General features: G+C 34.3%; 1 protein-coding gene and 1 pseudogene across 4 annotated transcripts; one reads left to right on the top strand and one right to left on the bottom strand.

Moving 5' to 3' along the window:
- Positions 1–48,468: 48,468 nt before the first annotated feature.
- LOC120069111 (cysteine-tryptophan domain-containing zinc finger protein 7-like) lies at positions 48,469–60,487 on the bottom strand. Of its 4 annotated transcripts, none has more exons than XM_039020795.1 (15): positions 60,102–60,487; positions 59,878–60,019; positions 59,009–59,081; positions 58,775–58,905; positions 58,276–58,677; positions 56,866–58,166; positions 56,266–56,702; positions 54,297–56,173; positions 54,066–54,211; positions 52,686–52,846; positions 51,943–52,100; positions 50,656–51,449; positions 50,429–50,559; positions 50,145–50,244; positions 48,469–48,730 (listed from the first exon to the last, which is right to left on the bottom strand). In XM_039020795.1, exons 2-12 carry the CDS (start codon positions 59,974–59,976, stop codon positions 51,255–51,257), a joined length of 4,980 nt encoding a protein of 1,659 aa, XP_038876723.1. In that variant the 5' UTR covers positions 59,977–60,019; positions 60,102–60,487; the 3' UTR covers positions 48,469–48,730; positions 50,145–50,244; positions 50,429–50,559; positions 50,656–51,254. The 4 variants fall into 4 exon arrangements, with proteins under 4 accessions (XP_038876723.1, XP_038876724.1, XP_038876721.1 ...); XM_039020796.1 differs by having other exon boundaries at positions 60,115–60,487; XM_039020793.1 differs by having other exon boundaries at positions 59,878–60,487.
- Positions 53,700–53,789, top strand: LOC120069148 (annotated as a pseudogene).
- Positions 60,488–68,774: the final 8,287 nt, after the last annotated feature.

Genomic DNA, 68,774 nt, shown 5'->3' with positions numbered 1-68,774 from the left:
ATTGGAGCCAATGATCTATAGGTTAATTAGGTTCCCCTACTAGCTCATATGGAATAAACTTAGAATAGTATGATAGAATAATTCAAATTGTTTGAATTAGGTGAAGAGAGAGAAACCAGTATATGTGATATAGTGGTCGGTTTTTCAGTTTAGAGATACAGCTTTAATATTTAAATATGATTTGAATATCAAGAATATGAATACGTTCATATTCGGCAGCTCGAAAATAATGAAAATGGTCAAAGATGTAAAAAGTCAAAGAGTTGACTTTTGACTTTGAAAAGTCAAACTTTGACCGACCTTATATTCAAATGTGATTTGAATATCGAGAAAATAAATGCGGATTCAAGCTCGAGATGTCAATATTAGTCAACACGGAAAAAATCATAAAAAGTCAAAATGTTGACTTTTAGGTCAAAGTTTGACTTTGACAAAATGACTATTTTGCCTTTTAACTAAAGTTAGTGGAAAAATCCAAATTTTTGTTGGATAATTCCACTAACAAGATAGTGGACTAGGTGTTGGCTTATAGTGGAAATATTAAACCCACTTAGATAGTGGATTCTAGGTGTTGGGTTTTTATGAATTGGTTTCATGCAATTTTTGCATGGTACTTTTCTATAAATATGGGCTTTCAATTTGGATTAAAATTTTTTGACTATTTGCCAATTTTAGTTTTCAAAATTTTGCTGGAAAAATAAAAACCCAAAAACCAAAAATTCCATCTCTTTCTCTTTCTCGGTTTCTTCATCCATCAGGTCCTACAACCCGGTTCTGAGTTCAGAGGATAGTAGGTCAGCTCTTGTGGTGGTTCGGAAGAGTTCGGATCGAGATTCAAGGAGGAAAAGCGCTTTTTGGGAGCCACAAAGGATATGTTCTATCCCTATTAATTTACTGTTTTTTCCTTCATTTGCATGCTAATTTTCTTTTAATTAAAAGCAATTAGAGTGTAATTAGATCCTTATTCCGCTACGTATGTTTCGTGTTCCCTGATCTCCCCCTTGTGTTTTCCCTCCAATCGAGACCCTATCTGTCGCCCAAATCAGAAGCCGAAGTTCTCCACGCACCGCGCCTCTTCAGAAACACAGCCGCTCGCGTCTGCATAACCGTGACACCGAATCGCTCACGTCCGCGCCGTTTCATCTATCTAGTCACGTCGCGCAAGAGACCTTCGACGCTTGTCTGTCCTTGCGAGATCTAACCACCGACTGGGTCGTCCGTTCGCACTTGTTGATCGACCACCGAAGCCGCTGCCCAGATCTGCTCCAGCCCCAGCCACGCAATCCCCACCTCACCGCGCGACGTTGTCAGTCTTCGCCGTCTCTGCCGAAGCACACCGCCATCTAGCCGTCCTCGCTTCGCTCATCACGTTCGACTGACGATCTCTTCTTCAACCCATCACAACAACCGGAACCCATGGCCAGTTGCCAGAATTTTGGGCCTTAGGTAAGGTTATGCTACTTTTTATGTGTTTCTTGGAGGTTCTGAAAACTATTGAATTTCGATTTATGATTTGGCTTGTTCATGATTAGTTAGATGCCCATTAGATATTGTGTTTCCTTCAAGATTCACCAGATTATGTTGCCTTCGGGATTCACTAGATATCGTGTTTCCTTCGGGATTCACCAGATATTGTGTTTCCTTCGGGATTCACCAGATATTGTGTTTCCTTTGGGATTCACCAGATATTGTGCCTCCTTCGGGATTCACCATATATTGTGTTTCCTTCTGGATTCACCAGATATTTTGTTTTCTCCAAGGGTTGTGTTTCCTTTGAGATTCACCAGAGGTAGTGGGCTACTTAACTATAGTAGGATAAAAATCAGCTTTTCATGTATGTATGTGTTCCATGAGGACTAGAGAAGTTTATATATTCAACTAGAGGTAGACATCTAGAGGATATAGATGCCTAGCCTGACCCAGTAGTGGAGTTACTTACTGAGTATTTTATACTCACCCTTTTCTCATGTTGTTGTTTCAGGTAAAGGTGGAGATGCACCGGGATTGACAAGTGGAATCCGTGATCGAGCCACTAGGACCAGTTTTATGCTTCCGCTCATGATATTTAGATTTCTTTTCATGTTTTTTTTTTTCAACTTTCAGTTTTTATGTTTCAAACTTATTATTAAGAATTGTTTTTAGACTTATTTATTACCATTTATGATTTATGGGTACCCCATTGTTTGTTTTAATATTTAAATTTAATGAAGGACTTTTGAATTTACCTTATTTATTTAACATTTATTTCATTATAAAAGGGTGTCGTTTTAAGTTCCATGCATGTATGTATTTAGTAATAGCCTAACTTGAGTCCTAGGGGGTCGGGTCGTTATAGGTTCCCAGGTAGGGGTGTTACGTTTCCGTCAGCTTAAGTACCCCAACCTAGACAGAACCCGCCTTAGACAAAAGTTCCCTTATATGATAGATTTACTACATATTTAATCTTTTATTAGTCAATTTAATCCTATTAAACTGATTAAAAGATTAAACATTAGGTTGCTAATCTCATTAGAACCGTGATCTTAGGTCTATCTCCATCAAGTTTTAAAATTCTTTTGAAAACATGATTCAAGCCTAAGTTCGCATGCATGTTTTTCTTATTGATTTTAATTCTAATTTCCCTTATAACACCTGCAAAAAAAAAAAACAACCAAAACCATTCACATTGCTATGCATAACTAGGTATTTATAACTTTTATAAATTTAACCTATGTGTCATGCTTTAGGCAATGTCCATTCATTATTATCTATAAATCTTATATACCTAGTAATGAGCTAAGCACATATGTTTCCATACACTCTTATACTATATCACTTATAATATAAAGATGATACATGAATATGCTTAATGCATGCATAAATATAACTCGTATATTATATGATGTATGAGCATGCTCTTGAAGTAATTTAAATCATGCAAACTACTATATCATAACACTTACAATATAGAGATGATGCATGACCAATGCATAACCTAAGATGGGATTTCAACTATATGGCATACCATATGACATATAATAAAACATGCATCTTATGTAGATTCATAAAACTAATGGATTGGGATGATTAGCCTAAAAAATCGAAAATAAATTCTATCTATTACATAAAACCATCGAGCTAACTGGTTCATAAGCGAACCGAGTCTTGAACTGCCCAGCCGAAGTCTTCCCTGATCGTTTAGTAAATTGGACGAGTAACCACGATCGCTTAGCTACGATCGAGTACCATTTACAATGCAATGAAGCAGAGGCCCTTCAATCGTTTAGCGCACTAATTAAAAACAACACAAGTCTAAACGATCAGTTAGACGACTACGTTGCTGTGAAGCCCGATCGTCTAGACGACCATAGAACAAGCGCTAAGTAACTTTTACCATGTGATCGTGTAGTTAGTGACTAAGAGATGAAGATTGCTAAGCTACACGATCGTTTAGTGCGTGCGTGTCCATCTTGCTGCTGAGTATCCCATACTCAACGATCACTTACCCCATCGTTTACACGATCTGACCAACACTTGGTGTTCTTTTTCCTCAAAGTAATGCGCATCACCATGCCTCGAAGCTTCATCACGAGCGACTCAAACTAACTCAAACACTTTGAATTACAGACTCGATAGCAAGTTAATATGCCCAAAAACACAGGGGCCCTTATAATTAACTTTGAATGTAAAAGAACTTAATAACCAGAGACAACCATCCCATAAATTCCATTTATCCACATCCACAAACTTATATAACACTTAAACAGAATGTAGACATGCTTACACCCACTAAAACAGTAAATGCTATTCTATACAACAATGGATTTGGAATATCAGAACCTGACTCTAATACCAATGGAAGGAACCTTTATAAAAAAAGAACCCATGAGCAGAAGCACGATCAATCAAAATTCATTATAACAGAATTACAAGCATTCACAAACATACAAACTAGTTACGCATTTTCTAACAAATTATGACATGCTTTAGAAATACAAAATAAAAGGAACGAGAGACATACGTTTGAAGAACTCTGCTTCTGAATTTCTCTCGCTCTCATGAAGTCTAGAACAACGACTTATTGTTGTCGCTGCAATCGTCTACCCAAATCTCTCGCTGGCGCTTAGATCACGAACAGGCAACCTCTCAGACACCACCATTCAGTAACCTTGGTATTCTCAGAGTGAGAATCTAGGAGGTGTGGGCTTTGTTTTGAATTTGGTAGAGGGTTGGAGAAAACTACGATCACATTATACAACCAAGCAAATGAGAGAATGAACTGCCTATCGTATAGACTTTGTGTGCTTGATCGTTTCGTAAATCTCAGCAACTACACGATCGTTTAGAAAAACAAGGTTGATTGTTTACACGATCATTTAGTGAATTTCGCTTACCACGCGATCATTTAGAAAAATGCTACACGATCATTTAGAGAATGACACGTGTACACGATCGTTTAGAAAAACATTTGAAGGTTTTCGTGTAGTCTCTCGTGAGTTAAACGATTAGCAGTGTACTTAATGAAGCGATTCTTTTCAAAATGAAAATATTTTTCATTTTATCCTTGAGTTATGAAAACTGAATACAACCTCCCACTTTCACACTTGGTTAAAGGAGAAACCACCCAAAATTATCTCATAATTGTTTAATTATAAATAAATATAATAACTAACTTATCATATTATATTTATAACCTATATAATATCACATCATATGTAGCATTTAGACCATAGTCCTTTTCTCCTTTACTTGATATAAATCATATTTATATCAAATTCCTCCTATTAATGTATCTCATACATCATATCAATTATATCACATATAATTGAACCATTTTAATCATATCATATATAATCAAACTCCCTATTGTCAATTATGAACATGTAGCTTGAGGCTCCAATAGTACGTGAATAGCTGACTATAAACTCTTTTGTCACGAGATCCACCATTCTTTAACTGTCGGGCACTCCACTAAAGATCGATAGCTACACTCTTCTCACTACAGATATATTTCTGTGTCCATCGAATATAACCAGTTAACAGTACGATAACCCTTCACAAATGCTCGTAAGTACAGTTGAGCAAATTTACGTTTTGCCCCTGTAGTTACATCTAACTCCTTAAGTACCACTGATCCCTCTAATGAATAATACATCATAGTCTTACTATGAGTGGACACCTCTCGGGCCATGAGAAGATGTGTGATGCCACATCGTTCAAGCCTTGGAATTAGACCTTAAGGGAGCAATCTATCTACTTACCCCATCTTCAGGGAAGGAGTGAATTCCATCTTGTGTAGCTGAGCTCCTAACTCCTAAATCAGACGGATCCCCAAAGTGGTAGGTTTGAATCAGCAATCCGACCACTCGCAGCCATGCAAATCAAAGGACCGCCCTCACAGGCAGGAGTTTCCAACTCACTCAGGATTAAGGTCATGTTACCTATGGTCATCTTAGTGAAATGAAGTCTTTGTCATGAACGACGTTATACTAAGAAGCATAAACACAGATAGAGATACATGATATGGATATGATATGATACGACGATACGTTAATTTTTAAAAAACTAAGATACGGATACGTTGAAGATACGTTATATGTATATATAACGTCTAATTAATTGCTATAATACTTATTTTAAGTTAGATTAAAATAGATTCAAGAAGAGAGTGAAAACTTAAAAAAAATCTAGTAACATCGAGTGTTTGTTGAGCGACTATAGTAGATGGTAGGAAAGAAGTAGAAGATGAAGATTGGAGAATGAAGTTGAGGATGAAGGGGATGTAAATCATGATTTAAATAGTGAGAGAGAAAGGAAGAATGAAAATTTAATTACGTTTCGTTTTTTTTTTTTAAAGAAAATTATGTTTTATCAATTTTAATTTATTTTGTTTTAGATTGCTCAATTTAAGTGGACTTTTATGTTTGGAAGTGATTTTAAAATGGTTGAAATCACTTTTTTCATTTTCAAAATCACCGTGAAACATGTTAATTCTTCAAAACTAATTTTGATGTTATGAAAATTGCATTTAAAAGTGTAAAATTGAAAACTAAATTAATCTTGAGTAATTAAAAGTGTGTTTTCGAATGATTTTAAAAATGAAAAAAGTGATATTTGACGATTTTAATATCATTCCTAAACATGCATAAAAATAAAATGGGTCGTGGGTTGGGCTTAAATATGAAAAAAAAATTGACCCATATATCCCCTTCACGTATCTGGAAGCAGATACGCATATCTGAAAATTAAAAATAAAAATAAAAAAATCAAATACTTCAAATCACGTATCAGACACGTATCTACCACATATCTGGACGTATCTGATACCGATTCTCTGCATAATTAGAAGTATCAGTGCTTTCTAGGCGTTATATAACGAGACTAAACACTTCATGGTCCGGTCTTATACAAATTCCTTTGTATAGGACACCCTCGCTCGCATGTCTCCACATGAATGATCAGGATCAGACCATCTGTAACACGTCATAACACTTGTAACTATCTACAAAGCGGGTCGTATCCGTAGTGTCACCAAGATAAAGTTTTCCTCCTATATCCATATACTACAGACCATTTAGGTTATCACTTAAGGCATGATCCACTTGTATGTCTCCACATACATGCTTAAGTTACAACGACAACCAGGAATCTTAGTTTATTGGTTTGTGGTAAATGCAAATAAAATATCTCATATTTCATAGACAATAGTGACGAAAAATCTCATATTATTACATCACAAGTGTTTGTTCATACATGTGTTTACAAACTACAGGACCCTACGAGAGTTTAGGGCATCAACCCCAACACTCCATCCACTGAGAAGTCGTCCATGAATATTTCTACTGTTCGCTCTACCAGATCTGAAAATATTTCCATCATACACCTTCGAAATGTGGCTGGAGCATTGCACAACCCAAATGGCATTTGCCTGGAAACCAAAGTGTTGCAGGGGCATGTGAATGTTGATTTGCTTTGATCTTTGGTACAATAGTGATTTGGTTGTAACCCGAGTATCCATCTAGAAGTAGTAATACTTCTTTCCTGCCAATCTGTCAAATATCTAATCAATAAACGGTAATGGGAAGTGATCCTTCTTTGTGGCTTTATTGAGCTTTTGACAATCCATGAAAATGCACCATCTAGTCACTGTAATTGTCAGGATCAATTCATTCTTCTCGTTAGTTACTATTGTCATACCCCCTTTCTTAAGCACACACTAGACTGGACTAACCCATGAGCTGTCAGCAATGGGGAAGATTACTTCGGCATCTAACCATTTGATGATCTTCTTACGCGTAACTTCTTTCATATTTTTGGACTCAATCACCTTTGAGTTTCAACTAAGTTATTTGTTCTTTCTTTAAGGTTGATAGGATGCATGCAACATGTAGGGTTAATTTCCCTCATGTTAGCGATTTTCTAGCCAATTGCTTGCTTATGTCTTCCTAGAATTTACAGCAATAACTGCTCATTTTGTTCTGTCAACTCTGTAGCAATGATTACTTTCAATGTGTTGTTCTGACCAAGATATGTATATTTTTGTGACGACAATGGTTTTAACTCGAGCTTGAATGGTTCAATTATCGATGGCTTCAATGGCTTTGATCCTTCGTGCTTTGCTGTTATGCTAGGTGTTACTGCTACCACAACAACCTATTCTATCTTCTCTTCAGTTTCTTCAGAACTTCTCAAGTAATAAATCCTGCACATCTGAAAACAGAACGACAATATCCTCGATAAATGAACACTCATCCATATCCCTGGAAATTTTAATGCATTCAACACATTAAATGTGATGTTCTGATCGTTGACTTGTATAGTCAGTTCTCCTTTCTACACATCAATCAGAGTTCTTCCTATCGCTAAAAATGGTCATCCCAAAATTATTGGTACTTCTTTATCAGCGTTGCAATCCAAAATTATGGAGCATTCGAGAAACCCATACTTATCTACTTTAACCAATATGTCTTCAATCTTCCCGATTGGTTTTGGTAGTTAATCTTTCAGCTAACTGAAAGGTCACACTAGTCGGTTTTACTTCCTCAATTCTTAGTTGAGCAAAAATTGAATAAGGCATCAAATTATACTTGCTCCCAAATCACACAGGCTTTACCTAAACTTTGCCCTCCACACATGGTGGTAAAGCTTTTAAGATCTTTTAGCTTTGGCGGGATCTTTCTATTGACCAATTATAATACTCGGTTGCAACTATTTCGTGCCCTGGAAGTTTTCTCTTCTTGGATAGGATGTCCTTTAGAAATTTCACGTAGTTGGGCATTTCCTCTAATACTTCAACTAATGGAATGTTGATATGTAATTGCTTCAGTATATCCAAGAACTTCTTGAACTGAGTGTCTTGGTTTACCTTCCAAAGTTTGTAAGGGAAGGGTATCGATGATTTATATAGTGGTACTGTATCCTTTTCTTTTACAACTGCCAATGTTTTGCTTTCATCTTTCTTTTTGTCTTTTTCATATATTTTCTTCTTATCAGTAACTTTTGGGATCATCTCTTCCTTAGATTTGACACTTGTTGATCCTTTCTCACAGCTCTATTGTTGCTCACCAGGCATTTTTTGTCCTTCATATTCTAGTCCACTTCTAGGTGTGACAGCCTTGCACTGTACTTTTTCATTTTTGGAGCTTCTATGCTACTAGGAAAAGCCCTCGAAGGTATACGTTGGATCTTCTTGGCCAGTTTCCTGACTTTCATCTCCAAGTTACAAAGAGCAGCATCATTTCTCACCATATACCTCTTTTAGTAGATCTACCATTGCAAGGCTTTTCTCAGGAGGAGATGTTAGAGGTTGTGCCCATTACTATTGTCGCGGTGCTTTAAGGAATCCTAATGGAGTTATTCTCGTGTTTTGCTGAGATGTACTTGCACTGTTACCAGGATTTGCCCAAACAAAGTTTGAGTGTGATCTCCACCTTGGGTTATAAGTATTGGAATAAGGACCACAATGTTCTTGCACCTTTTGATAACCTACTTAACACACCGAATGAGGGTTAGACATATAGTCACTGGATAAATGATTAACAGTACATAATTCAAAAGTTTGAGCTTAAGGTTCTGCTTGAACAACTGCCATTTTTATATGGTCCCAACACAAAATTTTGAATCATATTTCCTATGGCTGTCAATTGTTGGCTCATGGATGCGAGTGTATCAACTTCTTGTATTTCAGCTACTGTTTTTGTGGTTGGAGTGTGTTCTGTATCTCCCCAATCCTAGTTATTGTTCGCCATCATATCCATAATTTATTGAGCTTCGTTTACGGACTTTTTAAGCAAAGATCTTCCCACGGATGTGTTCACCATTGTTTTTTAGGCTTGGTTCAACCCATTGTAGAATTGCTCCATCACAATGCATGTTGAAAGTTCATGATGTGGGTATTTTCGTCAACTATTGGAATCTAATCCATGCTCCATCGACGTACTTAGATGGAGATTGCCTGAAGGCTATGATATCGCCTCTGTATTTGGCATTCTTGTCAGGCAGGAAGTATTTTCCTAGAAACTCATCCACAAGGTTATCCAATGTGGTAGTGGAGTCGGGAGGTAACAAGTCAAGCCATGCTTCAGCATCTCCCTACAAAAAATATGGAAATAGTTTAGTTAATTAAAAATATGATTTATAAGTAAAACTATATAATATGCGAGAGATAAATATTTGAGCGAGATTTAAATATGATTTATATAAATACTATAGGTTAAAATTTAATGTGAATATGATTCGTATTAAAGCTATTGATTATAAGAGAGAGTTGCATTTTAATTTGATTATAATGCATATTATATGATTTTTTTAATCATTATCTAACCATATAATATAAATATTATATTATTAATATTTTAATAATATAGTTATAACTCCCCATGACAAGGGGGTTATTCTGCAGGATATGAAAGGAAGTTATTGTGATTCCTTGTCCCTCACTCTTCTCCTTTATCTTCCTTTTGGAAAACGCAGAAAAAGAGGAACACATTGTGAAAAAAAAAAAAAGATCCCTCTGAAAAATTCCAAGAACTCTCTCATATAAAAATTCCAAGAACTCTTTCCTATAAAAATTCCCTCTACCAAAACATTTTGGAGCTCACACATCCAATTCCTTGTTCCAAAGAATAACGAGGTGATTGAGTGGTTGTGTTATCAAGATTGGGTTGCAACCTACTTTGTTCGAGTACAAAAGCATTGGAGTTCGTGATCTTGAGAGAGGAATTGCGTGAAGAGGTTTTCCATTAAGTGTTAATCTTCTCTTCTCTAAACTCTCTTTAGATTGCATGCTTAGGTTAAAGATGTTTGTTCTGTGACAATTTAATTTGTAACTTCTCTACATTTTACTATTGTCAAATTGAATTTCAAATTGTATGGTGTTTACATACTTCCACGAGGAATTCAATTCCTACAGCATGATTGAGCATTTAGGTAAGATTGATCAATTTTCCTGTGGAGTGTTCAAACTGTGGGTAGGAAAGTAGTTCTTCTTGCTTCATGGTCTTCGATCACAAGGTAACTTTTTTCTAACTCTCTTTGGATTGTGCTGATTGATTCTAGAAGTTTTAGAATTTGTTATTAGTTCAAATAACCAAAGAGTTCCTAAATCCAACTCGCTAGGGTTTTCGTATCATTTAGTATTAGAGTCTAGGTACTCTCAATCGAATATATTGTTATGAGTATTTTTTTTTTTATTTGATTGAGTTTAGAAATTTCATTTTAAATTTTGCTTTTTATTTTTATTGTTTTGGGGGAAAATTACATTGAAAATTTTGTTTAATTGATTTTTTGAATCCTTGTTCTGTTTTGATTTTTGTTGAGAAAAACAATTGAAAAACTGTATGTTGGAGATTGAAAAAAATTAATTCGGACTGACAGAGAACGTCTTTTTTTTTTTTATTTGTAAAAAAAGAGAGGAATAAATCGATTTAAGCAATAGAAAAGAAAATTGAAAAGAAAATTTTGGGGAAAAAAAAGAGAGTTGTGGTGAGCAGTAAGTTTGATTGCAGTAAATTGAGGAAGAAATTTTTTTGGAAAGTGTGGCCGCTTAGAAAAAAAGATGATTTTTTTTTTTTTTTTTTGAATCTTGTGAGTCGGTGGGATTGGATAGCGGAAGGCATGAACTTTGTAGTGGATCCAATTAGATTGAGAGCATCACTTGTGAATAATAAAGTGGTAGGATTTCCAAAATAGTGTAGATTTTTCCAAATTTCTTTGCTTCCAAATTTCATGTTCAAGTTTTAAAACTCAATTTTTTGGTTCTAAAAATGTTAAAATCTTCTCAATTTAGAGTTTGAAACAATTAGGCTTTTTATTAGATTCATATTTCTTTGCTTCTTTGTTATCGATTTTGTTCTATTATTTGCCTTTTCTTGTGTTTATCTCGGATAATTCCATGAATCTTGAATCTTAAATCTTGATTCTAGTCTTACTAGGACCTGTTTTAGGTGCTGAGTTTGATAGTGTTTGTGAATTCACATCTATGAGATTTATATATCTGTGTTTGGGGTGTAGAGATTATTGATTTTGAGTTCATGTCTGTGTTTGGGTACAGTAGTAGTTTCAATGTCATGCTGGGTATCTGGTGTTAGTTTTCTTAAAACTCTAAATAAATCTGCTTTCATGATTACTATTTTGTTTTTGAAGTTTTTTATTCAATTTAACCAACCATACTTTGTTTTGATAAAATATGGGTTCAATTTTTTCTTTTTTTCAAAAGCTTCTTCTTTCCTTTTCTTTTTTGGGAATGAACAAACAATAACTTGTTCATTCTCTTGAAGAAACACGGTTAAATAAATGAAAAAGCAAAGAACAATCAATTTTTCTTTTAGGAAAATTGCTTGTAGTCAAATACATTTTAGAAATCAAAAATCATGACTTCAACTTTTATTTTTTCTTTTTTTTTTTTCCTTTTTTTTTTTTTTTTTTTATTTTTTTTTTTTTTTTTGAATAGTAATTGCAAGTGTGACAATCACATAGAAATCAGATAGCAATCAAACTTCAAGCAGAAATTTTTTTACATATTTGCAAAAAAGCAAAACCTAGGGACACACACTCAATTTTTATTTTTTCTATTAAAGCTGCAATTGCCCAAATTTCTTATTCCTAATTTTTTCCCATGAATTTCATGATCATCTTCTTCTTTTTCTTCTTCTTTCTATTGTTGCTCTATATTTTTACTCTGTCATCAATTTTTTCAATTGAATCTCCCCCATCATCTTAGCAACCAATGAAATGTCAACAAATTTTTCAATAATTTCACTTTCGAGTCCTCCAAATTTGGAGAATCATCAGAGAACAAATCTTCATTTTTCACAGATTTTTGCTAAAAAATGTTCCAGGAAAAAAAATCTTCATTTATGTTTTTTTTTTTTGTTATATGTTACATACTTTTCAATTACATACATATTTTTCATCTAAATATTCTTAACTCTCTTTGGATATGTGAATTCAATTAAATAAAAATATATTTTACAATTTTTTATGTATAAATATTACACTTAAAGTAGACAAAATACAATTATTTATATAATCAACGACCCTACAACATACTTTAACAGTCATCAGTCTTATAATAGCTGGAAGTTGTTGTCAAAGTTGATTACCGAAGATGATTTTCACTGGAGTTTGTAGTCGGAGGCGATTTTCAGAGCTTGAAGTTGGTCGCATGAAGGTGGTATTGGAGTTGGTCGTCGGAGGTGGTTTTCAAAGCTCGGAGTTGGTTGCACGAAGATAGTTGTTGAAGTTGATCATCAAAAATAGTTTTCATTTGAGTTTGTAGTCGAAGGTGGTTTTTGGAGCCTGAAATTGTTCGCATGAAGGTGGTATTAGAGTTGATTGCCTAAGTTGTTCGTCGGAGGTGGTCACTCGAAGGTGCTCATCGAAGGTGATTTTCGTCGGAGTTTGTAGTCAGAGGTGGTTGTTGAAGTTGGTCATTGGAATTTGTTGTTGGAGGTGGTTGTCAGAACTTGAAATTGGTTGTCGGAGTTGGTCGCGCGAAAGTGGTCGTCGGAGTTGGGTCACCGGAGTTGTCATCAAAGGTGGTTGTCGGAGTTAGTCATGTTGTTGGAAGTAGCAAGAAACCAACGGAAGAATTCAGGATCATTAAGCACTTTAAATCATCTATTTTAGCATCAAATCAAGCAAGTTCATAAAATATCAAGAAGGTTTCATAATAGCTCATGTTTGAAGACTTCAATCCACGAAATCAGTTGCAATCTCCAAAGTTACAAGGTGCAGACCACCAAAAAAAAATTTCTACTATTTTCTAGGACTTTAGATTGAATTGTGGGACTCAAAATGAGTTGAATTTGGAGGAATTATGAAGGAAAACACACTGGTTTTGCAGCTGAAGGATGAATAACCCTTCTTTCACTTCTTCAGCTCAAACATTTCATATGCATGCCATTCATTCTCAACAATTGGACTAAGTTTTGATTACTTCTTCCATTAAATCTGATTGCATAAGGAATGAATGACTCCTCTTGACAAAATTGGGTGGAATGGTGAGATAAAAGTAGGAAAAACCCACTTAAAAAAACTTTTCCATTTTCCTAAAATTAAAATCAAAATTTAATTTTAAAATCAATTTTCAAAATTTAATTTAACTTTTTAAATTGAATCCAAATTGATTTTTATTTGAATTTTCGTAAAATTCAAATACCCAATTTTAAATAAATTAATTTAAACATTTAATTTAAATAAAATTTAATTAATTAAATAAATAATTTAATTAATTAATCTAATTTAATATCCAATATTAAATCAATAAAACACCAATTCCACAAACATGATCTCTATTCATGTAATTAATATTTAATTAATTACATGAATAGAGGACCTACGGGTTATGGCTTCAACGATCTGAGATTAATCGGCTAAATTCTTTAATCTAATTAACCACCATTCTGTTGGGTTTTATATCCTAAAAACTCGCAGTTTGTAAAATGATAAACATTTTCTATTATCAATATACTTGTTATTGATCTCATAAATTGTATAAAAGTCTAAATTCAATAAACTAAGACCCATGACTATTGTATGGGTACTTGAACTTTTCATGGAGACATAAGAGTGGATCGGGTTCGAGTAAATAGTCAAAATGATATATGGTACATGAATGAGGTTAGGTACCTTATTTTGGTAACATCATTGGATGCGGCCTACTCTGTAGTTGTTACAAAGAGTTGTAAAGTGCTGCATACGATGTGATCCTAATTCGTACATGTTATGACATGAGGAGTGGGGGCGTCCTATGCAATGAGTTTGCATAAGATCAGGACCAAGAAATAAGTCACTCTTACTTTATAACGTTGTTCTATTTCACCTAGATGACCTAGGTAACTCGATCTTAATCGTGAGCTAACCATGAACTCATGTTTATTCGGGATTGCCCTTAGATTTGCATAGTTGAGGGTTGGCTCAACAACGCCGGTTCAATAAGACTCTCATTTTAGGGGTAAGATCAGATAGATAGCTGGGGACATAGAGTGCAAGATAGAGTTCACGCCTACTCGATTTAGGGATAGGAGAAAGGTTGTTCTCTCAAGTACTGAATCCAGGTCTTGAACAAGGGGCCCCACTCTCTCATTGAACTGAGAGAGTTTAGTTTGGTGATTGGATCACAAACCAATTGTTCATTAGAGGATCAGTAGAGACTTGAGGAATAAGATGTAATCTCGGGGGTAAAACAGATATTTGACCCAATCGTAATTACGAACAACCTGTGAAGGGTCGACTTGCTGATTATGGTTAAATCATGTGAACATAATATATTTACAGTGAGGGGAGTGCAACTATGGGCTTTAGTGGATTTACCCATTAGTTAACGAATGGGGATTAATTTGGTCTAATGAGTTTAGCCGATTAATCTCAGATCATTGGAGCCCATGATCTGTAGGTCCGCGAGGTCCCCCTACTAGCTCGTAATGGACTAGCTCTAGAATAGTGCGATAAGTTAATTTGAAACGTTCAAATTAGAATTAAGGAAATTAGTAATTATATGAGATATAATTACATGTTTAATTTTAGAATTAAACGGTATAGGAGAATTTATATATTTAAATATATAAAGATGGATATGTGTTAAAATTAATTTAACATTTGATATTAAATTAATTAAGTTTTATTTAATAATTAATTTATGAAATTAATTAAATTTTCATTTTTAAAATCAAAATAGATTTATAAAATCAAAATTTGATTTTTAGATAAATTTGAAAAAATTGGAAAACAAAACACAAAATGGAAAAATGGTTTTTTCTATTATCCATCACCAAGTAGCTCACACATAAAGCAACATCTTGGCCTTGTCTTCTCCTAATATGAGTTGAAACTCATGCAACTCTTCTCTTTGCATGTTGATATGCAATATAATGAAGAGATTGGAGTGAAAATCGGGCATGCAATCTATAGAGTTTTTAGAGAAAAACTGGTTTAAAGAATGATTCTTCAACAAGGTTGTTGCAGTGAGCTTTTCTCCTTCATCCCTTGATTCAAGCTTGTTTTGAGTCCCACAACTCAATCTAGAGCACCAAGAGAATGGTGGGGAAGATCTTGAGGTGGTCTACAACAAGATATGGAGAAGATTGCAGCTGGAGAAGGAGTTTTGAAGAAGTTCTACAAGAGGTATGTCTTGAAACCCATTTTTCTGCAGAAGTATGCTTTATATTATGCCAAAATTAGTGAATTTGAGTGCTTAAATGATCCTTGTGCTTCCGCTGCTGTTGATACAATCCTACACATTCGTTAACTACCGAGTCACTCCACTAAAGCCCAGTGGTTGCACTCCCCTCACTATAGATATATTATGTTCACTCGATATAACCATAATCAGTAAGTCAACCCTCCATAGGTGGTTTGTAATAACGGCTGGGTCAATAGCTGTTTTACCCCCGAGATTACCTCTTGTTCCTTAAGTCCCACTGATCCTCTAATGAACAATTAGTTTGTGATCCAATCATCAAACCAAGTTTCTTTTGAGCCAATGAGAGGGTGGGGCCCTTTGTTCAAGACCCGGAGTCAGCACTTAAGAGAACAACCTCTCTACTATCCCTAAAAGCGAGTAGGAGTGAATTCTATCTTGCACCCTATGTCCTCGGCTATCTACCTGGTCTTACCCCTAAAATGGGAAGCTTATTGAGCCGACGCTGTTGAGCCAACCTTCACCCATGCAAATTTAAGGATAATCCCAAATAAACAGGAGTTCATAGTTAGCTCAGGATTAAGGTTAAGTTACCTAAGCCATAGCTTTGAAATAGTCAGTCTTTAAATAGTAAACAATGTTATAAAGTAAGAGTGACTTATTTCTTGGTCCAATCTTATACAAATTCTTTGCATAGGATGCCTCCACTCCTTCTGTCTCCACATGAACAATCAAGACCACTTCGTTTGTAGTACTTTACAACATTTGTAACATCTACAAAGTGGGCCACATCCTATAGTGTCGCCAGAATAAGGTACCCAATCTTCTTCGTATACTATAGATCATTTTGACTATTTACTCAAACTTGATCTACTCTTATATCTCCACATAAAGTTCAAGTATTCATGTAATAGCCATGGATCTTAGTTTATTGGATTTAGTTTATACAAGTGCAATTTACATATTCAATAACAATTTGATTGGCTAACTGCAATAACATCTTTACTGTAAATAGAATATGTTTAAAATTACAAACTATAAGTTTTAGGACATACAACCCAACAAACTCCACTTGGACTAAAACTCCAGTGGATATACATATATACAAATATATACAATGTTGAGTAATGAGAGAATAAATACAATAAAGTACGACATCAGATGCCCAGTATTTCTCCACTTGCCCTAGTTCTATCTCCCTCGTAGTTCTAGTTCCATTAGGTGACTCTCGAACACTTTAGCTGGGAGGGCCTTTGTCAATGGATCAACTAAGTTGTTTTTTGAGGCAATCTATGTGACGATCACGTCTCCTTGGTGTACGATTTCCCTGATGAGATGGTACTTGCGCTCAATATGCTTTCCCCGTTTATGGCTTCTAGGTTCTTTGGAATTTTCAACTGCTCCACTGTTGTCACAATAGAGAGTGATGGGTAGATGCATATTTGGAACAACTTCCAATTCGGTCAAGAACTTTCTGAGTCACACTATTTCTTTAGCTGCTTCACATGCAGCTACATACTCAGCTTTCATGGTGGAGTCAACAATACAATTTTGCTTTATACTCATCCATACTATAGCTCCTCCATTTAGAGTGAATATTGATCCCGAAGTTGATTTCCTTGAATCCACATCGGCCTGGAAGTCAAAATCAGTGTATCCAGTAAGGATAAAATCCTTAGCACCATACACAAGTATATAGTCTCTCATTCTCCGAAGATACTTGAGAATGTTTTTAACGACAGTCCAATGATCAAATCCAAGATTGGACTGAAATCTGCTGACAATTCCAACTGCATAGCATATGTCAGGACGTGTACACAACATGGCATACATTAAGCTCCTGACTGCTGATGCATATGGAATTTGTTTCATATCCTCAACCTCTCGAGGTGTCTTAGGATAATGTACCTTAGACAAATGAATTCCATGCCTGAAAAGTAACGTACCTTTCTTGAAATTTTGCATTTTATATCTAGACAACATCTTGTCTATATAAGATGCCTGAGACAATGCTAGCATTTTGTTCTTGCGATTTCGAACTATTTGAATCCCAAGAACATACTGTGTTTCTCCCAAATCCTTCATTTGGAATTGCGTGCCTAGCCATTTCTTAATGTCAGCTAGAAATTCTACTTCATTTCCAATGAGTAGAATACCATCAACATATAGAACTAGAAAAGCTACAGTTTTGTTGACAATCTTCTTGTAAACACAAGGTTCGTAAATGTTCTGTTCAATGGACTTAATCATGGCAACTGGAGAGAAGGTTTTTTTTCATAGTCTACCCCTTCTCTTTGGGTAAACCCTTTTGCCACGAATCTAGTTTTATAGGTCTGTACCTTACCAGCTTGGTCTCGTTTTCTATTGTAGATCCATTTGCAACCAATAGTTTTTACTCTCTTTGGTTGATCTACGAGTTCTTAGATTGAATTGAAGTACATTGACTCCATTTCGAGGTCCATGTCTTTTATCCATTGGTTTTTATCCACATCTTTCATTATCTATTTAAAAGTCAATGGATCCTCTAAGCCATCATCAGGTATAATGACTTGAGTTTTTGTTAAACCCATGTAACGATCAGGCTATTGAATAACCCTCCCACTACACCAGGCATTTTCAATTCTTGAGAAGGATGTGAAGTACCAATTTCATCAACAACTCTTGTTGAAAGACCTGCTTGATCAACAACTCTTGTTAACCTATTAGTAGTTTCTCTGGACATCTCACTTAATACTAGCTTACTGCGAGGTTAATGATTTTTAATGTAGTCTTCCTCTAGGAATGTTGCATTTGTCGATAATTTTTTTTATCTTCCTGAGGATCATGAAAATAACCACCTTTTGTCTCTCTAGGATAGCCTATAAATAGACATACTTTTAAACGGTGTTCCAATTTCTTTGGGTTCTGCATCAACTTATGTGCTGAGCATCCCCAAATCCTAAAGTGACGTAAACATTTTACGTCCTCTCCATAACTCGTAAGGTGTTTCTGAAACACTTTTCGAGGGAACCATGTTCAAAATGTATACTGCAGTCTATACTACATATCCCCAAAGAGAATTGGCAACTGAGTCTAACTCATCATAGAACGAACCATGTTTAACAAGACTCTATTTTTTCTTTCTGAAATACCATTTTGTTGAGGTGTGCTAGGTGCTGTGAGTTGAGACTGAATTCCATGTTCTATCAAATAGTCCTGGAATTTTAAGTCCATATACTCACCATCTTGATATGATCGAAGTGTTTTAATATTTTTACCTAATTGGTTCTCAACATCTGCCTCATATTCCTTGAACTTTTCAAGTGTTTCGGACTTATGATGCATTAGGTAAATATAGCCACATCTCAAATAATCATCTATAAAGTTGATGAAATATTCATACCCTTCTCTAGCTTTAACATTTATTGGACCGTAAAGGTCTGAATGTACCAGCTTTAAGGGTTCTTTGGCTCTAAGACCTTTTCCTGTAAAATATCTTTTGCGCATTTTCCCTCAAGACAAGATTCACACGGAGGTAAAGAGTTATCTTCTAACTAATTTAGAAGTCCACTCTTAATCAATTTTGGATCAATTCTATTGAGATTAATGTGGCCTAGTCTTAAGTGTCAAAGATAGATATTTAGAGAAACTTTTCGTTTCTTGTTTTGACTTTCAGCTGTTTTAAACATTTCTATATTCAAAACGAATTTTACCTAAGTTGGTTTTAACATGTATTTTTGACTTTCAGCTGTTTTAAACATTTCTATATTCAAAACGAATTTTACCTAAGTTGGTTTTAACATGTATAAGTTATTCTCCAGATTTGCAGAACATACTTTATTACCTTTTGAAATAATGAACACTTCATTATTTTCAAAAGAGGCTTTGTAATTTTTTTCTAGCAAACATGAGATAGAGATTAAATTCCTTTTCATAGAAGGATTGTAATAAACATTTTCAAGTAAAATGTGTCTATCTCCAACAAATAACCTTATATCTCCCACTGCTTTAGTTGAAACAACCTCCCTGGTCCCTACCTTAAAGGTTGTCTCGCCTTTTGTAAGCTGTCTCCAGAAACTAGTTTCTTGAGTGAAAGCACAAATATAATTAACAGCACCTGAATCTAATATCCAGGTTAATTTATCATTTTCCATTAAACGTGTCTCAATGACAAGAAAATCATATTTACTTTGTTGTGCTTCTTTTGTTTCTTCATCTATGACTTTCAAAATTTTTTTATTTATAGATGAATTTGGAGATAGAGAATATTCCTCTGTCAAATAAATTTTAAATCATCATCTACTAGTATATGTGATTTCCATATTGAATAATTAAGACCATGATTTTTATTGGAAGCGAGTAAATTTGAAGAATTCAATATGCTGAAATTATAAACAAATTTTAATCAGTAAATTGCTTTTAAAACCAATTCAATTTTTAGCAAAAAAATAATAATATACCCAAATTTCATTATTTATTTGCAACGATACTTTAGTGAGTCAGAATAGATGCTATTGAGGGGCAGTCAAATACTCCTTCACTGAAGCAAAACAATCTTGACTAAATACTATTTCCAGAATAAATCTTATTCCTATAGTCATTTAGTTACAATTTTCGGTCAATAACTTACTAACACTTGGTAATTCTGTAAGTGTAACCCTCCATTTTTCAGACCTCAGAGATGGGCCCTAACGATTCTACCGAATTGGAGAGTTAAGGTTGGGAATCGACCTAAGAAACCCTATCCATTTCTGGAATTTGATATGTTATGAATCCTATGTTACAACTCTCCAAAGGGATAGTCGCCGTAAAACGACTAGCGTAGATCTCATAAAGTTGACAAGCAGGTGCAACATAGGAATTTCACGGTCCAAACTAATGGAAGAGACTGCAGGACATGTTGACATATATCATTCACCCATTTACTCCCACTTACTATGAACTACTTCCCCTATTCACGTTGCTATTGACCAATGTAAACACTTTCTAAATGGAGCAGTCAGGTATAATCGACACGAAGCCGAGCATGGATCTCACGGTGTGAACTCTTAGGGACGTGAGAGCTAAGAACAACATATCCTATATGTTAGTAATCTCCAATTGAAATGTTCTATTTATTTTGGATAAATCTTTACTTAGGTATGTTTTAGCTAATTAAAACAACCTAAGTTTAGGTGATTTTCCAAGTATAACGATTATATGTCTAGGTGATAAACCAGTTTTAAAGCCTCACTTCGCTCACGTATGCTCATAAAAATTGGGTTAACAATGCTCAATTATTTGGCCATAATCCCCAGGTAGGAGGTGTTCCATAGACCGTCAACTTAAGTATCTCTAGCCTTAGACAGGATTATATACCAGTTGAGTTTGTAACCGCAGTTTTATAAGATAATGACCTATTTTAACTATTAAAACAATTGTTAACCTACGTGAGCATGCAACTTATCTTTGTTATGGATTTTATATGTTTAGCCCAATTTTATAACAACTTATAAAACTTTAGACATGCTTTGCATCCATAACATACATCAAGCATTTCAGGATTTAATATAATACATATATTAAACTCTTGAAACCCTAAACATGCATATTGTATATTACAACTCCTTATAACATACTTTCAATGTATGCAATATGCTTCCTATGATGGAAATTTAAATCTACATGGCATACCATATGCACATACAAGATTTATTTAATTATAACATACATCACATGCATAACTAATTAAACACACACTAATATGGACTAGTTTTTGGCATTTTAAGCAAGCAAAAGGCTAAATTATTACAAAAAAAAAAAAAAAAAAAAAAAAAAAATTGGCTCCAAAACACTTCTGGATCACATGGACCAACCCGAGTCGGACCCGAACCACTCAAACTAGATCTTCAAAGCATTAAAAGGTGCTGAACCAGACCAAAACAGGTTGAATTGAACCTCTCAGACACGAACCAGCTGAATTGGTTCACTTGGACCGCCTATCGGGTTATGCACACACGTTCTGGGCTGGAATGAGCAGCGTTGCAACACTGCATCCCAACGTTGCGATGCCATGGGTTTGCTCATTCAAATCTGGGCTAAATGATTAGCAGCGTTGCAATGCTGCCTGGCAGTGGCTTCAAAAAATATTTTCTGTTGATGACCTTCTTTGCTTCTATCCTCAATTACAACCTAATTTCTACTCTATTGACTTTAACAAAATTAAAGACTCTTAAACACACGTTAAGACCCATCAATCAAGTGCCAATTACAACAATTATAACATAATTGAAGAGAATTTAATGCTAAAACTGGAAAAAAACCATATTAGTATACCAATTTCATACAACCGTATGAAAAACACATACAAGCTAAAATTAACACGAATTGAGTGCTTAAATCATGCTTTGATACCAATTTTTGAGAGTAATAATGTAACGACCAGAGTTCAAGAGTGGTACATGAATGAACCGGTATCACATCCGAACGAGAGGGATCCTGAGGACATGAAAGTATGGTTAAGAAAGGCTTAAAAGAATTGAAAGTTATTACCTATATCAATAAGGCGCACCTTCCTTTTCGGTGGCTCAATCATAAGAACTCCAAAGTTAAGCATAACCAAAAACTCATCTTCCACTTCTTCAGTTCAAATATTTCAAATGCATGCCATTCAATCTCAACAATTGGACTTGAGTTTTGATTACTTCTTCCATGCAATCAGATTGCATAAGGAATGGACAGCTCCTCCTTGACAAAATTAGGTGGAATGATGAGTTAAAGAGGGAAAAACCCACTCAAATTGATTTTTCCGATGTCCTAAAGTTAAAATCAAATTTTAGTTTTAAAATCAATTTTCAAAATTTAATTTAACGTTCTTAAAATAAATCCAATTTGATTTTTATTTGAATTTTCATAAAATTTAAATATTCAATTTTAAATAAATTAATTTAAATAAAATTTAATTAATTAAGTAAACAATTTATTTAATTAATCTAATTTAATATCCAATATTAAATCAATAAAACACCAATTCGACAAACATGAATCTCTATTCATGTAATTAATATTTAAATCATATTTAAATGTTATTCGATTCTCAAATTTTTGTTTAATTTGATGATTAAACGTGTAATTACATCATATATAATTACAAATTCCCTTAATTCAAATTTGAACGTTTCAAGTTTACTCATCACGCTATTCTAAGGTTTATTCCATTTGTGAGCTAGTAGGAGGATCTAACGGACTTACAGATCATGTGCTCCAACGATCCGAGATTAACCGGCTAAACTCTTTAACCTAATTAACCATCATTCGTTAACCGGATCACTCCACAAAAGCCTAGTAGTTACACTCCCCTCACTGTAGATATATTGTGTCCACTCGATATAACCATAATCAGTAAGTCAACCCTTCACAGGTTGTTCGTAATAACTGCTAGATCAATAGCTGTTTTACTCTCGTGATTACCTCTTGTTCCTTAAGTCCCATTAATCCTCTAATGCATAATTGGTTCGTGATCTAATCATCAAATCAAGTCTCTCTCGAGCCAATAAGATGGTGAGACCCGTTATTCAAGAACCGAAGTCAGAACTTAAGGGAACAACCTCTCTACTATCCCTAAAAGCGAGTAGGAGTGAATTCTACAAAGGTTGTAATTTCTAACCCTTTATTCATGCTTATTCTTGTTTTTTTTTTTTTTTTTATGTAATTAGAACGTTATCGATCTTTGCTTCACTGTGCATGTTCTTTATATCCCATCACCCAAATGATCCAACCTTGAAGTAGACTAAATTAAGCAAATATGAAAAGCAAACGAACCTGATTCGACCAGGTTTCGACCTCAACTAAATAGCAAGGTTCGATTTAACCAACAGTAAAAAAAAAAACGAAACTAACTTGATCAGGCTTCAAACTCCAATCTTTATTTGGGTTCAAATTAATAAATATGAAAAGCAAACGAACCTGAATCAACCAGGCTTCGACTTGGACTAAGTAACAAGGTTCGATTTAACCAATAATAAAATAAACGAACTTGACTTGACCAGATTTTGACCTCAACTACATAGCAGGTTCGATTTAACCAACAACAAAATAAACGGACCTGACTTGACCAGGCTTCGACCTCAACTAAACAGCAAGGTTTGATTTAACCAACAGTAAAACTAGAAATGCGTTTATTGATGACAAATGCTTGAATACATGAGGTAAATGTAACATTTTATATTACTTTTTATTTTTAAAAAAGAAAATTGCTCGATCACCATCTTTACTTCTCATTTTTCCAGAAACTTGAGCTGAATCTAACAGCTTGATCTTCACAACACTATCTTTGTGGCACTATAAATAAAATGGCTTTGCCCCAATTTCAACTTTTTGATGTCTTAACACTTTTTCCGAAAAAGTAAGCTACCACAATTGTTTTGATTATCAATGTAATTATTGAGGTAATTCCAACATTCTCAATTTAAAGAAGAAGCAAATGAAAATTTATTTCATAAAGAGCATCTTATTAAGACCAAAGTAAAAAATATACATCAAAATTGAAAAATGAGAATGAAAAAGAAATGCAATCCTCTTAGATACTTGCTGAAAGTTTGCCTTCTGAAATTTAAGCATGGTACTTTCGTACATGATCTGAAGTCACTAGATTAGGCACTCTATTACATCCATATTTGTCAAGATTAGGGCTCCTCCATAAAAGGCCTTTTCTATTGTTGGGCTTGATACTCTAAATCTCGTAGGGTTTCATAGTTTGTAATTATAATAAATAAACATTTTATTTATGTAATCAAATATGTGATATTTTATTTCAAAATTAGTTTCATTAACCACAAACCAATAAACTAACATCTAAGGTTATCTAGTTTAAATATGTATGTAGAGACATACGGGTGGATCATGTTTAAGTAATAACCTAAATGGTCAGTAGTAGATGAATAAGGTTGGATACCTTATCCTAGCGACACTATGAGTATGACCCGCGTTGTGGATGTTACAATTGTTGTAAAGTGCTACAAATGATCTGATCCTAATCATTCATATGGAGACATGTAAGTGGGGATATTCTATACAAAGGACTTTGTATTAGATTGGACCACAAAGTATTTAGTCTCATTATATAACGTCGTTCATAGTAGAGACTTTGATAGCTTGTAGAAATACAAGCTATAACAGCCTTTTAGTTAGAATAATAAGTGTAGATGAGCAGAATATGCGATGATAGTACTAAGAATTCATGTGAAATAATAAACTTACATTGATTTACACTAAAAATTCCAATTGACCCCATATCATGCGTTATCCTGCGTCAAAGTGTCTATTTTGTAGTTATCGTAGGAATCGATCGCATGCGTTGATCTCAATGAAGAAAAGTTGGTTGCATGCACTATCGCAACTACAAAATAATAACCATGATAGAAGTATGATCGCGAAGAATGGGTGGAATGTGTTGATCCTTCAGAAGAAACAAATATGATCGCATATCTCGAGATATCTGAGTTGCATAGCAGATCTTCTAACAAGCGATCAAATCATTATGATATTCTCACCTACTGAATCAGTGATGGCGGCTAATCGGAGCGGGATTATCAAAGTTATCAGCTTTAGGCTCTATGGAGCCAATGTTCAAGTATCCGAGACTTCTGCCTTGGGCAGATTCCTCTGATCACGGGCGAGAACATAAGCAAGAATTTCTCTAAGTGTTCCTCATTTCTACAACCACCTCCGAGTGACGACCGGAGCTTCACCAGAGATAGAGCTCGAGAGGGCCTACTCCACCGCCCATCCATTGCACCATTGGCAACCTTGACATACATCTGATAGAAGCAAGAGATTTCCTACATCTAGCCTTCCACCTCTCTTTCTCATCTCTATATTGTATTACATTTTGGGTTAAGATATTAATACATTTTTAATCAATGCATCTCTAATTCCTTCAGCATCATTTCCATTATCTTCTTCTATTTTATCGCTTTTTCTTCACCACCATGATCTAAGTGTAGATCACAAGAATCATCGCACATTTAATCATGCGTCATAGAGATATGACATACGTAGCTGTTCTCCAAAAGGTGTGCAATGCACGAGTGTAGTGAGTCAATCCTGTTTGCTTAGTGTGAGGCTATCGCAATGCTTGTCTATGATCGCTAATAGAAACAAGTAGCTATAACCAACTGCTCGAGAGGGTAAGTAGTTGTGGAACTTACTAACAAAGTGAGAAGTGTTCCTAGAGATAGAAATAATCTTATGCTCAATGTAATATCAATCATGCGTCATAAAGATATAACACATGTAGCTGACCACTGAGAAGTGTGCGATGCACGAGTGTGGTGAGCTGGGATTACCCTTGCTACCAAACTTAGAGACCTGCCGATGTCTCCTTCTCAATCCTGCTTCTCCATGCACTTTATTGTACGTTAACAGTTGTTGTGTTTCTAACGATTCTTATAGTAGACTTCAATTGCTCACCGTCTGTTTAGCTATGAGTAGAAGTAACGCATAATTAATCAATTTCTTTCTTTTTTTTTATTCTCTTCCTCAAACACATCACTTTACATTCCTCTTTTAGCTACAAGTCCTAGGGTTTGACCTCGGATCGTCCCGAGAAACTTGCGATCTCGTTATACTTGGTGAGGGAGCAGAAAACTTGTGACAGGAGTGCATGATCATCGCATACACACTTAACACATAACCATACCCATCAGACCAACGCATGATCATCGCATGACTATTAACGCATATCAAATTATTTTCCCCAATAGACTTACATTTCACAGGATGACCATAGGTAACATGACCTGAATTCTGAGTGAGTTGTGAACTCCTGCCTATGAAGGCAGTCCTTTGAATTGTATGTGTGAGAGTGGTCAGATCACCGACTCAACAAGCCTACCATTTTAGGGATTCGTTAGATTGGGGAGCTGGGAACATAGCTGCACAAGAAATAATTCACTCCTTCCCCAATGTTGGGGCAAGTAGATAAATTGCTCCTTTAAGGGCTGATTCCAGGGCTTGAACAATGTGGCGCCACACCTTTCCTGGCCCAAGAGAGATTTAATCATAGTTGGACTATGATTTATTGTTTATTAGAGGAATTAGTGGTACTTAAGGAGTTAGATGTAACTACAGGAGTAAAACGGTAATTTTGGCCCAGTTGTACTTGAGAGCAATTTGTGAAGGGTCATCGTACTGTTGATTGGTTATATCCAATGGACACAGAAATATATTTGTAGTTCGAAGAGTGCAGCTGTCGGTCTTTAGTAGAGTGCCCGACAGTTAACAGATGGTGAATAATTTAATTAAAGAGTTTAATTAATTATTCACGTACCGATGGAGCTTCAAGCTACAGGTCCATGAGGTCCCTCGGTAACTCAACGAGATTTAATGAGAATCAGTTTTTGGATTAATTTGAATTGTTCAAATTAATTGAGGGAATTAATTATATATGATATAATTAATTAAATTTTAATTATATGTGATATAATTACTATAATGTATTTGATACATTATAATATTAACCATTTATGAGAGGAAATAAATATTTGAATATGATTCAAATATTAATTATATAAATTGGATTCATATAAATAAATTTAATATTAAAGTGTGATTTATATTAAAAGTCATAAATTTAATGCTATATCGTAATTGATACAATATAAAAACTATAAGTTATATGTTTTATGTGATATAACATATCATTATGTATATATGTATAATAAATTAGTTATTATATATATTATATATATATATATATATATATAATATATATATACTATATATATATATATATTATATATAATTTTAAATCCAAAATTATTTTTTAATATTTGAATTATTGAGAGGGAATTAACTTCCCTCCCCAATTTTCTCTCCACCCAAGTATTATGTGAGTGGTTGACAGACGGAGAGGATGGATCCACTTTTTCTCCCATTTAGTCAGTGAAATTGGAATACAGAACGGTTCTGTATTTTCTCTCTGAAAAATTTCCATTACTTTTCTCCCAATTCTCCCTTACCTCCCCAAAATCACCAGAGCACCAAACCTCTTGGATTCTCACCCAGAGAATACGAGACTTCGTTCTTAGTAGTGCCCATTTGGAGTTGTTCGTGATTTGCACAAAGAAGAGGGATTTCGTATTTTTTTTAAGAACATCTTCAAAGGTAAAGGTTTTTGAAACCCAATTTAATTTTCTGCATTTTCATTATTAAAGCATGTTGTTTTATTTTTGTTTGTTAAATTCATAATTTCTTGTTTCTCTGTAAAATTGAATTCTGTAAAAGTGGGATTTGGGACGATCCGTTGCTTCCACTCAAGGAATTTCATTGGGATCCTTCAATTGGTATTAGAGATAGGTTTTGATCCCAATATTTCCAATTTTATGAATTGATTTTACAGTCAATGGTGGGTATTTCCATTTTTTGATTTTTTCATATGATGAATTGTTGTTGAATGTGGTATTACATTGATGGATGTTTTCAGGATTGGACATTAGAATTTATGGCTTTCTTTATGAATTTTGATTTGTAAAGGCCCATGTTTTGGGACATAATGTAGCTATCGAGTCTGTATTCAAAGTCCTTGAGTCGTTCGTGATTCTTCGTAGCCGGATTCTAGAGGAATCGAGGCGGAAAAAAAAATGGATTTTCGAAGGAGTTCAAAATAGTACAGAGGCGTCTATACTATAGCGTCGCAACATTGTGGCCTAACATTGCGATGCTGTAATGTGGCAGGCGGAAGGAACTTTTCGTAGTGTCATAACACAGGGGCACAACATTGCAACGCTCCAAGACTAAAGTTCCACTTGGTTCAGCTCCGATTCATACATGGTTTGTGGTCTGCCAGTCCAGTTCGCTGATTCGAGCGTTTTGGGTTTATCTGGACTGGTTCCTGGTCCATTTTGAGCGGTTCGAAGCCTAGTTCACCTATTTCGAACCAGATGGATATTCTTTTGTAATAGTTAGCTTTTTTTTTATTTATTAAGTGTCCAATCCCGGTCCATCAATTGTTGTTTTAGTATACATGTGATGTATGTTTTATTATTATATGTATATGCCATAAAGTATGTCATATAGTATAAAATCCCACCATAGGTTATGCATTTAATTTCATGCATCATTTATATTATAAGTGTTCTAATATATGTATATGCATGATTTAATTAGTATAGCATGCTCATGCATCATATAGTATAAATGTTATAATATATGCATTCATACATTAATAGCATATCCATGCATCATTTATATTATAACTATTATAATATCTGCTTCCATTGTTAACCAATAATAGTCAGCTCTCAATACTTGTCTAGCCATCATGTGTCCATTTGCATGAGTTCCACAAACTCCTTCGTGGATATCTTTCATGATCTTATTTGCCTCTGTCTCGTCTACACATCTTAAGAGCACCATGTTTTAGTTTCTTTTATTTTCGCTCAGTAGATAATCAAAAGTGATTTTATCAAACTTCTTGAAAAATTCCACTATCAGCTTCTTATATGGGAGAAGTTTAATGTCTCTTTTCTCCCATTCTTCTCTTAACTGGTGGATCACCAATATGAAACCTCCTAAAACTTGAAGCTTCTTGACTTTCATATCTAGTGCTGCCTGAATACCCATAGAGCATGCTTCATATTTAGCCATATTATGAATACAAACAAAATTTAGCTTGGCTATAAAAGGGAATAACTTTCCTTTCGGTGACATTAACATGACATCTATTCTATGTCCTAATTCGTTGGAGGCTCTATCAAATAACATGGTCCACGTCTCTACATTCGATACTTCTTCCTTTTTTGCTATGGTAGAGACCAATTCATTAGGACAATCAAATTTCATTGGCTCATAGTCTTTTATGGGTTGCTTAGCTAAGTAGTCAGCTAGTACACTTTCTTTAATTGACTTTCGAGTAACATAGACTATATCACTTCAGATAAAAGAACCTGCCACTTTGCAATTTTGGCTTAAAGTGACGATTTTTCAAAAATGCACTAGTCAGCTAGAACACTTTCTTTAATTGACTTTTGAGTAACATAGACTATATCACATTCAGATAAAAGAACCTGCCACTTTGCAATTATGGCTGAAAGTGACCGTTTTTCAAATATGTACTTTATGTGGTCCATCTTTGAAATGAGCCATGAGCCATGTTGTGTAGTACAACATGTGTATGGTCTTAAGTAGCAAGCGGCCCATGGTAATGCACAATACGTCTTTTCAAGCAAGTTATATCTCGTCTCACAACTGGTGAAATTCTTGCTTAAATAATATATGGTATGCTCTCTTCTGCCTGAATCATTATGCTTTCTTAATACACATCCTATTGAATTCTCTGTCATAATAAGTTATAAGATAAGTGGATGACCTGGGGTCAGGGAAGCTAACATGGGAAGACTCTATAAATATTATTTGATCTTTTCGAATGTCTTTTAATAGTCTTGATTTCAAACCCTGACATTTTTTTTACAAAGTAGCTTGAATATGGACTCACATGTTGTTGTTAAATGTGATATAAATCTTGTGATGTAGTTTAACCTCCCCAAGCATCCTCTAACTTTTTTTGGGTGCGCGGTGGTGGCATTTCTAGAATAGCTTTTACTTTATCAAGGTCAACCTTAATCTCCTCCTGACTTACAACAAAGCCCAACAATTTCCCTGATGTTACTCCAAATATACAATTATTTGGATTCAGCTTAAGTTTTTCTTTCTCAATCGATTCAACAATTTTTTAGAATAGTTGTGTGATCCTTCCCTTGTTTAGATTTAGCGATCATATCATCCACATGTACTTCAATTTCCTTATGAATTAAGTCATGGAATAAGGTACCCATGGTATATTGATAGGTTGCCCCAATATTTTTCAACCGAAAAGGCATAACTTTATAGCAGAAATTTCCCCACAATGTTATAAATGTAGTTCTTTCTCGATCTTCTTCTGCCATTTTGATTTGGTTGTAGCCTGAGAATCCATCCATAAAGGAAAAGGTGGAAAAACCAGCAGTATTGTCTACCAACACATCAATATGAGGTAGTGGAAGATTAGCTTTAGAACTTGCTCGATTCAAATCTCTATAATCAACACACATCCTTACTTGCCTATTCTTTTTAGGAACAGGAACAACATTTGTCACCCACTCGGAATATTTAGCTATTGCTAGAAATCCTGCACCAATTTGTTTTCTCACTTCTTCTTTTATTTTGACCAGCATGTCAAGCTTCATTTTCCGTAACTTCTATCTCACCATTTGCACCCAGGCTTGAGTGATAAATGATGCACTACAATATCCGTATCTAGACCTGGCATGTCTTGATATGACCAAGCAAAGGCATCAACATACTCATGGAGTAAATCTATCAAATTTTGACGACTTTCAAATGATATATTAGCACCAATTTTAACTTCTTTTTTCTCTGCTTGGGACCGTAAATTAACTGTCTCTGTTGTTTATTCATAAGGTCCTAACATTTTTTCATCTTCTTCAATCATTCTCAATAACTTAGGGGAAAGTTCAAGATCTTCTTCATCATTACTTATTCCTTCATTGATTAATAACATTGTGTGCAAAAGAATCGAATTTGTATGTAAGATCATTTGCGCTTTCAATTTCAATATCATTGTTCAAAATGATGATTATTTTGTGCGATGAATAGGAAAATAAAAAACTAAAGATAACTAAAAAGAAGATGAGAAAGAAACAACGACTTTTATTGATAGAAGAAATGAATAGTAAAGAACATAAAATATTCAAATAACAAAAGCAAATAATTACTTTGATAAATCAATAACAATTGATGGTAGCTCCAATATAGCCCAATTATTTAGTTCAAAGTTCTACGGGCATAAGTAGACTAGAAGATCTTCTTCATCTTTATCTTCTATCACTGCCATCACTTCAAAACTTTGACTTTCTAGATGAATTGTGCCAGTAAACTTGAAGGATTGATAAAGGTGTGGAATGTTGCTTAACTACCTTTAACGCTCATGACACTTGAATTTTGCTATTTGATTTTCCCTTTCTTGTTTCTGTGCTCTAATCATCTTTTCCTTGCTTGGTTTATATCCCAAACCAAACATTTTCATGTTTTTCAACACCCTTAACAAGTCATCTAAACTCTTGCCATTTCCCTCTAAAGGTAACTTTACAAACCGTGGCTTCTTTCTCCCTGTCCTTCCATACAAAGTGGTGGTATTTGCTACCTCAAAGGATTGAAACGATGATTCAAAAGCCTCTTCTGCTGCTTCTATGTATGGCATTGAGGATGGCCTTTACACAAAAATGTCTTCTTGTTCAGATACAATCACTAACTTGCGATCGATTACAAATTTAAGTCGTTGGTGCAATGATGAAAGGACTACTCCAGCTGAATGAATCCATGGACGCCCTAACAGAAAACTGGAAGCTGAGTTGATATTCATGACTTGAAAAGTTATGTCAAAGGTACATGGGCCTATTTGAATAGGAATTTTATATCCCCAACCCCTTCACTACGTGCTCCATCAAAAGCTCTTACTATCATGGTGCTTGGTTTGGGGTGTGACATATCGACAGGCAACTTTTCCAATGTGGACATAGGCATTATGTTCAAAGAAGAGCCATTATATATCAACCAAAACTTTTGCTCAAAAAATTTCTTACATATTACTATAATGTGCAAGGCCTCCGTGTGACCTGTGCCTTCAGGAGGTATCTCATCATCGGTGAAAGTTATAGAACTTGATGTTGTTTTCCAACGATGTGGTCTAGATGGCATATTGTAATGTCTTGTGGAACATAAGTCTAGTTCAGGATATCCATTAGAGTTTTGCGATGTAGGTCTGAGGATAATAATAAGGCCAACATGGAAATTTTAGCAGCCATTTTGCCTAACTATTCAACCACTTTATATTCACTCTACTTTACAAGTCTTAAAAACTCTTGGATATCATCTTCAGATGCTAGCTCTTTTTCTTCCAAACTTTTTGCCACCATGGGTTTCTCTACCTTGTAATCAATAACATTATTAATTTTGGTTTTTCCCTTATCCTTGTGCTTCAATAGTTCTTCTGGTGTGTAACACCTCCCACTACGTGTTCCTCTTATTTCATCAACATTGTCAATAAGGACTGGTCCAAATTCAACAATTACCTTGTACTCATAATTCCATGGTACTTATTTTGAGCTTTTATACTCAAAGAGAGATGGAACTTGTATTGTAATTGGTTTTGGATTGGGTTGGTGGTATTAGGCTTCTCTCGGTAAAATATTGTTAATGGTTTTCACTTCATAGAAATCTTCGAGCATTCACCTGCTGAGATCTCTTCTGTGGCATCTACTTCATACTCGCCCTCTTGTCTTTTAGGATACTGATAAGAAACGAGAATCTGATAACTCTTTCACCTTTTGGCGGAAATGGGGGCACTGATCAATAGAGTGGCCTTTTGCCCCAACATGATACATATTCAAACTGTCATCATATTCGTTATTAGAGACATCAACTTGCAAACTCTCTTGTTTGATCAATCCATTGTTGAACAAGATTTGAAAAAGCTCTTCTTTGGATGTAATCATGCTCTCGACATCCTTCGAACCAACCTCATACACATCTAAAGAATCTACTTGCGGATTCTGCTGGTATGGAAGAAGGTTATTATTTACGTCAGGCTCGTTTTCTTTCTTAAATTCAACCATTCTACCTTGATCAATGCTTGTACCGCGTACTTAAGTGCGGTACAATTCTCAAGTGAATGCCCAATTGCTCCTGCATGATAATCACAACGAGTATTTGGATTATACCACTTTGGGTAAGGAGGTTACAACGAATCTATTGGTATGGGTGCTAGTTGATTATTCTGAAATAGTTGTGGCAAAAGCTCAGTGTAAGTCATTCGGATTGGATCAAAGTGAGTTTGCTTCTAACCTCCTTTATTGTTCTCCTTTCCTCGAGCATAAGAATTTTGTTGGCCTCAAGGTTGGTGTCCCTGATTCACATAAGGGCATGAGTTCTGAGCAGTTGAAGGATAACATTGTATTGTCGCATGAATAACATACGGTTGATAGTATGGGTAAGGTGGTGCATAATAGTTATTGGGGTAATAGGGAATTCCAGGATTTGGATATGATGATTGTCCGATGGTGCCATGATTAACCCTAGTTACCATATGTACCTCTCCTTCTTTTTTCTTTGAAAAATTAACTTTCTTTGTACTAGAAGTCAAAGTCTCCCGTCACATCGGTTATTTTGCCATGCTTAATCCCATACTCAATCCTCTCCCCAATTATCATTATATTAGAAAAATTATTTGATGCACTCCCAATCATTCTGTCATAGAAGGGAGTTTTTAAAGTATTAATGATCATAACAGACAACTCCTTGTCTGTCAGAGGAGGTTGTACTTGTGCAGCAGTGTCCCTCCATCTCTGAGCATACTCTTTGAAACTTTTTGTATTCTTTTTCTCTATCCTCTGCAGATCGAGACAGTTGGGAGCTATGTCTATACTGTGCTTGTATTGTTTTAGGAAGGAATCTACCAGTTCTTCCATGTGCTACTATAAGCCCCATCCAGTTGCATATACCATCGAGAAGTTGGCCCAGTCAAGCTATGTTGGAAACAGTGTATGAGTAACTTGTCATCATGGACATACGTTGCCATCTTCCTACAATACGTAATAATATGACTTTTTAGGCACGAGGATCCGCCAAACTTTTCAAACTCTGGAACTTTAAATTTTGCTGGAAGAACAACATCTAGCACAAGCACAGCTGAGTAGCATCTATGTTATTGAAAACGTCTGTTCTTTCTACGGCTCTCAATCTTTTTTTCTAGATTTTCATACTTTCCACTAGAAGAACTTTTAGGTTCTTCCTTTGTCAAAATTTTCTCATCTCGGGATCATCTAGGTTAGGAATTATGATTATAACTCTTGATGGATCTTCATTGACGGATTGGAAGCCTACTTGACTAGCCAAAGGAGCTGGCTTACTCTTGATTGAAAAGGGAAAAGGCAACTGCTCAACAGGAACATTGTAAAGAGAATTGTATGTAGTGTACTTTGGGATAAATCATTCAATTGGTGGATGCGGTGGAAGATTTTCCTTAGTCGTAGTACTGGGTTGAACTATATCGGCTGTGAATTTGCCCTTCTCCAACATATGAAGAATAGTTTCCATCTTTTCTTTTAATTCCTCAATATATATCCTGGTTTTTTCCATTTTGCATTTTGTTCCTCCATTTTTCTTAATTAGTACCGAGTAAGTGAGTGCGATTGATTCGTGGTGATTGAGCTATTTTATCTTTCTTTTTTATTAAGAAAAGAAAAGAGATAAAGAATTCAATGGTGAAAGACAAATTTTGAAAGTAATGTAGGAAAAAAATCGATTAAATAAATAAATAAAATGAATTACAAAACAAAAAAGAGAGGGAAAAAAGCCAATTAAAGAAGAGGATCAATAAAATCACCCCCAATATTTAATCTAGTACACAACTTTCCCAAGAATTTGAGCATATCTTTGTCGTTTGGTTGTGTGGGTGCGATAATCAATATCATGACACGTGCTTCTTCTGCCAAGTCGTATGATTTCTTTGTAACTTTCCCGATTTCTGTAAGCATATATTCCGTCTTGTTGCATAAAATTGCATTATCAAGTCTCAAAAGCCCGTAATCTTCTCTTAATCCATCATATTTTTCTTTTAAATGTGTATGACCTCGCATTAACCTTTCAGCAACATCCTGATATTTGGTAAATCGAATGTTGAGGGACTGGATGTATTCTCTTAAGGTCATGTTTTCCTTGTTAATTTCACATAGTCGTCCTTATCTCATATCAACTATTTGGTGCAATGCTTTGTTCCTTTCTTCTAAATCTAGAATTTCTTTGTTTCTAAGATCAACTCCTTTCTCCAATTCTTTTACAAACTCATGGAGCAGAGGTATATTGGATTGTAATCGTGATATTTGATTATCCTTCCTTAATTGATGCATTCTCCTATTCAAATCACAAGCTTCTGTATGTAATGCTAACAATTCTCTTTCTAAATTCCTCTCCTTTTGACATTATCCTTTGACTCACGTAGTTCTTTTTCAAGTGTAGTGTTACGCAACAAGCATCGATTCACTTCAATCTTTAATCGTTTGTTTTCTTGAACTAATGATGCATTCATCCTCTTAATTCCTCCTCGCGCAATTCATATTTTGTCACTTGATTAGGAACCATTACTTCCTCTTATGGACGTAATTTAATGTTGGTAGATGAAGATGCATCCATAATCTTCACTTTATTCAGATGTCACGTCTTGTAATCTTTTGTGGTGTCATCATGAAATTTACAGCTTTGAATTTTACTAATTTTCTTCTAAGCCTTTACAATCTACTGAATTTTACCTTTGCAAAATTCTTTATTGTAAGCAAATTTTGAATTATTGAGCTTAAGTGTTGCAAGGATGAATTGGCATATCCACATTTGACGTAACACCATCAAAGGAGCATAGGATATACATCCCCATGGGCCTAAGAGAGGTCAATTCTGGAATTCACCACATTCGTACATCATTGGCCTGATGGATACCCATGGAGCCTCACATACTACATCCTCTATTTCTAACTTGGTAAAGAAAGCTTTTCAAATATTTCTTTCAGAATGTTGAGCTCCTACCTAATTGTATGAACTCCAAAATCCATTTTGGAGTTTGTTCCATGATTTTGAAAATCTGACTTGAGGACACTTAAATTCTGGTGGGTATTTCACATGACTTAAAATCCAAACATAAAACAATGGAGCACAACCAATACAAATTTTCAATCTTTTCTGTTCTGCAATGGTTCAATGACCGAAATGTCTCAGCCAATATCGGTATGATAGGATCTACTCCTTCCTCTATCTTAAAAAACAATTTGACCACACGTTCTTCAACATATCCTTTTACCTTCGGGAACAAGAATGTGTTGAAGATGCCTAAGGAGAGCAATGATAATCCCTTGTCCTCATCTACAAGTCTCTATTGAAGGGAAAGTATGTATTCCATAGGCAAGCACATGCTCATCCTTTCTGTCTTTACATGTTTTTCAATTTCATTTGTACGAACTTTGCCTAAGAATACTGACAATGCCCTTTTCATTGTACATGACCCAATGTAGGAATATACTTTTACTTTCTCCTGTGATGGTGTTCTTAGAAGGGACTGGTATTCTTCAATAGTTAGAGTCATGTCTATCGACTTAAATGTGAATCAGGAATAAGTTAGATCCTAATGTTGTATTAAAGCTTTTAACACAGAAACATTAACTTGCGCATATAGAAGTTGGGCTATCTGACCATATTTGTTTATGAATCTTTCCTTCCTGGACACAGTTAAACCTTTCCATGCTAGCTTCAAAGCATCCAACTGATTTTCAAGGAAACTAACATCTCTAACCTTTGTTGTCTCACTAGATGATAAACAATCCCCATGAGTGCTCTGGAGATTTTCTGACGGCCACTGAAGTACTATAGGCTGATCTTCTATGCTCAATTCTCGTGGGATTGGTACTAAAGATGGCATTTTTATCGAACTCATTCTTTAATCTACGGCCAAAATTAAGGGTTGTCAAGTCACTTATTTTAAACAATAAATACCCCTTTTAAGATCTAACTCCAAACAAGTGTGAGGTTGACTTCTAACAAATCCTAAAGGAGATTTGGTTCCAAAATATTCCAACTTTTGTTACAACATGGCCGACTTGAGTGGAGATTTTCATGCGCCTACACGAGAACTAGGTTCTTCGAAGGTCACACTACTCAGCCTCCGAATCTAATCCTAAAAGGTATAGCCCGAGTAGGAGGCTTGTGAATATGTATGTGGCATGCATGATAATAGTAGAGAGGGAAAATGCATTTTAACTAATAGGACCACAAATATAAGCAAAGTATAAACAAAATATAAAGCAACTCGACCCTAAAATAACCAAAATTACATCTCGATTAAATTCATGAACAAACCAAATTCCAAAATGTATGCATAAATGTGAGGTTAAATTCTATCATACCTAAGGGGAATACGATCCCCAAGCCTTCCAACTGCTTTCGTATCATAGTTGGCTTGAGTGGAGATTTTCATGCGTCTGCATGGGAATAAAGCTCCACGAAGGTCACACTACTCAACTTCCAAATCTAATCCTAAAAGGTAAAGCCCGGGTAGGAGGCTTGTGAAGGTGTATGAAATGCATGACAATATATAAGATGATTACATAAACCATGCATTTATGAAAAATAAATAAAAACAATCAATAATTAGCAAACAATAAAAGGAAGAAAAAAATAAAGCATAAACAAAATAATTTTACCCAGAAAATAAATAAGTAAATTAATCCATTAAAAATAATTAGCCAAGAAAATATTTGAAAAGAAACTAAATAAATAGCTAAATAAAATCAAATAAAATAAAAGATAATAGAAATAAAAGCGTAACGACTTTAACCCTCTAACGTCCCCAGTAGAGTCGCCAAGTTGTTTCAACTTCTTTCGAGGTGAAAGGCTTGGAGTCGCTACCAATCATTTTAAGGTAAGATAGATTCGGGGGTTATTGAGTGTAGGGAAGGTATTAGCACCACACAACACCCGTTTAAAAAAAAAACGAAAACTTATGAGAATTGACTAGTTAAACAATTCCTAAGTTAGACAGAATTACTTACTACCTTAGTTAATCATATTTAAAATGTATTTGGTAAAAAAAAAAAAAAAAAAAAAAAAAAAAAAAAAAAAAAAAACCATCTCACTAGGTTTCACTATAATTTTAAGAATAAAGTATAGTTAAATTTTGTGAGTAACAATGTATGTCAATTTATATTTGGATTCTCTTATGAAATATTGACTTTTAGAGTTTAGGCATTTAGCAACATCAATTCTATAATAGGATTGTGAAAATGTCTCATGTAATCTAATTCACAGTTTAGAAAAATGTGAATTAATAATTATGAGTGACACAAGCCATTCAAAAGAAACGATTGAAATTCATTTGAAAATTTGAAAATTTGAAATTTAAAACTAGCTGAAGTTTTATTTTGGAAACTGAATCAATGTTAATTTAAAATTATCTAGGAATCCAAAACGTAATGAAGTTTGAAATTCAAAGACAATTCTTAGATTAAATCCCAATAAGATATACTTATAAAATTATAAGTTCAAGTAAAATTAATTTTCATTTTGCAAAAAAGTGAATTATAACCCGTCTAAAATTCATATTTAAAGTTTTAAACTCAAGAAATTTAGAATATTATTAAGAATCTCCGATACTAATAATTGAATAGAATCATATTTAACAATGTTAAATTAGAACCTATATTCAACTTTAAAGTAAAAGTTTTGTTTAAATATTTTAAAGAAATTTTAAACTACAATCTATTTAAATTTCATATTTAAAACTAGTTTAAAATTCATCAAAACTTAAAATCATGTAATGGAGATTTTGTGAAAGATCCAAAATCAAGAATACAGTGGATTGAGAGATTAAGAACCTAATGGTTAGTAAACATGACAATAGAAAGGAAAAAAAAAAAAAAAAGAGATAAAAGAATTTTTTTTTGGAGATATCCTTTAGAAAATTAAAAAAACGATCTTTGAGAAGCGTAAAAAAAAAGTGAGATAGGGGAGAAAAGAATGAGCAAAATAAATAATAAAATAAATATAAATAAATAAATAATAAAATAATAAAAATAGTTGAAATCGAGGGGAAAGAATGAGAAAAATAAACAATAAAATTAATATAAATATAAATAAGAAAAGAAAAAAGAAAGGTGAATATCAAGAAGATAGGAAAAGGGGAAAAAATATATTTACATAAAACCAAGTGGGTCCATCACATTTTTTTTTAAAAAAATAATATTGAAAGAAGTGGAGTCCCCTATATTTATTAAATAAAATAATAATATAAAAGTACATGGGGCCCACGATATTTATTGAATATAAGAAAAATATAAAAGTACATGGGGCCCACGATATTTATTGAATATAAGAAAACAAATAAATCCTCTTCTCTCTCCCCCAACCCTCCCCCCCTCCTTCTTCCACTTTTCTACCTTTATTTTGTAGGTGATAGCAGCCTCGTGGGTCTTCGACGGAAGTTACAATATTGCGCCAGAATGGAGGTCCACCCATCGCCAGATTGGTGCTCGCCAGAACACTTCTTTTCCTTTTCTCTCATCTTCTATACTTTGCACTCTATTTTCACTTAGTCTCAATAGGTTTCATTCCTTCTTCCCTTTGTCATCAATCTTTTCCTTCCTCCTATTTTATTTTTTCTTCCCCTTGTTCCTTCTATATTTTTTTTCTTCCTTCCACTCCAACACTGTGATCAATTTATAAGAGAAGCAAGGTGGGGGAGTTGAGATTTTTTTGTAGATTCACAAGGAGAGAAAAAGGGAAAGAAGAACATTGGGAGGAAGAAGAGAGAGTTGTTGAAGAATGGCTAAAAGAGAGAAAATAAAAAAAAAAAACAAACAAATAGATAAATAAGTTAGAAAATAAAAGTAGTCAATAATAATAATAACAACAACAACAACAATAATAATAATAAATGAAATAAAATGGAATGAAAACAAACACATAAGTCACTTGAAAATAAATTAACTTAAGTTAAAATAAAAATAAAATTAACTTAAAAATAAATAATAAAAAAAAAGAGGGAAAGAAACATAATAATAACAATAATAATAAATGTCGGACCAAAAACGGTGTCTACAAGAGGCATTGTTATATGATCTAATTAATTAAGGCCCTAGATTTCTATTTAAGTATGAACTAAATAGGTAGAAGCTCATTCCTAGATTGGTTAGGGCTTAATGGAACCCAAATTGAACTAGTATACAAAGAGACCTTAGGGATTATGGTCACTAATATACCAATGGCGTTCAGAGTTTTAGTTGAGGAAGACAATAGTCATCTTAAAGCTATCATCATCTTGAAGCTATCAACCATCCCTTAATAGAATCCGATATGTTAATTATTCTTGGCAATTTGACATGAATGATCATAGGGTTAATCTATTCAATATAGATTATAAGGAATTTTATCTAACAAGCGAAGATCATCACTTCCCATCGCTAGGATTGGGTTCCTCCTCACGTTCTTGCTCGTACTTCAATTCTAATCCCTCTCTTATTCATGCTCTTGCTTTTATAAATCTTAAAACTTGAGTTCCCAGACATCTTTAATTTGAAGCTAATTTGATGCTTGTATGATCCAAAATAATTAGTAAATTTAACATGTATTGTGTGGGTATAAAGTTGAGTAAAGAGAGGTAATGAAAGAAAGAATGTACTAAGTGTTAAGCTTGAAAAATTAAGTTAAACTATGCATGGAATGCTCTCGGGGGTTAAATGTTTCAAACACTTAGTGAAATTTTAAGAGGGGGAAAAAGAGAGAAAACTAGGTGTGAAGCCTTAGTAGGAGTAGAGGAGTGAAGGAAAAATGGAGGAAGTAAGACCCAAGTATGGAGACTAGGTGCTGACCATGGGAAACTTATGATGGGGGACTTTAGCTAAGTGTTAGAAAAGGAAACAACCTATACAATTGGAGGACATAAGATAATGGCTTAGCGTTGAGAGGTTAGTTAAGCCAAGCATTGAGACATGAGGCGATGAAGTGTGGTTGAAGCTTGAGGTGATGAAGTGTGATTGAAGTATGAGGCGGTGAGGTAAAGTTAGCCTTGGTCGGTGAGAAGAGTCTTATGGCCGAGAAAGGCATGTAAGTGAAGGTCATTTCCCTCATGAGTTATCTGTTAAGTATTCGGAAAAATAATTTATTAATCTTAATTAGTGAGCTAAGTGGTAGAATATTAGGTTTGAGACAATGGTTAGTGGCATGAGGTGTCACCTTATTATGCAAGAAAAGTATGCAAAGGGAATTAAAAAATGGAGAAGAAAAGAAGGTTGATTTAGCCATTTTATTCATGCAAAGGGAATCATTTGCAACCAGAAGCTTAATCGGTGAAGAAGAAGACCTAAGGCTCCCATGGAGAAATTCAGCCAGAAAGATGATGAAATTGAAGAAATTTGAAAGTTGGTCTAAATTCTGAGCACAACCAAGCAATATGTGAAGTTTGGAAAATTTTTTAAGGAGGAATTAGAGGCTCTAATTTGAAGATAAGTACGCCGATAGGTTATTTAAGAGGTTTATAGAAGGATTTTACATTTTATTTGGCTATGAATTGAGTACTGAAAAGTCGTTCTGGAAATTAGGTGTTTCAAAAAGGGGGTGTCAACTGGAGGCTAAAGAAGGCACATGGGGAGTTGGTATGTTAGTGGGGTGCCTCACGCGCACCAACCGCATGCAGCATGCCCACTGTGCGTGCAATAGTGTTCAATTGAGCGAAGGTGGCAACGCTTACTCGCTCACGCTCGATGCCCATACACGCACTCGCTCAACATCTCGCACACATTCATCGCCCAGCCAGAACACGTTCGTTGCCCAGTCTGCGTGCCATTGACACCTAGCGCACGCGTCTATGCTCTTGGCCTTATTGCCCATCTAAAGGCCCTATGTGTGTGCCTAGGCACCCATGTGCATGTCCCAGCGCTCACATCTGACCTAGTTGTGCGCCTAGCTGCCGTGGACTTGGCATTGGCCTAATTTTGAGAATTTCAAGCTGGTAAGTAATTTTTCAGGACATCAAGGAGTAATATGGATTTTTAAGTCCTAAAATGACTGAGTATGGATTCACATAGGGATTTAAAGACCAGTTAGAATTTGTAAGAGTATGTTTAAATAAATAAAATTTGCTAAGTGCTTAAGATGCCCAAGAAGTTAACCAAGGGGTGCTAACTTATGTTTCAAGCCAAGTTGAAATTGGGAAGGCCTACAAGCTATTGGGAGCCGATTAAGTATCTATGAGTGACAATGTGTCTTTAAAATTAAAGACTTTGAATGTTCAAAGTATAGTTTTCCTAAAGATGTTTTCAAAGCATAATTTTCTCGAATGAGTTACTTAAGGACTATCACAACTTAAAGTATGATGTCTTAAAGTTGAGATTTTCTAACATGGCTTGAGACTAATTTTCTATAAAATGTTGCTTTTACCTAGGCATGATTTTCTCTAAAATGAGTTGTTACACTTAAAGCCATGTGAGAATAATTGACTTAATGTTATGTTTCAAGCATGATTTTCTTGAGATGAGTTTTCCTAGCCTGAGTTTAAGTATGATGTTTGTTCTTTAAATGATGTCTAATTTTTTATACTTTGTATTTATGAAATGAAAATGAACATGTATATAAGAATGGCATTGTAAAGTAATGTTTCATGTACCCTAGCTTAAAAACTTCTGATACTTAAGAAGATGAAGGTATATAGAGAATTCAATAAATATTTGTTATACAGGTCTTTGGGACCCGCCTCGGTACACCAATAGGCTTTAGGGCGTGTGCAGGAGTGCTTAGCCTTTTGGGGACATTTGTACGTGCACATATGAGAGTTAATGACATTGAGTGTATTGAGCTTGCTCTACCTCAACCAAGGTTCAAGAGTACTAGTTATAAAGCTAAGTATGACGAGAATTATATAAACTATATCATGTTTTCAGGTTTTTAGATGTTTTTACAAGATGAATTCAATGTGGCCAAAGTTATTGATTTGTATGCATGTTTTATAAACCCTAAACTTTGAAAAGCTTGTTGACTTACAGTAATTTCTTTAAATGTAAAGTATAATTATTTATTTAAATAGTCACTCACTGAGCTTTCCTGCTCACCTTTTCAAAATGTTTTACTTCCTAGATAGCGATTGAGTTCCTAGAGCCTAGCTTATAATTGTCAGTCTGCTGCACATCTCCGTCTCTAGAGGCATTTGTAGACCTAGAAGTTCTTAGGTCTATAATATGTCTGTTGTAAGTTTGTAGTCAATAGGTCGTAGGTGTCAAAAGAGGGTTGGCATCTGCTGTCTTCATATCTTCTTCTAGATTAAGAGAGTAGCCTGAAATTAGGGGTGGAAACGATTCGGTTCGGTTTGGTTTGGTGGTCAAACCAAACCGAACCGATTTATTGGTTCAAACCGAACTGCATATATGCGGTTCGGTTCGGTTTCAAATTCGGTTTTGGCATTTATAAAAAATCCATGTTATATTCTTTTTTAATTAAAAACGGTTCGGTTCGGTTTTAAATTCAGTTTTGTTCTTTAAATTAAAAGTGGTTCGGTTTTAAATTCGGTTTTACTGTTTCTTTAAATATATAAATAAATAAATATGTGTATTAGTTAAAAACGGTTCAGTTTGGTTTCAAATTCGGTTTTGGCATTTTTAAAAAATCTATGTTATATTCTTTTTTAATTAAAAAACGGTTCGGTTCGGTTCAGTTTTAAATTCGGTTTTGTTCTTTAAATTAAAAGCGGTTCGATTTTAAATTCGGTTTTACTATTTATATATATATATATAGTTAAAAACGGTTCGGTTCGGTTTCAAATTCGGTTTTCGAAAGTGAAACCGAACCGAACTAAATTAATTCAGTCTCAAAAATTTTTCAAACCAGATCAAACCGCATTTTTCGGTTCGATTCGGCTTGGTTTTTAGAAACGGTTCGATTTTTGCAGTTTAAATGACCACCCCTACCTAAAAGGGAGTGTGACACTTTTGATCTTGGTCCATTTCATCATCATCATCTTTCTTGTGGCAGTAGATATGGAGCAAAAGCCCCTATCCTCCGCTCAGTAAACATTTTTGGGTCTCACATCAAGTGCTTATTAGGTGTTTTATTTATTCTTTTTTTCCTTTTTTAAAATAACCACGTAACTTCATTTAAAAAAAAAAAAATTGAGAAGGAGAAGAAAAGGTAACGGACGTTAGTAACATAATGGAGAGGGTCTAATTTTTACTCATGTGAAAGTTTAAGGGTTTGATTTTTAAAATATAAAGTTTAATGATGAAATTTCAATTATAATCATATTTTATGGGTGGTTTTTATAATTTATCCTTTATTTTAATTTAATCTTTAAGTTTTAAATTGTTACAATTTTATCCGTAAAATTTGAGTTTTGTTTCAATTTTACTTTTAAATTTGAAGATTTATTTTAACTTTGATTTTCACTAAATATTCACTTTCAACTTTTAAAATTAGTAGTTATTAATTGATTTAAAACAATTATGAAGTGAAATTTTAATAGTGATGAAAAATAATGACACTTAATTAATTATATTCTTTTAATTCTTTTAAATTAATCAATAGATATTAACATGAAAAAACTAAAAGTCAATATTTAGTAAAAAAAAAGCGAGATTAAAAGTGTAAATCTTAAAATCTATGAGTCAAATTGAAACAAAACTCAAATCTAAAAAATAACATGGTTACATTTTGAAATCTATGGACTAAATTGAAATCAAATTCAAAATTTAAGGACTAAAAGTGTAACATTTTTAAACTTTAGAACTAAGTCCATATTTAAACATTTTTAAACTAAATTGAAATTTTTTTCCTTTCTTTTTTGAATTTCACATCAAGAAAATTGAAAAGTCGATCTTTGAGATTGTAATTCGAATCGACTCGCTACGTACTTTTCAATAGTTTGAAAAAAAAAAAAAATAATTACATTTCTAACTCTATAATTATGTTAGGTCGTTTTTATCATATGGAAAAAATAATAATTTTTGCCCAAAATTATTTTTTAGTACAACATAAAACTTAAAAGCAAACGGAATCAAAATGAAGGGCAAAATCCATCAAAGGAGGATGGTTTTCATGTCAGATTATCGAAAAACCAAAAATTCGAGCATGTATAGCTAACTCGTGAGCAAGAGAATTATTATTGCGGTTAGTCCAAAAGAAATCAAGAATAGACCCACAATGAAAGAGATCACGAATAGAGTCAATGCTAAACCTCATTAGCATAACTGTATTTTCCAACCAAAAGCTTCCAAAGAAAGAGAATCGATTTCCACCCAAAGCAGATATATACTAGCTTCAGGAGCTCTAGAAAGGACATGGCAATGGCCTCAGCCTCAACAAAACCTATCAAAGGAAAATGATTTTCCAAGACAAGCATAACATCACCATTCGAGCCGCAAACAATGGCGTCAATCTCAACATCTCCATTCAGGAAAGTTGCATTGGATTCAATTCAAAAGAGCCCTAAGGAGGGGTCGACTAACGAGAAACCTCATAAATGATCGAGGGAGGACGAGACAGCTAAATCGGGACCTACCCTATATGACAATCCATAGATTCCATTCCACGAGGTTTACTGTCCACCAAATGGGATGATAATTTCCCAAAACTTCATTATTATCAATTTTCACTCTATTTGACCCATTGATCGATGTTGTCATTTTACCCTCTATTCAACTTTGAGTAGTTAGTCCACTAATTTTAATCTAAAAAATAACATAAAATACTTTTTTAAAAACCATCAAGCTTTTCACAAAATTAAAATTTTATAAAGACATGAAATTGACAATTAAATAAGTTTGTCAAAACTTACCCAAAAAGAAAAAGTTGTTTTAATTCAATCAATTCCATACAAAATATATGTTATGTAATCATTAGAAGTACATGAAAATACATTTTCCACATTTTAATTAGAACCTATGATAAGATAACAATTGCAATATTTAAGGTGCAATTTGATGTAACTAAAAAGTTGGGGCAATGTTGCCAAATTTAAAGTTAAAACGATATTTTTCCTTGTCTGAGATGTGGAAAGAATTTTCATTTCAACCTTAAAAAACATTCCCTATCTGAATTGTGCTTCTTAAATATCAAACTTAGAAGAAGAAGAAGAAAAGAACATGCATTCAATAACACAATCAATATTAAGAAAACCATCAACAAAATCCAATTTCTCTAAAAGTAACATGTTTAAGTAGCCAAATATTTTGGTCCATGTATTTCGAGTTTTGTCCCACGTTGGTTCCAATAATTTTTTAACCCTTCAATTACTTTCAATGAAATTTAAAGTTAGTCCATGAAGTTAGTTTCTTCTTAATTTGTCTCAACAAATAAAATTAATCACTATGAGCATCTCATTTATAAATTGTAAAAACATATTTACATCTATTGTTAGTACATAGACTAGATTTAAAATTCACTTAAAATATCAAGATTTGAATTAGACAATTAAAAGTATATGGATCAAAATTGAAAAAAAAAAAAAGTGTTAGAGACTATTTTAACCAAATAATAATTTAAGGAGAAACTTTTTGTAGACAAATTTGACAAACTTTGAATGGCTTAATTAAACATTGGGACACCAATACACAAGACCTTAATAAAGACCCTATATTTTATTTTTGTTCAACTTTCCTATTATTTTTATAAAAAAAATCCAAATGGCTTTTTAATTACACAAAAATTAAGATCCAATTACCTTTAAATGCTCAGCCTATAATAAAAAATTACACATTTTAAAATTGAAAACGGATAAGTTCCCTTGTTCACGTATAGATTTATTTTAACCATTTTTTTTCAAAACCCTCACTCATTCTCTCTCTATCCTTCTTCTCGCTATCTCTTGTTCTTTCCACCATCACAACAAACTACCAACGACCACACTGGACGGCGGACTCAGAGCAAACAAGCGGCAATGGCGGACTCGGAACAGACGACGAACAGTTGCCAACTCACGACAGTCAACAAATGGTTGAATCGGGTTGCTTCTAAGTAGACTCATTTTTTGGATTGTTCTTTTTTCGCAATCGAGTTCCTTCTCTTCGTGGTTTCATTTGTGATTGTGATGGTGACGGTGGTAGGATTTCACATAGAAGAAAAAGAGATGAAGATGGGGTCTTGTGCATGCAAACCTATGAGTTTTTTTCCTTTTTTATTTATCCTGCGATATATGTACTTTTTGTTCTCTCTCTTTCTCTCTTTTGTAGTTTTTTTGTAGAAAGCTTAATATATACTATGATATATGCATTCGTTTATTTGATTTAAATGAGAATTTTTTTTATTTAAACTTCATGTGTTATGATATATACAAATTTTGATTATTGGGATTTCTGACTACTTAAATGGTATATATGATATATATATACTATGATGAAAATAAAATTTATGATGTATATTATGATTTATGTCAAACAATAAACCAATATGAGATTTATATACCGTGGAATATTTCATATATTGATTTTGTACTATGATTTATGACAAACATTGAGTCAATCTCTAGAAGCATTTTCTACGAGATCCCAGAACCACCAGCCACCCCGACCTAATTCATTAATTTATAAACTGTAATATATTTCATATATTGGTCAAAATATTTTCAAACACCTAACAAAATATTTTAATGAATCCATCAGAAAAACCAATAAGTTTATATGTGAGACCAACCTAAATAGAAAATAAAATTTCATTAAATGTATTTTTTCTCTCTCCAATTAATCAAATGAATAAAATCTCAATAAATAAATGTATTTTCTCTTCAATTAAACAAAAGAAATAAAATCTCAACAAATAAATACATTTTCTCTCTCCAACATTAAGAGTGTTTCGAAAATATGAACAAAAAAATTTCCAATACCATATTCTCTCTCCAATCGCCCACCACACTCAAGGATATTTTAGTCCAATAAATTCATTAAATCTTATATAAAAAAATATTTTTAAAAAATAGATATTTATGAAAATAAATTTCGAAAATGGATTAAATTTATAATAATCCCTTAAACATTTCAAATACATAAAAGACTAAATTTGAGAAAACTCTGGACCATACTGAGATAAATTTGAAAAATTAGCTACCCAATATACTTAGCCAAGTATTGTTATCTGGAATTGCACATCTCACAAATTTCTTAATGAAAAAAAGGAAGAATTAAACAAAACAAAACAAAAAAACACAGATGTTCTTTTGAAAAAATTACATGAAAAACCCAAAAGAGAGGAGAAAAGGTATAAGTTGGCATAACATAATCTTTCTCACTTTGTTCTTGACAAGCATAATGAACCCTGCTCACTTGGAGGAAAACAATTGATAAACATTAAAATTTTATTGACCATGATCACAATAATTGTTAGACACAACAATGAATCAAATACCTATAAACAAAATTGTTTTTTTTTTCCTTTTCTTTGGAGGGTTTGAGAGTTACATTTAACTCTCAATGTCTCGTGCTTATTTGGTTACGTTAGATTAACTAACTATATAAACAGAAAGAAAGGGCAGTGAAAGCTTGCTGCTTTGAACAGCCATCTCCTCCAACATCAAGAACCTGCATCCTGCAATGAGAGGTATCAATCAGCATTGCCAAACAGCCAAAGTGCATAGAAAATTTCGCTACATCGTGGATTGATAGTTCAAGAGCCTATCAAAAGTTCTTTCAACGTATAGGGATCATACAGATGTAATTCAGAAAGTCAAAGAATCTATTATTAACTTCTAAAAGCATGAAGACTATATAGATGTCATCCGACTGAACTTATAATTTTACCTGGTTTGTTTGATGGAGACAGTGACTTTTGATTGAAAATGGAAGAGAAACAAGAGTAACTAAACCAAATGAAGGATATTACCCAGAATTGACATGTTTACACAAGGAATTTTTTTTTTTTTTGAAACGGAAACAAAACTTTTAATTGATATAATGAAAAGAGACTAATGTTCGAATTATTTACAACTGAAGAGGCAAAAAGGAAAAAGAAATCCCAAGAAGATTGGTATAATTGGATCAAAGAGACAGTGTGATATGCAGTCACGTTTCACATTTCATCCCAAGAATACTCTACACTAGAAAGCACACACCTTCCGCTCCAACCAAATAACCCTTTCGAGTGAAAGAAATCCAACTGCCACACAAACTCCACACGAAAAAACTTCCTCCATCATTTTCCAGCATCTCTAAAGAAGAGAGAATGCTCCCCAAGTCGTTCCAAGGGGGCAAGATTAAAAGCTGTTCAAAGCAATCTGTGCAACTTTTCAATATTTTAAGCTCCAGCTTCAACAGCCATAAATATAGACAAAACCATAAGGTTACTTCTCCCTAAGAAGTGTGAAGGCCGATAAAACTTAAAATTTTCCCTTCCTCTTGCATTTCTGCAACCTATGTCTATGTTAGATTTTTTTTTTCTTTTTTTTTTTTTTATACAAATCAGACTGATGAAAGGCTGAATCTTAGTGGATCGTAGTAGAAAGATCACTCTGCCACTTACAATACCATGTCATGTATACACCTTTGTCTTTATTTCTTATCTAACCTACACAAAAGCTCTAAGAAAGTTGACAAATAATAACCAAGTTCAGGGAGCCTTTCCACCCCTTCAACCCTTTCTATCTTATTTTGTAAGTGGCTTACAATATCATGTCGCATATACAACCATTGTCTTTTGTTTCTTATCTAATCTGCACAAAAGCTCTAAGAAAGTTGACAAAAAAAATAACCAAGTTCCGGAGCCTTTCCACCCCTTCAACCCTTTCTATCTTATTTTGGGTTTTCTCCAACTGTAAGAGTCAATCCACCTGATATCTTCTCTCTTTTTTTCTTTTTAAGATACCAATCAATCTTTCGGTGAGAAAAGTAGAAGAATGTACAAGGACATACAAAAAAAAAAAAAAAAAAAAAAAAAAAAAAAAAAAAAAAAAAAAGGAGTTCCAACACTAGCCACAAATACAATTAGTAAGAAAGAATAAAGTTACCATGATTATTGCATGTTCCAGCTGATTGTGTTGACTGTTGGATGATAAGCTCCCCTCTTCCCCATCTTCAATCTTCTCTAGAAAAGAACTGTGTACCCAACTGATATAAACTGAGTTCAATAACTTGTGCATGACAGAAACCGCCAAAAGAAGGAAGAGAAAGATATATATATATATATATAAAGAATAACAATAATGAAAAAAAAAGAGTTGAACGGAAAGATATACGCTCATGCAGTCATAAAAGGGAAAGAAAATTTCAAAATGGTTACAGCACTACACACCTGGAGTAAATTAACTCGAATGACATTGGTGCTGGGAGCTACCGTGCATGTACTTGACTTATTGTTACATTTTGTCATATTATTATTTATTCCATCCCATAATATAACAGGAAAAAAATACAAAACAAAACCTGCAGTTAGGCAGAAAAGTAGAATCAGCATCTGAATATAAAGCAAAACTTAACTAAGATTAGTTTAGTTGATTACTAAATCACAGAGATCATCACCTTTCTTCACCTCCTTCAACAGCATTCTAATACAAACACTTATTGCAGAAGGATTACAAAGATCACTGGATATTTGCATGTCTTATCCTTTAGATTACCATGACTCGACTTCAAGAATGACACGCAAATCAAGAAACGGACATCGTGGTGTCACCGAATCAATAGGACAGACAAACAGAACTCCTTTGTGGATATTGAAGTCCCTACAAGCTCCAGGATTGTAACTCCAAATTTCCAACAATGATTTTCAGCTTTTTTTATACATTGAAAGGATCACGACCTTGGATCGCAAATATTCCAGGTACATGTCTCAGAACATCCATATACAGAAGCCTTGTAGCGGATCGTGCTTTCCTCAGTTAGAGTCCTAAGTCTAAAATAAATGGCAAAGCAGCCTTAGCCTGCCAACAATGTTATATTCACCTAGCACCAGGACAATGTATAGAGAGATCCACTAATAGGCAGTAACCATGCTATCAACAGGATTTTCATGCAATGAAGCCGGTCTCTTCTGCTTTTCTCATCAATGCTTCTCAAAGCAACATACCAACCAGACGAATTCCAAGTCCAAATTCAGTTCTATAATCACTCGGTTTTCTTCAACGGTTAATTGCCTCCATTGCAATTCGTACTAGAGCCAGCAGACCTTCTACATCTTGAAAGTTAAAATCAAGAGCCGTTTTGATGCAAGAGATACCCTCCTTATTAGTTGTCCCTCCCGAGCTCGCATTTGCAGCTGCAAAAGCAATCCGTGATTTTCTTGATGCTTCCATGGCAAAATTTACATCTTGCGCCTGTAATATCCAGGTACATGTTGAAACCTTAAAGTTCATACTTGAATGCACAGAATAAGTATACTTCGTCACTCAGGAAATGAATTGGCTATTTTTAGCAATGGAATGGAGCTTCCCAAATATCCATGATCAACAATGTAGAGAATTGAAGAAGGAAAAAAATCCTCTTCAGCGACTACATGTGGTAATTTTAAGGTTAAAATATCATTTTCAGTTTTTGTACTTTCGAACATCTAATTTCAGTCCTCGTACTTCCAACAAATTTTAAATTAAGTCCCTCCTGCTAATTTATTGTTGATTCTTCAAAATATATAAATATATTATCTACTATTAACATTTTCACTATAAATTTTAATCTCAAAGTTTAGGGACCAAAATGATATTTTAACCTAATTATAAATACCAATCCTCCTTGCATCCCATTGGATAAGATATTATTCTCTAATTTCTGATATAATTTAAATAACGAGTATAGAGTTTGAAGTATACATACATAATTAAGCAACCTCAAAAAATTTGGACGGTTGTTAGCAGCGATGACATGAGATCCATTAGCTTGGCTCGAACTGACACCCTTAGAAAGAGCAACTTTTTCTGCTGTACCAGGGTGGTTTAAGTTATCAACATCAGATGCAGATGATGGAGATTCTCCTGATAAAGATGTATCCGAAAGCAATATGAAGAATGTTATTAGAGTCTTCTACACCTTTTAAAACAAGAGGAAGAACTCGGGATAAATAATGAAACCTAGCCCATTATTATACTGAAGCATTAATTAGCATGAAATCTGAAACACAGTGCAACACTCTCAACGATCTTCTAGAGTACATTTTCTTATCCAAACCATCAAAAAACATCAAATCATGAGCAGGAAAGAAAATAGCAAAAAGATTTAATTTCCTTCGCACGTTTTTAGTGAGTAGCAGGCCACCTAAAAAAAGGTGAACTTCCGATCCACTTAATGACAAGAATCTAATTCAGTGACTCCACACTTCTCATTTAGTATTAATTAATGGTTATTTGTAAAACTAAAGTGAAAAATATGAGAACCCGACCATGGAAAGAATGGAACTATAGAGAAATTGACGAATAGCTTGAGCATATTTTAACCTCCAAAGGTTATATTTCTGAGTATCCATAAATAAGATTATATAAAGAAATGAGGGAGAACTCTTTCTTTCAAACAGATCTTTCCTCAGACACCAGACTTTTACATTATTTATTCATCCTTATTACCAGAAGGAAGCATTTTCAGGGCTTTCTGCAACTCATTCCGGTCTCTGATTGCACTGTTATGTGAAGAATAAATCACCCTCATGAAAGCTACTTCCATGCATTTGTATGCCAAAGCAGCAGCAGCCATGTCTTTGATTTTCTCATACTCATGAGCACAAAACCTACAAACATTGAAAAGCTTAGCCATTGAATGTCAATGCAGCGTTTTCTTTTAAGAGAATTTTGAATTTTTCATTGGAAAAATGAAAGAGACTAAGAAAACTTTGAATTTTTCATTGGAAAAATGAAAGAGACTAATACTCAAAAGATACAAACTCCACAAAAGAATGAAACTTGAAACAAAAGTCAGGTAAAATAATAAACTCCCAAAAGGAAGAAGATATAGAAAAGCTCAACCCCCAAGTAGTGAAAGAACATATCATTACCACTTTTTTCCCCTAATAAGAGGAAGAGGAGAAATCACAAGAAAATGTTGGATGACAGTCCCATACAAATAAACTATACCGTGGCGTCCAACTTTTTATGTATTTGCAATTTTATAGGAAACAACAACAATATACATATATACATTGAACAAGAAACAGAAATTTCATTGAAATGATGAAAAGAGACTGATGTACGTAAAATAATCACATAAAAAAAGAGAATGGGTTAGAGGATAAGGTAGAGAGAGGCACCTCTCTAAAACTAGTTATAAAAGAAATTCTTGCATGAAGCCACATGACATAGATTGTAAAGAAAGAACTCCTCTGAAGTCAAATTCTTAGGAAGAGTGAATTATTTTGCCAAGCAAATCTTTCATGGGATCATCATACAAGACCGTACTGAGCCATTCTTCCTGCTTGAATATTCTTTTTCCTTCTTTTTTTAAATAAAAAAAACAACCTTTAATTGAGAGGAGGAGGAGGAGGGGGGGTTGGTGTTGTTTAGCCTACAAAAGGGAGTAGCCCTCCAATCAAGCAAAAGAAGACCTAATACTCACTTAAATTGATATCCCTAATGCCACCAACGAAAGTCCCTTTGGGACATCCAATAAAATTGGAACGACACAGAGAAGATTAGCATGACCCCAATGCCACAGGCAAACAAAATAAAGCACTTTATCAGGAACATGAAAACGAATAAGCATTCCTTATTCATCAACCCTCAACCTCAAGATTCAAAGATATTGTTTGAATAACAAATACCACGCAGGAGAAAAAACACAAGCATGCTTATTTTGACTGACTCAGCATAGTTTCAAAAGAAAATATCTAGTTATAATTTCAAAAGTCTGCAGGAAAACATAAACTATAAATTCAAAAGATGAAACATAAAAATGAGAAAATTCTGATTCTCAAGAAACTTGGTGCACGCACAGAAGATATTATTTTGACTTACTCGCATAGTTTCGCAGTGCTACTGTATATTTGCATAGACTGTTTGGCAGTCTCATTGTTGGACGACTCGAGCAACGAAGCTCCATAAAGAAACTTCAGGGCCGCTTGGAAATAAAGCCCAATGGATTCGTGATTGGACCCGGAATTCTGTGGATAATATAGAAAGAATTAGAATATGAAGATCAGAAAGGCCAAATAGAAGGCCAAATAGGGAATGTATGCATTTAAAAACCTTAAAACGATCGGCAAGATGTTTTAAATCTTTAGCTTCTTTCATAGCTTTGGTAGCAGCCTGGTTGGAGGAATCCCTTCTAGCTGGACTTGGCGCATCAATGGGCATCCTCGCATTGGGGGTAGAATGTCTTGAGCCATTGGTCTGAGCTTCCTTTTGACGATTCTTAGCATGCTTTTTCCCCTTAGATACATCGTTGCTTTCTGAAGCATCTACTTGCAAAATACCAGTTGCATTTCCTTTTTTACCTCCTGCTGAAGGGGGGCAATGCACCATTTGATTTTGCAATTCTCCCGAGGTTGGTAATTGTACCGGTGTACTTTTTCCCGATACCTTTTCAAGTTGATCATTTTTCTGAAAAAGGGACCTCTTTGATGTAGTACCATTGCAATCGAGTTGCTGATTCTTCCTTGCAGACAAAATCACATTTTCTTTGGAAGTGCTGTCTACTGTAGAATCTGGACCTTCATGCTTGACAAAATTTAATTCACTTTCTCTTTTACCCCGCTCCATGGACAGTTTCCCTGAACTTTCCTTCCTTGCATCCCCAGATTTGATCCTAGAGTTGTCCTGCAACCTGTGTTTACCATTCTTAACCTTCAAATCAGAGTGTGGAGGAGACCTTCCTTGCAAATCATCATGGGAATAAGGAACCTTGTCCTTATCCATGCTAACATCTGAACAATGGCTCCCATTCCTGTCCTTCAACTGTGAAGATAAATCCTTTCCGCTTTTGACCGGATATGTCTCATTGCACCTATATCGCATTTCATTTGGTCTGTCTTCATTCTGAACTTGTTCAGCCCATGGTTTACAAGGATGCTGATGATCAAGTCCTGAATTGCCAAGACTACCATTTGGAAAGTCGCAATTTCGAACATTAGAAGAAGACTTCTCCTTTGTTTTAGTTCTTTTTCCTGACAAATTACTAGCATCTTTGTTCAAAATATCAATCATGGGGGACTTTGAAGGCCTACGATGAGCCATAACAGACTTCTTTTTGCTACCAGTCCCAGAGCGATCGCTACCACCATCATCTTCCTCCCCATCTGAGTATCTTGTACGACCAGCATCCAGAAAATCCTTGCCTTCCCTAGATGATCGTAAAATCTTATCTCGGTTAGGTATTCTCATAGGTGATGAAGAAACAGATTCTACAGGCGACCCTTTCATCTCCTGGAAACTAGATTTGGTTTTATGTGAACCAGATATCTTAGAAGAACTTGAAGTGGCTACAAGAGAAGATTGTAGCGCTCCTAGATCCCTTTTCAAAGAATCAACGCCATCCAAACTCCGATGAGAAAGAGTGCTCCCTACATCTTGTCCAAGTGGCAAATTCTTAGAATGGGAACCTTTTTTCTCTTTTCTACCACTGGATTCTTTACCCAGAGGCTTAGATAGCTTTGGTTTTTTCTCCTTCCTATGGTCATCGTCACTCATAACACGACCTCTCTTTTGTGGGAGATGGTCAGAACCATTGAAGGACCCAGGATTAATTTGAACATCCGGGGATGCTTTCACTTTTCTCTTCTTTGAATTGCTTTTGGTACTACCACTTCCTCCTCCCAGGGAATCATCATCCACAACGCCCAGCTGTTTATTCTCTCTTTTATCATTGGGTACACGGGGGATGACATTCATGTTATATTTTGAGTCCTTAGAAGAATGGTCCATACTTTTAGACTTATTAGTTCCACCTGATGCAGAAGGAAAGCCAATGCTCGAGGTCGGGTCAACTTTCACAACAGGTCCACTGTGCCCTGATATCTGGTCTTCATCAATCAAATCCAGACCATCAGTTCTGACTTTCTTTAAAGGTCTAGAGTAATCTTGTTCTTTCTCTTTTCTGTTTTTAGTCTTTAAAATCTTGGTAGCACCTGTGCAAATGATTTATCCAAAAGTGAGATTTCCAATGTCAAGTAAATAGAGCAAGTAAAAGAAGTCGGCACTACAAAAAAAAAGGTCGTGCCTTCATCAGATAGGATGTCGACAGATTCCTGCTTCTCTTTATACTTATGCTTGTGCTTATCAACAGGGACATCGCCATATTTGTTTAACTGATGAAAATTAGCTTCATCTCCGATAGGCAACTGGTTCACATCGTCTAAACTCCTGCTTTTCATTGCTCCTTCATGCTTCTTTGAGTTTGATAGCTGAGGGGCATCCCCTTTAAGTGTTGCACTTGGTCTTTCATTTGCTCCATGCTTCTTCTTTCCACCACCAGGCCGAACATTAAAATCATAATGACGGTGATTCTGCTCAGACTGCAGAGCATTAGCCACTCCTGGCACAACTCCACTCAGATTACTGTAAATATTACCCTCAGGAGCAGCAGGTGCTTGGAACCTTGTTATTAGAGCTTTTGTTGTTTCCTCCTCACTAAACATACATTGGTTCATTCCAGGCCTATAGATTCATAAAGAAAAAAATTTCAGCGAGAGGGAGAAGATTATCAATTATCTTTCTGGCATTTAAACACTAATAATAATAGGTTAAAGGTCATAAAGATCTAAATGATAGTAGTTCTTTCTACATGATAGACAGGAATTGCAGCTAGAAGCAAACTTACAGCCAATCGAGCATGCTACAAATCCACTTCTCGGGTAGGCTGGCCGGATTTGTGCCCAATGGAAGAAGCCGCCATTGTTGACACCTATCGCAACAAACCCAGTTGTCTTGTCCATTTACATTATCCACTGCAGCAGGAGCCGCATCAGATACTGTCCCACTGGCAGGATACATAACTGCTTCTGGAAATGCTTTTGAAGCCAATGACTTGCCAATTTTCTCAACAGATAATCTCTCCTTTGACACAGGAATAACAGGTGTTGATTTTCCAAATACATCGGAATGATGTAGTTGATCCTCAAGAGGCGTCTCTGATGAATCTAATAGATTATCATCTTCTTCCAATTCCCCAAAGAAATCTCGGTATCTGTCTTTAGTTTTTCTGAAGTCCTGTGGCTTGTGATCTTCAATTTCGGTTCTAGCTGAAATGTTGTCGGCTTTACTAATACTCTTTGTTTTGGAACCTGAAGAGCCAGACTTCATATTACGTTTTGATACTTCTCCATTGGGGATGCACTCAGTTTGACTAAACTTTGACTTCTTTTTTCCCTCGGGTAATAAATGATCCTTCCCTGATTTCATGTTGTTATGTGTATGTAGTGCGATTTTATGATTAGTATTCAACTTGAGAGGATCAATTTGATCACTATTTGAAGCATTTTTCCCCTTTGAGGCAGACTCAATCAAGTCAATATTTTTCTCCCTCTTGCTTTCTCCAGATTTTTTTGCAGGAACTGAACTATCATCAAACTTACTGGCTTTTTTTGGCTCCTTAACCTTTCCAGATGAGCCATTATTTTGCTTCTCATTCTCTATAACAAGTGGAGGCTCTACTGCTGGACCCTCTTCCAATTGATCAAAAAAATGTCTGTCCCTAGCCACAACTTTATCTGCCTCCATTAATATTTCAGATGCCCCATTAACACTCTTTGTTGGCCCACCTGCAATGGCATACGAATTTCCTAAAAGTGGAAGCTTTAGTGCATTGGAAACAATCTCCTCACAAGCTACTGTATCAATTTCTGAAGTCTTCTTTGATGTGATTGAGCCATTCAAAAAATCCTTCTTATTTGTGTTCTTTGATTCGAACAAGAAGTCATTTATATCTTTTGACATCTTCTCAACTAACATTTGACCACCTTTCAAAGAAGACCCCCCTGCTAATGGGCGATCCTGATTGTAATGTTGGACACGAGTAGATTTTTTCTCTCTTCCAGGCTTCCCCGTCTGAGTCAGGTGAATAAGATCATCAGGAAGAGGGGATAGCAAGAAACCTCCGTGAACTGGAAATGATGTCATCATCTGCTCCACGAATTAATTGCATTTTGATCAACGAGGCACATTAAAGCAGTAAAGAAAAGAAAAAGGGGAAAAGGAGGAGAAACTATGAGCATCGTTTAGACAGATATACCTGAAGAATACTAGTTGGAGATTCAAATGGGCCATCCTGAAGCTCACGAGAGATCCCTTCACTTTCTGAGGGGCTGTCATCTAATGATGAAGATTGTGAAACATCTAGGCCAAGACCACAATAGATGTCATCATTTTTTCTCGTTGAAAGGTTATCAGAACCCATTTTAATTCGCACTTTCAGTGATATTTGGTCTGAAGAAGTAGTGGATTTGTTGTTCACACATCCATATCCAGAAGCAAGTTCATCAACATGCTGGAAAGAAGTGCATACTTCTTGTTTGGATGATTCATTCAGATTCGGACCTTTGATTATGGGCAGTGATGTAGAACTAGTCGAAGGGGGCCCAGGCCTTATTGACTGAGGCGTAGTTGAAGAAACTACAGAGTTATTATGCCCAACCTAAACAGAAACATACGTTTGATGCTCGGTAAGGCCATCATCAACGACAAAAATAAAAATGGGCAATTATCAAAAGGAAGAAAGAAAATAAGCTTACCTCCTGGTGAAAATTATTGGGAGATCTGGATGTACTGCCATTGTGGCCTTTTGGTGGAGTCCTTGAATGGGACCAAACCGGAGACCGTTGATAGGAAGGTAAAAACGAACCATATCCACCAAATTTTGCCCCTATAGTAAGCATATTAGCATCCAATTTTTACTTCATAGAAGACATCTAAAGTTGTGCCACAGGAACCAAAAAGAGCCATGATTCTACTGTGTTACAACTTACCCAAATTTTCTGCAGAGACTCCACCTTCAAAATCTTTCTGGAAGTGTCCCAGAACATGTTGAAGTTTCACATCCTGATCAACAAGTTAAACACCCCTCAAACACATATAATAAGACCTTAGAAGACATGATAAGACCTCAGTCAAATCAGCACAGTCGAAGACAGATTCTCTATCTGGGAGATGAGTTAAACATAACTAATATCATTGTCTGGCGATGAATGATTGTACTGAAATCACTCTGACACCCACAGCAAATAAATGCATTAACAACTGAAGACTCTGAAGTTCAATGATTACATTTCTGATGAATATCGTACATACAGATTACAGAATGTCCGCTGAATTTTTCAGCAAGATATAACCAACCACAATTCATGAGGTAGAGTTTGATTCCTCCATAACACTTAACTTCCAATACAAGTAAGAGATCCATAGCACAAAGAATTTAACTATTCAAGAAGAAATAACAGTCAATATTCTTCCTCTTCCCTGAATGGAGGGTGTGGGGAACGGTTTCATGAATCATTTGCCACCAATGATAAACAGACCCTTTTTTCAGCAGGGCAGCAAAACAATTCTTAAGTTTCTTCACCTACAGACACTCATTCTTCCTCACATTTCCTCTTATTCACATTCACTATGGTCTAAATATGGCTATGACTATGAGCTGAAACACATTGACTACAGAAGCATTCAAAAAGGGAAAAGAAAAAGCGGGGGGAGAACATTTATTAGAGTTTGAGCTGCTACGAAAGACAGAATAAAACCCAAAATTCTAAAACACCATAGTCTGGATCTAATTCAGCAAACAAGGTCAAATCGAGAATCTAGAAGTTGCAATATAAAACAAGATGCACAAAAGGCTTACGATGTAGGAGAGAGCAATATCAGGGTCGATATTTGAATCAAAATCTTCATTGTTCTGGTAGGACCAAGCTTCTCCCTCTTCAAGCTCAGTATCTTCCATCTCTCTCCTGGCACCGTTTAGCCCTACTTCCTTCCTCGCATCCCTACCCCCCACAGAAATCATTGAAAACCCATTCAAAAAACAAGGGAAGAACAACAACAGCAAGAACAGAGAACAAGCCCAACCTTTTGCAGCTACCTTAAAACCAAACCTTCGTTGTCCTCACCAACATCCAAACCCAAATCTTCACCCAACCCATCTCACAGAACCAAAAACCCACAAAAACCCAATAACGATTTCCTCCAAAAACACTTGCAATCCTACCCGATCACGGAATTAGAATCGAAACAACGCCGAAATCGGAAGTTTCAAAGAAACCCAGTTGAAATTCTGGGGAGACAGAAGGAAAAACAAACAAGAACAAATTGCTCTTCTTAGAAACAAATCAAAATCACCGATCTCCAGCAGAAGCAAGGTTCGATCTCTGTTGAGTTAACTCAAAATTCATTAATTGCAGATTTCGATTCTTTAGCTGGAATTGCCAAGCAAAAAAAAAAAAAAAAAAAAAAAAAAAAAAAAAACGCCACCCTCTCTCTCCCCCGGTTTTTTTGGTGGTGAACAGCAGCCGCGTTTTTGTATAATTTCTTTCTTTTTTTTTATTTTAATTTCTCATTCTCTCTCTTCTTCTTTCTCTCGCTCTGTCAAAAAAATTGTAAGTTTTTATCTTAGCTCAACTCGTATACCAGAGGACAGAGAAAGAAAGCAACCATTTTTATTGGATTTTTCTTTTGGTTTTTTTTTTTTTCTCTTTCTTTCTTTTGTAAATTTGGGTCTGTGAATTATCGATTTAGATTCCATTGTCTTGCAAGACAAATAAAAAATGAACATCTGAATTTATTTTGAATTAAAATGTTACATCACGAGCTTAATAAGATTCATATCATGAACAACCTTTGATCTACACGTGTATTCTTCCTCTTCTTCTCCTTATATTTCTTTTTCTTTTTAATTTTTATTTTCATTTGTTTTTTTCTTTATCTGTAATGGTTAAAAATTAGTTACAAATCACTTTACATCCCTAAACTTATGCAATTTTAACTATAATTTCAATTCTATTTATTGGTCTGAACAAGATAGACTTGTTTGATTAAAATTAATTGAATGCACAATTCTAGAAAAGAAACATTTTGGTGGTATTTCATATATTTTATTTATTGTAGAGTCCTTTACCTTCTCAATTCAATTTTCAATTCTTGGTCATTGAGATTAATGGACAATATCGATTAATATCTTAAGGATGGATATTACCTCTCCTTTTCCTCATTCAACTAAATTGAAATTATTGAAATTTTTCAGACGTCTTGACCCTGCTCATCTGTCTTTGAAGCTAGACTACCTGAAAGTAACAATTTAATCCATGAATTTTGGTTTGTAACAATTTAGTCCTTATATTTTTTATTTTGTAACAATTTAGTCTTTATACTTTTAATTTTGTAACAATTTGATCTTCAATGTAAACAAAATTATCAAAATTAGATGTCAATTTTTATTATTTTATGATGTAGACTTTATATTTTGTTAAAATATTGAGTATTTAGTTAATTTATTGGTTTATTTGTGCAAGAAATTTCATTAAATCTTAACACTAATTTTTAAAATAGGGACTATATTGTTACAAATTTCAAAGTACAAGGGCTAAATCAAATTATCCAGATCTCTATTTTTATCTTTTTAGGTTGATTCAACTTAAATCTTATGGGATGAAATGCCTAAATTAACTAATTAACTATGAGCTATTTCCGTATTCTCTTAGCCATGTGTCAGAATCTTAACGGTATGTGTGCCAAATTTTGGTGGAGGCCGGTCGGGTATAGGAAAAGGATATACGGGGTGCGGAGTTGGAAAAAGATGTGTGTGGATAAGGAGTGCGGTGGGATGAGTTTTAAAGATCTTGAAGTTTTTAATAAGGCTTTGTTAGCTAAGCAATGTTGGAGGCTTATGAGGAACCCTAGGAGTCTTCTTAGGCGGGTGTTGAGGGGGTGATACTTTCAGACTGGATCTTTTTGGGGAGCTTTTCTAGTCTCAAATCCTTTTTGTGCACGGTGGAGTATTTTTGTGGGGTGGGAGCTTTTCAAGCAGGGTTTTAGCTGGCAGGTGGGTAGTGACCAATCTATTACATTTAGAACGATCCTTGGGTTCAAGGTGTGGGTAAGAAGTAAGCCTTTATGGGTGCACGAATCTATGAGGGATGAATCTGTAGCCTCTTTGTTGTCTATGGAGGGCAAAGGTGGATGGAGGATCAAGTTAGGGGTGGTTTTTTTAACTGTTGATGCTGAGTTAATTTTAGGTATCCCTCTTAATTCTTTTGCGAAGGGATGATGGGGTGCATTAGGCTTATGAGCATAAGAGAATTTTCACGGTTAAAAGTGTATATAAGTTGTGGCTCACATTCAACTCAGCGGATTTGGGATCGTCCTTTAGTATAGAGTCGACAGTGGCTCTATGGAAAGTTTATTACAATGTTAATTGCCTCTCAGAGTGAAGATTTGTTGTTGAAAATTTCCAAATGACATTATACCCACAATGATGGATTTAAGTGCCAAGGGTATCAAACTTGATCGCGGGTATCCTTTGTGTCATGGTGAACTTGATACAACAATACACCTATTTTGGAAGTGTCGTGTGGTGAAGGTTGTATGGACTTATTTTTTACCAATTGATGTTGTTGTTGTTGTTTTGTTGTTGTTGTTTTTTTTTTTTTTTTTTGGTGCAAGAGGGAAACCTATACAAGGATCATTTTATGTATTACTAATGTTAGGGCGATTGTTGTTGGTTTGTGAGCAATGAGCTCGACAGTGCAACTGCCTTTGGTGGTGGAATCATATAACATGATGGCAGCAAGATTGTTGATATGCGAGGAAGAGGTGTTATCCATGGTGAAATCTATGGCGGGAGATATTTTATCCTTGAAAGAGCAGCGACTAATTCATTTCATCATATTAGACGTACTTAAAACTTGACGACTGATAGTATAGCTCATGGGCTATAAAGGAGGATGCTTCTCATCATTGGTGGGATGATTTTTCTAACTGGCTTTGTTGTTTGGTTGAGACTGATTTGGCTTGGTTAACTTTGTAATTTTTTTTTCATTTTTTTAATGGTTTTCTTCCCAAAAAAAAAAAAAGTTTATTAAAAGTATTTTGAGACTTTTTTTTCTTGGAGAAATATATATTTTTATATACTTCTATTAGTTTAATTATCAATTTTAAATTGAATTTTTACTGTCGATTGTCAGAGTCTAAATATTTTAAAAATCAATTTTAATTACTATATCAATATTGGGATAATATTTTTCTAACTTACCTTTATTAATTAGTTAATTATGTAGTTTCTTTTTACTACATTAGAATGTGGGGTAGTAAAAGTTATTATAAACATTTTTTAAAAACATTATTAGGAAACATATTTGTCGTTTACATAATTTCAGAATTATAAACTCTCGCATAATACAAGGATTTTATACCTGATTCATTTCATAAATGTTTTAAATAAAATATTGTTATAATAAAAAGAATAATGTTATAAATTTAAAACTATATCAAGTAAATATGTTATCGAAATCCAAATCAATTTTTTTTAAACTGAAAAGTGAAAACAAATAGTTTATAATATGTTATGAGTTTATTTTAAAACTGGTAAAAAAAAACAACAACAATTTAACTAAAAAAAAAATACAGATTTAAACTTTTGACCAAAAATACACGTGTCAATTATAAATGTGCTCATGTTAATTAATTTGTAAGAAAAACTTCTAACGGAAAAGGTAAAATCATTACCGATGGAAGTACTTCTAGTACTTCTAAAATTTGAGAACATATTCTAAAACTTTAGAACATTGTATTAAAATACATTGCACGTATATTTTACGTACAAGTTTTTGGTTCTCGAGAGTTTCTTAATCTCTTTTTTGTTTGCATTGCCCAATGTCATGGGTTGGTCCAATAGAGATTATTTAGCTGTAAATTTTAATTTCCTAAAATTGAATCACAAACTTAAATGAGTAATGGATGAATGGTGCGATGAATTTATTTAAAAACAAAAACTTCAATTTACAATAGATTAAGTAAAATTTGATGAGAATGCACAAAATCGAGCTATTAACATGAATTCATCCCTTCAAATGGTGGTTATTTAGATTGAATATATTTCATGATGCAGCATGCAGGTTGGAATCCTATGTGGTGGGTTTTTTAGGGATAATTGAGTCTTCCTCAGGGTCTATATTGGTATCTACGCATGGATTTTGGAATCTATCATTGAGCTCGATAGGTGCTGAAACTTTGGCTATTTATGAGGGTCTTCGATTGGTTGTCAGAATGGAGTTATCTCAAATGTTAGTGTTGTATGACTCCTTAGTGGTTATTCAGGTGCTTAGAGACATTATGAAAGTCCAGGTGGACTTGACTAAATATGTGCCAGATATTAAGAAGATTACAGCTTCTTTCCGTTCCAATACGTGCCCCATTCTTACAATACAACGACTCATGAACTAGCTCAGATAGGATGCTTGGGGTCAAGTGCATTGTGGCATGATTGTTTCCCTCTGGGATTGTTTCAATGTATTCAAGAGATTTTTCTTTTCTTCTTAGTCATGGTACACTCTAATTTTTGTTGGTTTGTTTATTAAGAAAAAAAAAGATTAGTTGAAGAAAACCTCCATTCTTGACTAAAAGGCTAAAAGTTTGTATCCTCTACCTATGTATTGTTAAACTAAAAAACGGTTGAACAAAATCACGAAAGCAAAAAAAAAACATTTGAAATCAACCATATCAATTTCTAATTTAAAATCTTAATGTCGCCAAAATAAATAATACCCACAAAAATAGTAATTCACGGCCATTTTAAAAATTATATTTAACCAAACATTTAAAAATACATTTTTTTAGAAAACAAAATTTCAAAAAGACTTGAACTTATGTGAACTATAATATGACTCGTTTTTCCCTTCAAATTCATGGTTGACTTTGATAAATTATATTTTGACATACTAAACTAAATACATGAGTAAATTAAAATAGTGATTGTTTTCTTATTAGTTAATAGTATCATAAGATATAAAGTACAAAGTGTACGACTAGTTTTATTAGTTTTATGTACCGCTCTCAAATAATAATTAATTAAATAATTTTTTAGTTAAACATATTTTTCTTCTTCTCGAACTACTTAAAATCACAAATTCGAAAACTCTTCACCAATAGCAGAGGATAATCATATAGGCAACCAAAAAGAATCTCTGCCAACTTCTTCAAATAATGAATAAGAGAGATTTACAAAACTAGTATAAAAGCTACCGAAAACCAATTTTAACCATTTCAACATGCTAAGATGGAAAGGGGGAAAAAAGTTGATAATTGAATTTCAAAAAAAAATTGTGGTAAAAGTTGTTGTTTTTATCTTTATGAATACATTACTAAACCCATCTAGTTTAACCATTTAAATTGAGATCATAATAAACATTTGTTAATGAATTAATTAATAAAATACATCTCACGTATATCCCTTTCATCATTTCACATATTTTGAAACAATCCAAAATAGGGTTGAGATGAGGTAATAAAAAGGAGTCGATATCTCGTATTCGACTCAATATAATGACTTAATGTCTGACTAAATCAAACCATACACGTGTTTGCCAGCCAACATAATTCATATTTGATATTATACAATGTTGAGTAGAGATTGATGGTACAATGAAGTAATTTCCTTCAACAACCATTGTACCATATAACGTCTTTTAACGACGAATCAATAAAATTTAATATCACAATAAAAATTAAAATACCGACTATATATATATTTTGACAAATACAAACGTCAGCATTCATGGAACATTTGAAGCTATTTAGCTTCTCTAACAAATTAACTAACTAATGATCGATAATAAAAATAGAAAATGTATATTAATCAATTAATTACATTGGTAGTTGTCAATTGGATGATGATAATCAGTTATATCTAAAACTTTGGTAAACTTTGACTTGTAAAATGTCCGATATACCCCTCCCTTATTTGCCTCTGTTTCCATTTGCTTCAACTCATTTGATTCCACACGACTTCCACGTGGCTCGTGTTAACCCAAAAATAACAATAAATATTCAATTAAAAAAATATCTATACGTAATATGGTTTAAAATATCATTTTAGTCCCTATATTTTTAGTTTTATTTTATTTTAATTTGCATGCTTTGATAATTTTAAAAAGTAGTTGCTCCTATCCGTCTTCTTGCTCGTTTTTTGTTAAAATACTACTTTGATTCATGTACTTTGGAGTTTGTTCAATATTAGTCTATGCATTTTTAAAATGTTAAATTTAATTTTCCATGCTTTCATTAAATCTAGTCATTCGAAGTCAATTAATAATAATAATCGAGGAAATATAATACATGCATATGTGTGCATATTTTATCGTGAAAATGCTAATAAGTTTTTTTAAAAAAATATGGAAACAAAACAATAAACTAGTAGTAGAGACTAAAAATTTAAAACTTACTGGAAGTAGACACTTAAAAGTGAGTGTGTCTAAAAAATATGGTATAAAAATGATATTTTAGCTTTTTTTTTTTTTTTTTAAAAAAAAATCTCTATTAACAAACTTGAAAATATATTTAAATAGTATTTTTTTTCTTGCATGAAAACTAATATAATCATTATTTTTACCACGTAAAAAAAGAAACTACATTACTAAACTTAAGATATATTAAAAATACATAAATGAAAATATAAAAATTAAAATAAAATAGAACTTGTTGGAACCAGCTACCCTCCGTCGGTCAAGATTTGTGAGCAGTGAACAGTCACGAACGGTAGTCATCAGGAAAAAAACGAAACCTGCAAAATAGGAACTTGTTACCAGATGAGTCGTGGATCTCACTCTCTTTAAGACGTTTCGCAGCTCTGCCCAAGTATACAAGTAATTTTACATAAGTGCGACATCTTCCCCAGTATAAAACAACCTCGAATTTACAAAACTGTCTCGATCGGACTGCATTGGATCCAATCGAAAAACGACACCCTTCAGGATTGAGATGCTAAAAAAACGGGAATGGAAAATGGAAAGGAAGAAGAGGTCGAGAGAGAAAAGTTGTGAAAAATGAAAATGAAAGTGAAGACTGATGAAATAGTTCGCACCTTTTATAATCCTCGAAGGCCAACTGCTAAGCAAAACTGATAGAGAGAGAGGTGCGTAGAGCCATAGCACGTGTGGGTAAGACGCGAATGGAAGACTGGATTATCGATGCGAGTGAAAGACTGAGACCTTTTTTATTTGTTTAAAAATAATAAAAGAAAAATATTAAATAAATAATATAATAATAATTTTTAATAAGAAAATAATCACACACACGCGTCTTGCCACGCCCGTCTGTGTCTAACTCCTCACTCCCTCTAAAATATAGTTACCCCTTGGGGTCCAAACCCATAGCCCGAGTTGGGAGTATAAGAAGGAGACTTATCTTTAAAAAATAAGCAATGTGGGATTCTCAACCAAAGAGTTTTTTTTTTCTTAAAAAAGTTTGAATTTTCACCAACAATCCTCCACTTGAAAATTTAAAAACATAAAAAAAGCATTTTTCATCGAGTAATATCAGTCTATACAACATTGTGCATAAGCAAAAGTGCCTTACAACTTGAACCTTTACGTAGTGTAGATGATTCAGAATATACTAGAGTAACTATTGGTTTCGAACTCTATCTCTAATAACATCTTACACACAGTATCATTAGGGTGTAGTTCAAAAGCCCGTGCTTTAAGGCCTAGCATGTGTATCCCAGTTTAATGAACGCTCTAAAGAGTATGCCAAGAACTCCATAGGAAGTGACCTTCATTTCCACATTCATATAGGTGAGTCTATCAAGAGTACTCATGTAGCTAGGTACCCCACTTGACATCAAGTATGGATCTCACTAAGAACTAAGTTCAATCTTTCTTATGCTTCAGGATATCATGCTTAGACTCTAGGTCACAAGAAGGGAACTCTATATTCATTTTAGCACGATTCACTTTATCACTAGTGATCAGTTATTACCCGTTGAACTTATTTCTTGGGATCTTCAGTCTACATGTTAGGTTTTCCTCACAGTGATTCATCTCTTTATAAGCATGAGTCTCATCCTTTCCGAGATTTTGAAAACCTTCTCTCTAGTCAGTCCTCTCGTCAAAGAATCTTCCAAGTTTTTATCAGTTCGTATATGATCTACTCTAACTACACCAGTAGTGAGGAACTCTCTTATGGTACTGTGTTTACGACGTATTTGTTGTCTGTAAAATGCTACAAATGAAACTTTATTTTCTTTATGTGATACTACTTCTAGATATGCGTTATTAATGGATGTTCATGTAGTATGTTGTGCGTTGTCACAAGTTTCCTTGCATTGGAACCAAGTATAATTCTACCGCAAATTTCTCGGTGTGATCCGAGGTCGAACAAAGGGACTGTTTGAGGCTATTGCGTTACATTTGTGATACATGCGACCAGGGGTTTTTCAATTTTATAAAAGTTGTGTGTACAAGTATTTAAGCATGCGATAAAGTAAAGTAAAGCGGTAAAGATGCGATAATAAAATTAATTGCGATAAAGTAAACTTAAGCTAAGATCATACAAGATACAGGTCACATGATATAAGATATTGAGGTCGAGGCTGATTGTGAAGATTATACAAAGATCGTGTTATGTGGTGCCAAGTCTTATGTGCGGAGCAGAAATAGAAAAGATAACTAATATAAACAGCGCAAATTCCTTAATTGCGTTAAAGATATAAGTACTGTTCTGCTTTTCCCTTGGCGTACACCTCTCGGTGAT

The sequence above is a fragment of the Benincasa hispida genome, unplaced genomic scaffold (genome assembly GCF_009727055.1).
Source record: "Benincasa hispida cultivar B227 unplaced genomic scaffold, ASM972705v1 Contig245, whole genome shotgun sequence".
Classification (NCBI taxonomy): domain Eukaryota; kingdom Viridiplantae; phylum Streptophyta; class Magnoliopsida; order Cucurbitales; family Cucurbitaceae; genus Benincasa; species Benincasa hispida.
Note: the sequence above shows the minus strand (reverse complement) of the source record. Positions and strands in the feature narration are given on the sequence as shown.

What these genes read in the sequence shown, in the direction of transcription:
- LOC120069111 (XM_039020793.1), bottom strand. Translation starts at nt 60,039, where the DNA reads ATGATTTCTGTGGGGGGTAGGGATGCGAGGAAGGAAGTAGGGCTAAAC. An exon ending in CTCCAACTAGTATTCTTCAG is followed by an intron (nt 58,167 to 58,275) that starts GTATATCTGTCT and finishes TTCGTGGAGCAG; the next exon opens with ATGATGACATCATTTCCAGT. An exon ending in CGACATCCTATCTGATGAAG is followed by an intron (nt 56,174 to 56,265) that starts GCACGACCTTTT and finishes TCATTTGCACAG; the next exon opens with GTGCTACCAAGATTTTAAAG.